The 72,089-nt window shown below is 33.1% G+C and overlaps 3 protein-coding genes and 1 long non-coding RNA gene across 5 annotated transcripts; 3 read left to right on the forward strand and 1 right to left on the reverse strand.

Annotated features, from left to right (window-relative positions):
* Positions 1–20,326: 20,326 nt before the first annotated feature.
* LOC112007705 (cysteine-rich receptor-like protein kinase 10) lies at positions 20,327–27,249 on the reverse strand. Its single transcript, XM_024040072.2, has 7 exons — positions 26,368–27,249; positions 23,248–23,376; positions 22,458–22,585; positions 22,109–22,319; positions 21,740–21,977; positions 21,398–21,548; positions 20,327–21,002 (listed from the first exon to the last, which is right to left on the reverse strand). Exons 1-7 carry the CDS (start codon positions 27,233–27,235, stop codon positions 20,658–20,660), a joined length of 2,070 nt encoding a protein of 689 aa, XP_023895840.2. The 5' UTR covers positions 27,236–27,249; the 3' UTR covers positions 20,327–20,657.
* Positions 27,250–33,785: 6,536 nt separating this feature from the next.
* Positions 33,786–44,448, forward strand: LOC111997947 (agmatine deiminase). Its single transcript, XM_065763392.1, has 10 exons — positions 33,786–34,041; positions 35,598–35,715; positions 35,808–35,896; positions 36,002–36,086; positions 36,633–36,688; positions 36,815–36,893; positions 39,001–39,135; positions 40,498–40,730; positions 42,374–42,532; positions 43,910–44,448. The coding sequence occupies exons 1-10, from the start codon at positions 33,955–33,957 to the stop codon at positions 43,997–43,999; spliced, it is 1,131 nt and encodes a 376-aa protein (XP_065619464.1). The 5' UTR covers positions 33,786–33,954; the 3' UTR covers positions 44,000–44,448.
* A 1,176-nt stretch (positions 44,449–45,624) lies between these two features.
* LOC136063266 (uncharacterized) lies at positions 45,625–48,001 on the forward strand. Of its 2 annotated transcripts, none has more exons than XR_010624960.1 (2): positions 45,625–45,896; positions 47,649–48,001. It is a non-coding gene; the product is annotated as an uncharacterized LOC136063266 (long non-coding RNA). The 2 variants fall into 2 exon arrangements; XR_010624961.1 differs by lacking the exon at positions 45,625–45,896 and adding an exon at positions 46,893–47,393.
* A 571-nt stretch (positions 48,002–48,572) lies between these two features.
* On the forward strand, positions 48,573–50,863 carry LOC111997949 (disease resistance protein RPV1-like). Its single transcript, XM_065763394.1, has 5 exons — positions 48,573–48,716; positions 48,842–49,057; positions 49,153–49,246; positions 49,329–49,699; positions 50,264–50,863. Exons 1-5 carry the CDS (start codon positions 48,573–48,575, stop codon positions 50,861–50,863), a joined length of 1,425 nt encoding a protein of 474 aa, XP_065619466.1.
* Positions 50,864–72,089: the final 21,226 nt, after the last annotated feature.

Genomic DNA, 72,089 nt, shown 5'->3' on the forward strand with positions numbered 1-72,089 from the left:
ACTCCAAGTAATAAAGTTTTAATTCCTTCTTTTACTGCTTTTAGTTAATAATTAGCTAGGAATCATGTTGGATAAGCAATAGGCATGTGGGATATTCTTCCTTTGAATTCAAGTCACCAAGACAAACTTCGACACTTCACAGAATCAAGTCAAGAAACTGCCCTAATCCTTCACCTTACAATGAAACAACTGCATCTTTGAATTAGTATATGCAGAATTGATACATTCTTGCTCCCATCCTGAACACTTCTACTATCTGCATATTTTTTGACTTATTCATTTTTCTTTTTCAAGTAGGTAATTCATTGAAACAAATCTAAGAAACATTTAGAACACAAAATATCCTCACAAGGCATCCCAATACATATGAGAATCTTCAGGTTTCTTTTTTTCCTATTGGATATATATATATATTTTTTATCTGCATTGAACAACTTGCTAAATACAAATTTTGTCACAAAGCACAGTTTAATACATCAAGTTTCTGATCATATTTGCATTTTGGGGAATTGTGTGTGTGGTTTCTATGATAGGTTACTTTCCCTATATCAGTATATTGTCTTTAAAGGAAATTAAGTACTTACCTTAAACATGACTTTAACGAAGTCCACTTCAAAGACATATTCACGAAAATAGTACGCTTAAATGGCCATAAATATTTGGAGTCAAAACGTTTGCATCACCTTTGTGATTGTGGTATTAGAGTTTTCACTTTGTTGTTTGTCTCCACTTCTATCAAGTGTTCTGTGTTACTGTAGATTTGTACCCACGGTAATTGGATTAAAGTTTATACTTTGTTGTTTATCAACCCTTTGAAGCCATATGTCTCCATCAAAATCCCTCAAACAGTGCCTTGAGCAGTAGACTGTCTATCTTAGTCATTTTTATCCTTGAGATGTATCCCAAATTATTTATTGAGTTGTTTGGAAAATTCTTTGGATCTTTTGTGATAATTTTTTTTCTAATGGGCATGTCCTAAACAATTGTAGGTGCGATATTTTCCTTAAATTGAGAAGTTTAAATTATAGTTGTATCCTTTCCACATCTAATTCCAAGACCAATACCTCCAATCATCATGAATCCTACAATATATTGGTCGTACATATATAATGCAGCTTAAGTAGTAATACATTGAAAAATATTCAAAATAATAGCACAATCTTTAAAAAAAAAAAATATATATATATATATATATCACGTGCAACGCGCAAGTTCACGGCTAGTCTATAATAATTAGTGGGGTGTGCAGCCAACCCGCCAAAACCGACACAACCCAATCCAACCCGCCGAGTTAGGTCGGTTTTTAGGGTTTGATGGGTTGGGTTGGGTTATAAATTTTTTTTTTTTGATGGCGGGTCGGGTTGTGTTCGGGTCATAAAATTCCAAACCCGCTAAACCCAACCCAACCCACTCATATATTTAATATATATATATATTTAAAATATATTATATAATTTATAAATCTTTTTAAATAACCAGCTCTTTCTATCCTATATAAAAGTCAATTAGTTCACACAAACCCTAGCAAATTACTCTTGTTGTTTAGTCATTAATGTTATTTGTCTTTAAGGAATTACATTGATACTAATTTTTGAGTTTTTAAAATATATTTATATTTATATATTTTTTTGCTCAATTTAATAATAATAGTAAAAAAAATATTGTCCAACCTATGAGTTCAATACAACACAACCCAACCCATGTGAGTTGGGTTGAACTTATGTGATAGGTTGAATTGGGTTGGGTTGAATTTTTTTTAATCTACCATGGTGAGTTAGGTCAAAAAATCCCTTTAACCCGACCCATGCATACTTAATTACCTCCCCTTTCTTACCTTGGCATGTAATAGTCTCTTTGCATCTCTTCAACATGTTGATACATTCATCATCGTTCCAATCATGCAAAATCCACTGCCAAATAATTTAACAACTCAATTAGAATTGAGAACATGATATCTTTAGCTTCTTATAATGAAACTAACTCCAAAATAATGTTAATTTACCTTTGAATTGGGGCAAGGGTGACACTGTAATATTTGTTCTTTTACTTATGGAAGTTGGCAAAATTCTTAAGATTAGTATATATTCAGCTTTATCAATTGATCCATCTATTCCTATCTATAGACATGTTGCAAACAACTGTGGTCAAAAGTGCTTTTCTAAAAGATATTATTATTATATATGTGTTAAATTACTGATTCTCCCAAAAGTTTAAATTGTTAAGAAGTTGTAAATTTAATTATTATATCATAATTCTAATAGTCTCATTATGAGGGGGGGTATAAACTCCTCTAAATAAGTGTTGCTCAATATGCTAGATTTTTAACATTTTTAAATGGGAGGTAGAGTAAAGTTAGGGATAGAATTTTAGATCTTCTACTCTGAACTTAATCACTTAACCATAATTCTAACATCAACATCTAAGCAAACATAGAAGAGACATAATTGTTTCTACCAATATTAATGATAAAAAAAAAAAGCAGTATGCAACTTAAAAAACACAACCTAATTCCAAACTAAAATTGTTGATATTTAAAGCAAAAATATTATGTTACACACCTCCAACATCAACCAATGAATCCAAACCCTCAAAAATTAGCTTGTAGTCCATAATGACCAAGCTCATAAGATTGGAATCGCTGGCCATTATCTTTTTGAAAAAATTTCAACTTATGACGTCCGCTCTTGATGATAGCTTTTTATCATTAGACCAAGACACCAATTGGTTTTTGATGTAGGTTGAAATTGAACCCCAAATCTCTTATTCAACCATTAAAAGACTTTATCAACTGAGCTAATTGAAACTCACACTGGCCATTATTCATATTCATATATATATATATATCTAAAAGTTGAAGCATAACATTTATTATTGCTGCACTTCAGTTAAGTTACATCAGCACCCAAGTTCTTTCTTCCATGAGGGGGAAAAATATTCTCATTTCTAGGTCAAAAAGTATAAGGAATATACTTAGTCATCGTTTTATGCATTTTAGTTTAATAGTTACATTAACATTATAAATTTTTTATTATACAAAATTGCATAACTATAATAGACAACCCAACTGTCAACATCATAACAATTTTGGGTATTGAGGTTTGTCAGCCTTATGCTATGTTTGCTACGATAGAAAATGTATCTTGCGTTATAGTACTCATACAAGTTATTGTTGATCTGTAAAGTACTTGGTGTTTTGGGTATTGAGGTTTGTTGGCCTTATGCTATGTTTGCTACAATAGAAAATGTATCTTGCATTTTCCTATGTTTGGTATGACAAAAAATGCAAGTCGACCAGAAATGTCACATACTCAACAAATTCCTCAAATAAAATTCACACCGCAAATGTTTTTTTAGCTTATTTTCAAGGTTATAACAAAATACATGAAAATGAATGATTTTTTGGAAAAATATTTACAAAAAATGAGTCATTTTTCAAATTACATGTTACGATGAGCCAAATAGAGTGTTAGTGCTATTTTTTTCTCCCTTTATCTTATTTCTTTCGGTGATACTGTTCACAATACTACTCATGTGCACTGATCACAAATTTTTATGTATATTCCTTTTTTTTTTTTTTTCCTTCTCTTTCAACGGCTAAATAAAATATTTTCTGTTTTTGACCATAATCCTTCAACTAAAAAGTTTTAAACCCAAAATTCACAAATCTTCCTAATGTTACCTTGCCACAAGCACATATATATATATATATAGGAAAAAATTAGCTTTTGCCCTTTTTAAAAAAACAATCCAGCATTTTGCCATCTTTCTCAAACTAATTAGGGAAATGCCCCTCTTTTGAAACTCGATTTATGATAAATCGAGTTATTAAAAAAAAAAAAATTTTGGAGCCCTATAGCGGTGTTTTGAAGTACCTATAGTGAGGTTTTAAGAACCTATAGTGACGTTTTGTAACTCGATCTCCATGAAATCGAGTTATAGGCAATTTTTTTTTTTTTTTACCTATAACTCGATTTCATATAGGTCGAGTTACAAAACGTCACTATAGGTTCTGAAAACGTCACTATAGGTCTTTAAAACTGTCGTTATAGGGTCTAACTCGATTTATCACAAATCGAATTTTAAAAGAGGAGTTTTTCCTAATTAGTTTAGGAAAGGGGGCAAAAAGCTGTTATTTTTTCCCGAAAAGGGCAAAAGCCCATTTTGTCCTATATATATATATGTAGACAAGTGCTCTAATTTGTCAAATGTTAGATGAGTTTTCACATTGTCTTACAAAGTCCTTTTTCACAAACAATAATAAAGCCTGTTGTTTTCTTTTAAAAGTGTGGCATATATTGTTATCAACAAAATACACACACTCTTTAGTTGTACACTCACTATTAATTAATTGCAATTCTCAAATTGCATCACTAGGATCATGTTTCCCTAACACAAAACTGTGGTAAAATGCCATGGATTTTTATTTTTTATTCTTTTTAAGCCTCATTGCCCGAATTTAGGTAATTCCAATCCTAAATGGGGAAATTATTGTTGTAAGGTTGAATTTAATCAACCACTGTGTTGGTTGTATTTCGTGTTAAATTTGCTTGTAATTTAACAATTAGTAACTCTGTATTTAAGTAGGAATCATGTAAAGATAGTGAGTAAGAGAGTGTAAAAAAATGCTCAAGATTGTGCAAGGATGTAGAGACTCACAGTTGGGACTCGCGAGTGACTCGCGACTGGCAAGCTGTCAACTGCAACACATGAGTGAAGCGTGCCAGAAGATGAACAGTCACGTCAGCTAAAGCACTATAGGACAAAAAGTCCAGCCTGACCATTCTGTTATCTCGCAGCTTGAACTCGCGACTTAGTCAAGTCACGAGGCCAAGCCGCCAGCCAGCCCTGTTTTGAAAAATCAGACTCTTCGCATTCCACTCTCCCCCCAGCATTAATACCCTTTATACCTACGAAATGTAGAGAGATTCTAGAAAGAATTTTGAGAGAAACTCTAGAGAAAAACAAGATTGATTCATCCACAATCTTTACATAGAGACTCTTCAAATTCCTCTACTCTTACCCTCTCCATTGTTACATCCTTGAGAGGTTCTTACCTAAATCTTTTTTTCATCATACCCACATCTGTGAGAAGGCTATTTAGTACTTTGGGAAGCAGTTAGGAAGGGGGTAATGGTTATTGGTTGATGCTATGGGCTATAACAAAATTTGGTAAGCTAAAGAAGACAAAAATTCAGCGCAAGCTCGTTGAAGCAAGAAGTTTGGATTGCTTAGATACACTGGATAGATTAGGCTTGGAGTGTCTTCTGCTGTTCATGTATCTCAACTTCATTCTTTAGTGGATTATTGACCGCTTGGAGGGCGGTGGTAAGGCTTTACGTCGAGGGCTTTGATTTCCTCTTCGATAACACATCGTTATGTTATCCTTGTGTTTGCATTTCTCTTCCCTTAATCTTTACCATTTAATTTCTGCCGTGAATGTGATTCTATTTGGTTTAGATTGTTTATCAATTCTGTTATAAGTTTATGTTCATTTTCCACACGTACATTGTTTGATATTAAGCTTAAATTGATAATTTGTAAATTGAGGGTCTAAATGTTCATAATGTTTTACACGCTATTTGAACATTCAATTATGTACTCTTAGAGTACTATAAATGAATACTCATTCCTTTCACATAAATAATAAGTTCCACTAATTAAATTAATGGTGAAACCCACCATTCATGTGAGAGAGGAGAGTACGCATTTATGATATTTTGGGAGTACTTAATCATTTTTCTCCCAAATGTAAGTAACAAATGGACAATGAATAAGATGGTGTTTTACTCCCACACTCTTAATTTGGATCTTTTGTGCTAGTGTTATTGAAGATCTTTCAATTAAGCCCTCTTTAAGAATGCTTGAGAGTTCAAAATCTTGTCGTGCTTATCTTGAATGTCCCTGTAAACTTCTACACTGCCAATGGAGTAATCATCTTAATTACCACAATTTGGGGACTAAAAGTGGGATGAATAGATGATGAAGCTACTTCTGTTGTATCTCTAGCCTTTCCTGATCATGAAGTAAGAAACCAAATTAAATTCACTTATACAATCCTTATTCATAAATTTGTGGAGGGGTGTGATACCAGTTTGTGCAGATAAACTGTTAAATACATTCTGCTTGAATAATTGACATGTCAACTATAACTCTTATTTTTTAGCTGATTTAAAAAAAAGAAAAAAAAAAAGAAAAAAGGACTTAGATTGTAACTTTTTTTTTTCATTTTACTTTTATGAGTTATTGAAATAGTAATAGTGAAACTAATTATATTGATAACCTATGATAGGGCACTGCCCCATCATGTTTGTTAAGGCCTCACAGATTTTTATACATATTTATGATTTTTAAAAAAAAAACAATTTAGGCTATATAATAGATCAACGCAAAAGATTTTCTTAAATGGCAAGCTTTTCTAGTCATGCATCATAATCAACTAGGAAACAGTGAAGTTAATTTATGTTTTTATTTACTTTAAAAAAAAAAAAAAAATCATATTTCCCTCTCCATGGCTGATCTGAAGATGCACAATTCCTAGAAAAGAGTTTTTATGATAAAGAGACTAGAGAAATATAAAACCTGTAACCAATGCGAGAACTAGTCTTGAAATCATATATAGGGACCTGAGTAGGTTTCCCTGCTTTTAAATCATGTATGTTCTCGAGCAAGGTGTCATAATCCGTCAAGTGTCGGTCTGTAACAAAACATGATAACCATTAGAGCCCTATCATGCATTCTTTTCTCATCTTGAATCATCAAATTTAATGATAAGCAGTTAAGAAGCTCTGAAGAAAGACCAAGAGGAGAAAAAAAAAAAATACACACACATTTAGGAGAACTAAAATAAAGGAAAGTGAATGACATTTCCACAAAGTTAAACAACAGGTGATAGGCATATGATCAAAATTATCCTTCCCATGGTCTGCAACATATTTCACTGAAAGTATTTAAGAAAACTTCAACTGGAATTTAATCTTAATGTGTTGCTGAAATAATGAAAAAATAGAATAAAATCAATTTACCAAGCAATTGGCACACATGAAGGTAAGTCATGACCACATATCCAGGTAAAGAAAGTTAACTAGTCAGTTTTAGCGTTTTACCGTCATGAACTGTGGGTAAAACTCAAACTAGAGATATGCTCCTTCAAATCCAGGAGTATACAACCGATTTATATTAGTGATATCTCAGCCACTCAGTATAGTGGGATGGACAAAAAGATGGTAGAAGCAAGAGTGACGAAAATGGATTCTAAATCAATCATGCAAATTTTGTATTGACAAATAACAATCTGAATAGTCTGTAAGCTCGGGGATATCCTTAAAACATTTAATTTATTTGTTGTAAACCCATATTCTTTGAATCTATGAAGTCCTAACAGTCAACTTCACCATTAATTAGAGGGTTCCTCAACCAGATGTAAAAAAAGTAAGCATGTCATTTATTTTCACCCACTCTATGGGAATATGGTAGAATAAAAATGCAATTGCTTGAGAGGCAACAGTAATTAATGCCTACAAGTACTTCCAAGAGAATTGTCGGTAAGAAATCCACAAATATCAATAAAGGGCATGGGTGGCCTTAGAACATTTGTTAATAGACCATTTTAAAAAAATTTTGATACTATTTCATGGAAAATTTAAAAAGCTGTAAAAAAAATCGGTTGTTTTTTTCTTTTCCCATAAAAAGTTTCTAAAAATATTTCCTAAACTAATGCCCTTAAGGCATCTGTCAACTTTTCCCATCAATAATTGCTGGTCACTTCAACATACAAAAATTATGGGGGAAAAAACAGAAGAAATTCAACTTTACCATCAAAGTTCCCATCAATAATTCGACTAGAGTCATTGTAATTGTCCATGGTTATTGTTGAATATTAGCTCTGATACCATGTTAAATGGACAATATTATCAAACGCAATGTGATGTGTTATACCATGTTGTGTATGTGAGAGTGGATGCGGAAGAGGAAACATAGAATAGGAACACTGAGGGTTACGTGGTTCAGCCTTGACGGCCTACATTCATGAATGAATCCCTTAAGGGCTACATCTTTATTGTATAAGAGTGTAGTACAATAACCTGTGTTACAATGAACCATAACATGAGTATATATAAGCGATTAAACCCTAGACTACTCGTACAAGTAGGACTGGGCTTGGGCCTACTACATTGGGCTAATATCTGTCTAATATATATCTCTAACATCCTCCCTTAAACTCAAGGCGGAAGCTCGATGAAGACTTGAGGTTGGATAAGCATGAGAAGATCACTTGGAGATGCTTTGAAGAATGCCTTTGAAGAAACCACAATGAAGAATGTGCCAATTGACCAAATTTGGAGTTTCAAATGAAGAAACGGAGTCCAAAATTGGAATCGACGCAAAAAACTGAGCAAGATAGGCCCTTTCGGAAATTTTGACTTTTGGTCCAAGGTCAACGCAAAAGTCAAAGTCAAAGAAAGTCAAAGTAAACGGTCAGAGCTCATTGGTCAGATCCAGGTGGTCCGGGTCAGGTCGGTCCGAGTCAACAGTTAGCAAGGTGACGTGGGCTGACGAGGCAACACTGCTGACATGGCGAGCTGCGTGGCTGATGATGTAGTTAGGGCTGACGTGGATAAAGCTGACGTGGCATTTGCTGACGTCATGATGACATCATCACAGTAATCGGTGCGTGACTGGCTCGTACGAAGTTCACCGGCGCGTGGCGTAGATCCAGAAGTATGACGGCGCTTGTAGGCGCGTGTAAGCGAGATAATAGCCGTACTTCTCGGGGTTTGCAGATCGGCAAGCCACGAGTCCGACAGACCTGCGCGTCTGGTCTCAATCCTATCCGATATTCGAGATTTGTGGCGGCGCGTGGGTGATTTTCCGGAGCCAGCTTCAGCGCGTGGTGGCGCGTGGCCGGGTTTCAGGTGACCGGAGTTCTGGATTTTCCTCACGGGAGGCCGAGGAGCACGTATGTGGGGTTGATTTCTTCAGGCAAAGTCTTGATTTGCACAGATCTGATAAGGGGAGGCACAGATTGCTTGAGCTTGAGGATCTAGACACAGCAATGAGCCATGGCAGCTGCATGATGCCGTGGGGTCTGGATTTGAAGCTAAGCAGGGGCATTGTGAATCTGTGCTATACATGTATGAATCTTCTTTGTTGTGTAGAGATGTTTGTTTGATGCCAAGAACGAAGTTTGGCTCTGATACCATGTTGAATATTAGCTATGATACCTTGTTAAATGGACCATATTATCAAACGCAATGTGATGTGTTATACCATGTTGTGTATGTGAGAGTGGATGCGGAAGAGGAAACATAGAATAGGAATACTGAGGGTTACGTGGTTCAGCCTTGACGGCCTACATTCACAAAGGAATCCCTTAAGGGCTACATCTTTATTGTATAAGAGTGTAGTACAATAACCTGTGTTACAATGAACCATAACATGAGTATATATAGGCGATTAAACCCTAGACTACTCGTACAAGTAGGACTGGGCTTGGGCCTATTACATTGGGCTAATATCTGTCTAATATATATCTCTAACAGTTATGACAGCAATGCTGGGCATAAAGTTGAGCACCTTGTCAGTGAACACAGTCTTCCCAGCGCCCGAAGGACCTGCAACTCCTACTAATATTATCCCATCATTCTTTTGAGCCAGCAACTGGCATGCACGAATTACAATGAAGAAACCTTTCTCAAATGATGGTTGATCTTGGATTGGGATGATTTCATAGCGGTCAGAGTCCTTTCTTTTAACCAGTTGGACCTGATCCCGCAAGAGACCCGAACATCGCTGAGATGAAACAGCACCAGAAGAAGGATCTAGAGCCATCTAAAATCTAGACATACATCTTCCAAGCTGCAAAAAGAGAGAAAAAAAGAAGTATATAAAATAAAAAAGCTAAAATTAGAATGTATTTAATATATGCAAATCAAACAGCAATTGAAATTGCATAACTGAAAACTATAGTGTAATTTTAAATACATCGCTAAGATATATAAGTTCTTAATTGAATATCAGCATGCATACTTATCAGTAGATACATGTAATCTATTCCATAAGTATAGAGGAAGCATAAAGCATCCACATACACTGATAATAGGCTAGTGTAAATAACTATTGGTATCAACTTCCTCCTTCCTGTATCAATGAATCAAAGTTCTTCTGGGCCTATTGGGTTGGGATTGGAAAATGCAGCCTTTAACACTATATGGTGAATTTAATTAAAATTGATGACTTGTTCCATCTTTGACCTTCCTAGTAACCTTCTTACCATAATATATAGAATTTTGCATTCCAGTATACTGTTTTACCAAATTATACAAACTTTGCACCAAAAAAAAAAAAAAAAAATTAACAAATATTTATAAAAGGCAAATGGTGAGTAAAACCCACCATTGATTTGGTTGCTTCCTTCATCCATAAAGTGAGAATTTAATCACTCAGATGGCCAGACAAGTAACCAGTTGTGTATCCGGCTTTCAAAAATACAAAGAAGCCTTCTTCTCCACCACCACCCCCACCCCCCATTTTTTTTAAAAAAAAAAAAAAAATTTGGGCATACAAAAGAGACATTTTTACCAGTCATCTTCAATCAACCAAAATGGATGTCACAGTGTGGCGAAACTGAAATATCTACATTGCAGTCTCTCTATGATTGGACTTTGGAGTCTCTTGCAGTGTCAGTCGTGGGATTCTTATAATTTCTGGATTCCTTGAAGCTTCCACTAGTTGTGTTTTTATTTTTATGCTTTCTATTATGTCTCTTTTTCGGATAGTTCCTTCTTTTCTGTTTTCATCCTTTACTCTATGTATACAACCTGTGTTTTTGGGTAGTGCCCTTTTTTCGTTTTAATGAATTTTTTAGTTTTAAAAAAAAATCAAAATTAACCTTGTAATTGACTGATTGAGAAGGTGCCACATTATTGACGAAGTAAACCAAACCCCCTATGATACCATGTTCAGGAAAGGCATATATGCAGCCATTCTTACAGTTCAAAAACTAGTAAAACAGAAAATAGTAATATGTCTCGGATGATCCACAAAAGTACCAATGGTTCATCCACCAGAATTCTCAAAGATCACATTATTACCTACTAACACTTGAATAAAATAAATTGTCTACAGATACAACTAAAACCAATCAAATTCATATGGAGTTTCTTGCATTGATACGATTCTTGTCAAAGCAGAACAAAGATTCAAACATTGCACAAAATCACCTTTTTTTTACAAAAGAATGCCCCCACATGTAGATTCCAATAAAGAAAATTTCTTAGTACCACTGAAACTGTCACAGCTTAAGACCCAGTATGTATTACTTAGCTAAACTAAAATTTCACAAGAAACCATCTCAATAACACTATTCTTGAAAGTGACAAAGTCAGAAAATTGTTAACCAATAAATTTCTATGGAATTGATCAAGCTAAAAGCCAAAGCAGCCAAATTTAACAGCAATAAAGCTGGAACTAGAGTTGCCCAGAACAAGAATCCAAAAAATAAGAATGACCCAGAATTTAAATTCACAAAAAAACAAAGAATAACTGAGATTACCATGAAAATGAAGCTCTTTGAGTTTTCTTGAAATCAAAACAGGCAGGAGTAGTTGGTTCTGGAAATCTTCTTCATTGGGACGGAATTAATTGTGATTCTCATCAGAGAGTGGGGCTGACACGTGGTGAGATGTTATGGGACCAACCAAGAAGTGTATGAAATTTAGAGATGGTACAAATTAAAGACCAAGTGGAAGCTTTAGCTTTGGAGCAAGGCATTTTACTTGCTGGGGACTTGCAACTGTCTCGGGTCATATTGGAGTGTGATGCACTTGCTGTGATTCAAGCCTTGAATGACAATTCAACTGGTAATGAATTGGGCCATATTTTACAAGGAATTAGGCGTGTAAGTGAATCCTTTGAGTTCTGCACTTTTCAGCATGTAAATAGGACTTTCAATGTTGTGGCTCATGAGCTTGCTCAGCTGGCTCGGAGAGAAGAATCTTCTTGCATGTGGTATGGGGTTCCCCCCCTGCTGTGCTATCGTTGGTCCACAATGACATGTTGTATCGGGCTTAATGCCCTGTTCTGCTGGTTTCTTAGCTGTATTCCTTTCTGGTTTTTTGCTATAAAATCTTCCAGTTCAAAAAAAAAAAAAAAAAAAAAAAACTTTTTTCATAAAAATTTACACGAGGTTGATATAAAAGTTGATATGACTCTAAATCACAATTTATTACATGCATAAGTTTAGCAAAAAAAATTAAATAGATGTATAAATAAATGATGAAAAATATAGATATTTGCAGTAGTGGTAGTCAACAGTCATGGAAGTATGGAACATTATCCATAAACTTTTATTATTATTATTTTATTAGTTTTGGGCTTGAAAATATTTTATTTTATTTTGAACAAAGACTCTTCAAACTTCTTATATATTTTTTTTTCGGGTGTGAATTTTAAAAATCTAACTGTTAAATTTTATATTTCTTATATTCTTAACATACATATCAAATTTCATTCAAATTGAATGTTATTTACTATTTGATCAATTAATTTTTCTTTTTGCTAAAAAAATTAACTTATTTTTTATATACAACTTTAGATTACAAAAACTTGAAATTATAACATTTATTTGATCACATAAAAATTAATCTTTGATTTTTTTAAAATTTTGTAAGTATTAAGAATGTAATAAGAACATGCAATCCAACAGTTAAATTTTCAAAATTTACGCTCAATATAAAGATATATAATTGGAATGAAATAATAAAATAAAATAAAATATTTTAGCTCTACATGGGCGACAGATATCTACAGTAAATAAATAGCTACGACCCGCTCCATTTCATAGCATCTTAATATATGTTTTTTTTTTCTTTAATTATTTATTGTTTGTTAATTTATTTGTATTCGATCAAATCTTATTTTATTTATCCGTTGGTTCTAGTTAATTTATCTATAAAATAAATAAATTATACTTTATCCATAAAAATGTTAGAAGACCAAAAATAATCTTTTGAAACAATGTTTTAAGAGTAATGTTGCATCATAATATTTTCACAATTATTATAAGTAATAAGTTGTTATTAATAGGTAAAAAAGTTATGTTAGTTGTACCTTGTATATTAAGAGTAATGTTAACCTCTAACAACTTGTCATTTAAAATTTGTTATGAAATCATTATAGATGTAGCATTACTCATTTATTAATCTAATATAATACTAGCATAGCATGTAAGTGTTATTAGCCCTCAAGAGTTACGCTAATGATTTCTAAGATCTCATGAGATTTATTTATTTTTAGAGAGTTTAACATATGGCATCCGCTACTAATGATAACTCTTTATTATTATATCACAACACTAATCAGTTTTTGGTGTAAGCAAAAATTGAAATCTTTGACCCCATCTTGAAGCTACCCATGTCAAATTTTCACAAATCATCATGTATTATTATTATTATTATTGTTTATAGTCACAAATAATCATACATTTGCTAACAGAGTCTTTTGGCTAAATATTGCTAAAATTAAAACATATTTGTGTTATAGGTATTGTTTGAAGTTATTTGTGAAAATGAGGAGAGAGATTAAATTTCGGCAACAGGGTTGCCGAAATTCACCAAAAAGTAGGAGAGAGAATGAGAAAAAGGAGGAAAGAGAAAAGCCTAATGTCAGGAACAGTAAATCTTGAATTTCGGCAACAGTGTTGCCGAAATTCATCTACCCAAATTTCCTATGCTGCCCGGACGTGTGGTGCAATAATGAGTGGGTGCCCAAAAAAAAAAAATGGTAATTGTGGCAATGGTATTGCCGAAAATGGTAGGGGAAAAAAAAGTGAATGCGGAAGAATTAAAGAAAAATATATAAAGTGTTACGTACACAATATTTTCACAACAAATCATAGGTAACTGGTTATTATTAATTCAAATTTAAATTTAACATTGAGATTACTATTTTAATCCAACAATAACAATAAGTAATAACCTGACACTTAGAATTTGTTGTAAAAATATTGTAAAAATTGTGTGCACTTCATTTCTAAAAAAAAAAAAAAATTTCAATTGTGGCAATGGTATTGCCGAAATACCATTGCCACATTTTTGAAAAAAAAAAAATCCCACAATTTCGACAATACCATTTCGGCAATACCATTGCCACAATTGAAATTTTTTGTTTTTTGTTTTTTTAGAAATGAAGTGCACACAATTTTTACAATATTTTTACAACAAATTCTAAGTGTTAGGTTATTACTTATTATTATTATTGTTGAATTAAAATAGTAATCTCAATATTAAATTTAAATTTGAATTAATAATAACCAGTTACTGTGATTTGTTGTGAAAATATTGTAAAAATATTATGTATGTAACACTTTATATATTTTTCTTTAATTCTTCCGTATTCACTTTTTTTTTTCCCCTACCATTTTCGGCAATACCATTGTCACAATTACCATTTTTTTTTGGGCACCCACTCATTATTGCACTTCTCACACGTCCGGGCAGCATAGGAAATTTGGGCAGATGAATTTCGACAACACTGTTGCCGAAATTCAAGATTTACTGTTCCTGACATTAGGCTTTTCTCTTTCCTCCTTTTTCTCATTTTTTCTCCTACTTTTTGTTGAATTTCGGCAACACTGTTGCCGAAATTCAATCTCTCTCCTCATTTCCACAAATAACTTCAAACAGTACCTATAACGCAAATATGTTTTAATTTTGACAATATTTAGCCAAAAGACTCGATGTGTTTGTGTAGAGAGGATTTTTTAGCATGTTCTTTGGAGTCTTTTGGCTAAATATTGTCAAAATTAAAACATATTTGCGTTATAGGTACTATTTGAAGTTATTTGTGGAAATGAGGAGAGAGATTGAATTTCGGCAACAGTGTTGCCGAAATTCAACAAAAAGTAGGAGAGAGAATGAGAAAAAGGAAGAAAGAGAAAAGCCTAATGTCAGGAACAGTAAATCTTGAATTTCGGTAACAATGTTGCCGAAATTCATCTGCCCAAATTTCCTATGCTGCCCGAACGTGTGAGAAGTACAATAATGAGTGGGTGCCCAAAAAAAAAAATGGTAATTGTGGCAATGGTATTGCCGAAAATGGTAGGGGAAAAAAAAAGTGAATACGGAAGAATTAAAGAAAAATATATAAAGTGTTACGTACACAATATTTTTACAACAAATCACAGGTAACTGATTATTATTAATTCAAATTTAAATTTAACATTGAGATTACTATTTTAATCCAACAATAACAATAAGTAATAACCTAACACTTAGAATTTGTTGTAAAAATATTGTGAAAATTGTGTGCACTTCATTTCTAAAAAAAAAAAAAAAATTTCAATTGTGGCAATGGTATTGTCGAAATACCATTGCCACATTTTTGAAAAAAAAAAATCCCAATTGTGGCAATGGTATTGTCGCAATGGTATTTCGGCAATACCATTGCCACAATTGGGATTTTTTTTTCAAAAATGTGGCAATGGTATTTCAGCAATACCATTGCCACAATTGAAATTTTTTTTTTTTTTTTTTTTTTAGAAATGAAGTGCACACAATTTTTACAATATTTTTACAACAAATTCTAACTGTCAGGTTATTACTTATTGTTATTGTTGGATTAAAATAATAATCTCAATATTAAATTTAAAATTTACTTAATAATAACCAGTTACCTGTGATTTGTTATGAAAATATTGTAAAAATATTGTGTACATAACACTTTATATATTTTTCTTTAATTCTTCCGCATTCACTTTTTTTTCCCCTACCATTTTCGGCAATACCATTGCCACAATTACTTTTTTTTTTTTGGCACCCACTCATTATTGCACTTCTCACACATCTGGGCAGCATAGGAAATTTAGGCAGATGAATTTCGGCAACACTGTTGCCGAAATTCAAGATTTACTGTTCCTAACATTAGGCTTTTCTCTTTCCTCGTTTTTCTCATTCTCTCTCCTACTTTTTGTTGAATTTCGGCAACACTGTTGCCGAAATTCAATCTCTCTCCTCATTTTCACAAATAACTTCAAACAGTACCTATAACGCAAATATGTTTTAATTTTAGCAATATTTAGCCAAAAGACTCTTTGCTAACATATGAACATATTTTCATTGGGTAGTATTTGTTGCACACGCTACGTGCAAATACATATTGCCCAAATACACTAAAAACATTTAAGGTACATTTTCAGTGTATTTTGACAATGTGTTTCCACACGTTGTGTACCATGTTTTTCCTTTTTCATTTTACACTACAACCAGAATGACATTAGAAACAAAAGCAAAAATGTTCTTAAACTTTCTTTGAAAAACATTTTCCCATAGAATTTATTTTTCTATTAAACTACACTCAATTATTCACTCATCAAAAATGAAATGTCCCACTCACTTTTTCATAGCTAAGAGCATCTGTATCAGATGTGTCAAATGCCAAATATTTGGCACATTTGACACACCAAACACCAAAAACATCCCTTTATCAGATGTGTTAAATGTGCCAAACTTTTGCAACACGCTACAGTACCATCACAAGTTTGGCATGGTACGAACAACAATGGCATAATATATATTATTATTTTATTCATGTTTTCTCTCTCCTGATCACAAATATCTCTCTCTCTCTCTCTCTCTTTCTCTCCATCTCTCTCATCTCTGTATTCTCTATTCATCTTCCACAGCATGCCGATTACCAATGGCCACCACTCAACGCCGCTGATCACACCAAAGACCACCACTTGACGCCGCCGACCATCTATTCCGCTTTGGGTTCTTTTTTTTTTTTTTTTTTTTTTTCTTTTGTAGTGGTGGTGGTCGGTTGGTGATGGGCGAATTAGGTGGGCAAATTAGTGGTGGGCGAATTGGTGGTGGTGCCAATCTCTGTTCTAATCTGTTTTTGTCATTGTTTTTCTGTTTTGGTGGTGGATTCGACGACGGTTGTGATTTGGTGGTGGATTTGGCGGTGGTTGTGGTTTTTTTTTTTTTTTTTTTTTTTTTTTGTGATTGTGGTCGCAACAATTTTTTTGGTTGTTGTTGCAGTTGTTGTTGCGGTGGTGGTTGATGATGATGATGATAATGGGGAGGAATTTAATATATTATTTTAATGCGTTGTAAATATTATTTTAATGTATAAAATTGAAAAATAAAACATCTGATAAATGAGATGTTGTAAAATGATGTGATAAAATAATAAAGTAGGCTTTTGGCATGTCAAATGACATTTTTTTTTGCAACATTTGATGCGGATGCTCTAATATAACAAGGCTTTAACATATATTGACAGACTAAACTATACACCCGCAATTTAGCGTTGATAAATCACAAATATACGAAAAGAGTGTATCAAACTATCAATTTGATTGATATGTATAAAAGAGGGTACAAATCTTCGTATGATTCTTTATTAAAAAAATTAATATAGGGAGTTTGTCTCAATTGATCTTTAGGATGCTTTACAATCCAATGGCTATAAAGCTTAATCTTGAACTGTTTCTTTTAAGAAAAATGTTAGGACTATAATAAAATGCACAATTTTCGTCATAACTCAATACGTGAGTGAATTGTGGCAAAAATTTTGTATTTCATTGTGGCATTAACATTTTTCTTCTTTTACTTCCAATCTAGATATATGGTTCTTACTACTTAATTTAATGTGGAATTTTTAAAAGAAACTTTGGATGTTTGGTGACTTGATCTCGAACTAATATAAAAGAATGTTCAAGAAAAATCTCTTAAACTTTTGATTTTGAATGAGCAAAGACACTCCTTTTAAATTAGAGATGACGATCCTTGTCAGCAGAATATTGCTTTTAAAGTTTCTATCTTTCTCATATAAAGAAGCCTTTGTTTATAGGAAACTTGTGTGAAGATGTCACCATTTGGATTATTATTTAATATTAATCATTGACCAAATTAGATGGTTGCCGATGCTTGGGAAAATATATATATATATATATATCACACAATTTTATCCAAAATTACAAATATATATCATGAGAACTCATCACCTGCTTGTGCAGAGGATTTAAGATTATCATCCACATGGGCACATGGCCATCCTGATTCTGGTTTAGTAACATCAGTTTCCCTTTCTTGTTGCAAGTAGTAACATGGATGGATCTAACTCTTTTCCAAAGTAGAATCGGACAATATTGTTTTTGATAATCGAATCGATAAGTACAATAAGATTAGGTATAGATGGTGACAATAATAAATAACTAGCCTCCTGAATTTGTCCATTCTATAGTTAGTTATACCAAAAACTTGGGATCACCTATCCCAAAAAAAAAAAAAAAAAAAAAAAAAAANGTTCCTTTTTTTTTCCATCCACTTTTTTTGGCTGTGGTTTGATAGGTGGGTTCGGATGGGTAGATTGGTGGTGGGTGGGTTCGGGTTGTGGGTTATGGCATTGGGTGGGTTGAGATGGTGATGGGCGGATCAGTAGTGGTGGGTGGGTCGGTTGGTGATGGGCGAATTAGTGGTGGGCAAATTAGTGGTGGGCGAATTGGTGGTGGTGCCAATCTCTGTTCTAATCTGTTTTTGTCATTGTTTTTCTGTTTTGGTGGTGGATTCGACGACGGTTGTGATTTGGTGGTGGATTTGGCGGTGGTTGTGGTTTTTTTTTTTTTTTTTTTTTTTTTGGTGATTGTGGTCGCAACAATTTTTTTGGTTGTTGTTGCAGTTGTTGTTGCGGTGGTGGTTGATGATGATGATGATAATGGGGGAGGAATTTAATATATTATTTTAATGCGTTGTAAATATTATTTTAATGTATAAAATTGAAAAATAAAACATCTGATAAATGAGATGTTGTAAAATGATGTGATAAAATAATAAAGTAGGCTTTTGGCATGTCAAAATGACATTTTTTTTTGCAACATTTGATGCGGATGCTCTAATATAACAAGGCTTTAACATATATTGACAGACTAAACTATACACCCGCAATTTAGCGTTGATAAATCACAAATATACGAAAAGAGTGTATCAAACTATCAATTTTGATAAAAAAAAAAAAAAAAAAAAAAAAAAAAAAAAAAAAAAAAAAAAAAAAGACCTTGGGATCAAAACTACTTATCTCACTGGTTGAGGGGCTCATGAATAGAGTGGTTTATTATTATTATTATTATTATTATTATTATTATTTCTGTAAAAGGAAACTATTCATTCAACTATCACACAAGGGACAGTACACAAGAGCTGCCAAACTGTTATTTATAACACAGTGGAGGAAAACCGAACTAGCAACAAAGCGCCAACGACCATACCCAATTCACAACTTGTTTGGTTATTATTTTGTGGATCTTTACACTTACACATGGGACTAATATAGGAACTTAATTAAAAAAAAAATTAAATACACTAATCACAAAATGACACTTAAATATGTTGCGGATTTGGATGTGGACTTAGGGGTGTCTCTATCATTTTTCAATTTGCAAAACATACAACGCGTTTGGTTAGGGTGTTTTTTATAGGAGGGTTTGAGTTACATTGCTCAATGAAATTATTAAAAAAATTCTCTTAGCAGGTTTCAGTTTTTAAACAACGTTACTCAGTGACACTTTTGTAAATAACTAAATATGTAGAAAACTATGGTGCACACTTGATTAGACAACACATAACTGACTTCTCTCTCCTCAAATAAAAAAAATATTAAATTGTAGTGTGCTTGTTAGCTTTTTTTTTTTTTTTAATAAAAAAAACACACACATGCCAAATACACAATTATGTTTTTTCACACATTAAAACATGTTATTTGAAACATGGTATCAAACACATTTTTTGCTTTGTGAATACCTGTAAATACGTGTTTTTCACAATACTTTTTAAATTACAATTTTCATATCATTTTAAACAACGATACTAGAAATTCTAACCAAACTGCCATATTTTACATGAGTCAGCTTAACTTTTTCATCAATTAATAACAGTGACTTGCTATTGTTTATTTGATAGTTGCTTTGAACAATTAAATTAAGTTATTTAAATATTCTTGTTTGTCATGTGATTTCTTTTTTTCTTTTTTTTTTTCTTTTTTTCTAAATTGATTGTTAAATGGTTATAATAATATTAGCATGTATAATTTAATTTGTATATTAAGATAGAAACAAATTTATTTCAATTGTTTAGTTTTGTTCAACTATATACACTTATTAAGAAAAAAAATTGTATTAACTCATTAAGAAAATTTAATTAAGTTATTGTTTACCTGTGTTACTGTGTATATAGAAAAAGAGATTGTCAAACAAGAAAAACTTTAGAATATAAATTATAAATTATTTTAATACTAAGAAAGAACATATAGTATAACTTTGTTAAGTTCAATTTAGTTCACGAAGGTAACATATGGTAGAACTTTATTATATTTAATTTGGCCTCTTTGAAAAAAATTTCTAGCTCAACCATGTAAATTCCACATCTTGTGAGATAGCTATGACATATAGCCACTCTAGCGATGATATATAGCCACTCCATGAGATACCACCGCTTAATTCTATGTCTCTCCAAAACGCCGTTAGAAATAACAAAATTTACATTGGCACAATTATCGTGCATCACCCTTGTAAAAATGCAACATGTGGTGTATTGATTTTATGAAATGCAAATGGAAATGGAGATGTGAGAATGATCAGCCATAAATGTAAAATCCATACAATTCTAGCGAGGATATAATTCCGAAATTGAAACATCATTTACTGAGGCTTGGACAGAGTTACTTTTGGATTGTGTTGACCCCATCTCCCTTGAATCATGCTCCACCAAGAGCATGTTTGATCTAGTGCTACTGTCCATCAGAAACGCTGGTTGTGATGGTGCTGATAGACTCATAGATTCACTATTAAGCATGAGAACAATTGAAGCCATGGTTGGTCTCTTATCTACATTTTCTTGAACGCAAAGTAACCCAATATGGATGCATTTCATTATTTCAGCTGTTGAATCAGTACGCAATGTGGGATCCACAAAATTAGAAGTTGTCCCATCCCTCCATTGTTTCCAGGCCTGCAAAGGTATGTAAAAATTGTAAACACAATAACAAAGAGAATATTGGGTCCGTTTGGATTGAACTTATTGTTGCTGAAACTGAAAACTGAAAATACTGTAGCAAAATAATTTTTAAATGTGTAAATAGTACCGTGGGACCCATTTTTAATATTTTTTAGTGCATGAACAGTGCCAAACAGTACATGAACAGTGTTTTTGTCTCTGAACAGTAAAATCATGTGATTTTACTGTTCACTTTCCGGGAAAAAAAAAAAAAAAAAAAGGCAGCAAAACGCAAAACGTGGACTCAGCAAACGCTGAGTCCAAACGGCCTCATTGTTTTACCTTAGGGTATCATATGAATTACTAGCCACGCTTATGAGTTAGAATGGAGGGAAAGCCCTTGTACTCACATAATTTATAAGGCCATCTCCAGTGTCTTCAATATGAAAAGTATTATTTTTCTGCCCAGTCACCATCTCTAGGACTATCACACCAAAACTAAAAACATCAGACTTCACTGAAAATTGTCCATGAAATGCATATTCTGGAGGCATGTATCCACTGTACATGTGGATAAGAATAAGAGAAGTTTATTTACATGGCAATAGAGGTTTCTATATTATAATTTAAAATTAATTTGATTTCATCATATTTGAATAAAGATGATTAAAAATATTTTTCTTAGGATTTCCTCGTTCTCTTTACAAATAATGGTTTTCATTCTATATTAATAGTATGAGAGATATACTTACTAGGTCCCCACAATTCTACTTGTGTTGCCTTGAGTTTGATCTAGTTGAAATAATCTCGCCATACCAAAATCGGAAATCTTGGGTTTCATACTAGCATCAAGTAGAATGTTGCTAGCTTTGAGATCTCGATGAATAATACGAAGTTGGGAATCTTCATGAAGGTAAAGAAGTCCTCGAGCAATACCCCCAATAATTTTGAAGCGCTTTTCCCAATTCAATTGTGCACGCTTGATTGGATCTACATATTCATGTAAGTGTATAATTCCAATAAACAAATATATGTGGAAGTGTTTGTAACCCAACACTAAATCATTTAAGAAGAAATGACTATAAATAGAACGTGACAGTTAAGATAGAAGTGCAACATACCAAATATGAAGCAATCAAGGCTTCCATTTGGCACAAACTCATAAACTAGAAGCCTCTCATCACCTTCCAAGCAGAATCCTAAGAGTCTAACAAGATTACGGTGTTGTAACTTAGCAACTAACATGACCTCATTCTTAAATTCTACTTCTCCTTGTGAAGAATTCCTAGACAATCTCTTCACAGCTATTTCTTGTCCATTTGAGAACTTACCCTGAAAAAATGAAAATATATAAAAAGAAGAAAACAAATTTAAATATAATTATGTAATCCTCAAAAATTCAAAATTAGGGACTTAACGTGTTAGGAAAAGTAAAATTGATATTTATTTCACTCGATAATGGCACATTACCTTGTAAACAATACCAAATCCACCCTCTCCAAGCTTATTAGCATCAGAGAAGTTCTGTGTAGCAACTCTAATTATGCCAAAGTCAAATCGCAAGGATTCAACAACACTAATTTCATCTTCAGCTTCACCTGAAGAACGAGTCAATACGTCTGAATTAGATAATTGTATTGACTCAATTGAAATTGTAATTATGTGTACACAAAAATACAAGAGGGCTTATGCAGAACTGATTGCTGAATCGTGTCTTCTTTAACTTTAAAAGTCTGTTTGGATACCGCTTATTGCTGAAAATACTATAACAAAATAATTTTTAAATGTGTGAATAGTACCGTAGGACCCAATTTTTGTGAAAAAAAGTACTTGCGAGTCTTATGAATAGTGTACGGGACCTACCAAAAAAACGTTAGAGGCTGGATGTGGATGCTAGACGCGCTATCCAAACAATCACTAAATGGAGCAAAAAACGTCCTATATGTAATATTCTTGAATTTGTTTTAGTAGAACTATTGCATACACTCATCTTTCAATTAGTTTTCATAATTGTTTCCACTAGAACCGATTTCATATCCAATTAATGATAGCTAAATTATGCTTTTGTTCTGTTTAAAAGATAAGGAGAAAATAATACTTGAAAAAGTGGAATCTTATTTTCACTAATATTGCTTGATACTTCAAGCAATGCTTACACCACCACATACAAGTTGTAGGGATATGGTAGTTTTTCGTCCTTTTATAGTAATGATTCACTTATCATTTAGCAACAAGGAAAGTAAAGCAATTTCTAACTTACTTTCAACTTTCTTCCTTGGGTTCCTCTTTCTTAAATAGATGCAAATGCAGATCGAGATGATTAGTACAGCAGCAGAAATAGTTGTCACTACCACAACGATTGTAGTTCGAGATGAGTTGCTTTCCTTTCCTGCAAAAGCGGAACTCGGCCTTATTCATTAAAACATTCCGAGTGTTGAATTTCAGAATGAACATTACTAGAGGATGCAGAGGTGTGGGGAAAAAACTTAAAAGCAAGAAGGACTTAATATAGATAGAACATTACACCACTAAAAAATAGTCTACATATAATTTGTTATGTCGTAAGTATAATAGCATGGCTACACATTTCTACTTATGGCTTTTGGATGTGATTTTCGAATGTGAGAGAGAGAAGAGAGAACATAAATAATTAACGTGATTAAGTCTCAACAGCTTACACTAAAAATTTTTAACTCATTGAAAAACACATATGTATAGTAGACTAATTCCAAAATTCTACACTTAACATGGTTTAGTCTTAACAGATTACACTTAATGTGATTCACGAGTCCATAAAATTGCATGTTTAATCCTTGACATTAATTTGTAATACCTACCCTTTAGGTGAAGATGTTAACAATGACTAATAAGTGAAAATTTTATTAATGACTAATAAGTCCATAAATTTGCATAATTAAGCCTTGGCATTAATTTATGAATACTAGCTCTATTGGAGAAAAGTTTATTGATGAGTATCTTACAAAAGGGAAGATTATACCATATGCAAGAGTACAATAATGGTGTATTCTCTAATTTCACATGAATAATAGGTCACACCATAAGTTTAATTGGCGGGACACTATTTTATATATATATATATATATATCTATATGAGATATTAGAGATTCATTGATATGCATGATTGAGTTTATAAATAGGGGTTGCGTATATGAGGCAATTAAAAGGGATTTAACCATATTAGTAAGGACATTATTATATGCAATGAAAAACATATTTAGACCCATTGGTTGATTAAATGGAAATTAGTAAAATTTGACAAACTAACAAATTATACAATTCCAATTATTGCCGGTTAAATACCACAAATTATGCACGTCAAAAAACATAAAGGACAAAGAAGTAAAGTAAAGATCACAATTCATTCGTGTTGAAGTGTAAAACTTATGGACACATACAAAGGAAAAAAAAAAAAAAAAAAAAAAAACCACAACAGGGTTAACCCTAGCCCGAAAAAGAAATTTCACTAGTAGAATTGAATTTATACAAACCAAATTATACCCTTGTGATCATAGTCTCTACCCAATTCAAAACTTACAAATGTGACACCACTACTTGCTCCAAGACCCATGGACCATTCTAAACTATAGTCCATCCCCGAATCACATTCGTTACTACAAGGACTGCCTTGAAGATTTGATTTGCAATGCAAACATATACTAGGATTGGCTCTATAGCCTCAGATCACCTACTGGAAACAGTATCATGAGATTTACTTTAAGAACACTCGAGTTATGGTGAAAATAGAGGTTGGTTCAATACTCTTGAAAACCTACTTGACTCGACTTTAGTGAGACCTAATATAGTTCACTATGTAGCACACACATACCAAGATCAATAGCCAAAAACAATTCGGAAATTAGTATTCTTGTGTCTCAATAGAGTGAGGCTTAGTCAAGAAGCTTGCTTCAATTAATCGAGACATAATCACAAGCTAGTCAAGTTTCAAGAAATTGCCTTCTCTAGAATTGCATCTTGGACAGGGGTGTTTGGTAGAGGAGTTTGAGTAATGTTGTTTGAGTGTTTTTGATATATGTATGGGTAAAAATGTGTGTGAAAATGTGTGTAAGTGTGTTTGAAATGTAAAAATGTTGCTCAAACAGGATCACAAGTTATGGAATTTGGCACTAAATCCTAACATGTAATATAATAAAAGATGGATTTGATATATACCACTTATTCCATTTGATTTAATGTATACATTAATTACACGTTACACATTCGACATCTATGATTTTTTATTATGTGAGTCACTATAAGTATATAAAATTATTAAGATGATTTGTTTTAGATAAATTTCTGTTACCAAAGTTATGTTCTAAGAAGTTGTAATATTATTTGAGTTAAGACTTTATTACAAATATTTCAAGAAAAAATAATCCTTATTTATTTTAAATTATTTTAATCATCAATATTTTTCTCAAAAAAAAAAATATTATGATACTGCCATGTACTTCAACATATTTTTTTATTTTTATTATATCTATTTTATGGTTCAATTTTAATAATATTAATGCAATCTTTTTTTATTTAAGACAGCCTAATAATCAATTCTGATAGGAAACAGAACAACTGGGGGAAGGTAACTGGGGAGAAGGTAACGACACCAAAAATTAATCGTTTCTTGTTTCTACGTTGACCAGGGAGTTCATAGTACGTACCTTTTTTTTTTATAAAGAATTTTTTAATGTACTTAGAAAGGCTGATTAAGATGTAAGCGCCCGAGAACAAAAGGAAATGATGTTCGTTGAACTTTCCGAGTGGAAGGTAGGCAAGCAAAGCTGAATGAGTTTTTACTTTTCAAGCAATAAATACAGTCGCATACTCATGTCATAAATGTGGTCATATTCAAAATAACTCAACAAATTCATGCACAATATTTAAGAAGGGTTGTAATCTCAAGATCCTAGAATAGCCAAGGAAAAATAAGAACTAATTCGCATTTAACCAAAAACGAAAATCAACTCAACTAATCGTTTGTATTAAACTTTTCCTTCTACTGCCGTCATATATGAAAACCAAGGACTTCTTTTCTTATGTGGTCTAAAAGTAGTAGCTTAAAAACTGGATTCAGACTATAATTAAAATGGCATTTCAATGATTTTGATCCTCTTTCAAGTGAAAAGTGAAAACAAATCTTGTTTAGCAAACATATTGTTGTTTGCTTCTACACAAAAAAAAAAATATATATATATATATATTATATAAGATAACAATTCCACTGCAAACAACCAAACAAATAAATGATTAAACCAAGATTTTTTTTTTTTTTTTTTTGGAGGATGATTAAACCAAGATTAATCAACTTCTACGTCAAGAAATAAAAATATGAAAAAGTCATGAAACATCAGTGCTTATATACCTGGTGTAGTTGTAGGCGATTCTGGTGGTGGGGATGCTGCAGATGGGACTAGTGGCGGTGGTGATGGTGATGGCGGCGGCGGCGATGGTGGTGGCTCAACTGAAGGGTCATAAAAAGAGTATACTTCAAACCTTATATCACAGCTGGGTGTAACAAATTTACCTCCCTGTTTTCCTTTACAACATTGCGGTATATAACTCTGAACCTGCTCCAAGCAACTGTTGCATTCTAGCTTGCTCAAATCAGGGGTGCACTCAAGAAGTGCATATAGGGTTTGGTAGTTTGGGGCAGAGGCACTCTTCACAGCAAACTTGTAAGTAGAATTTCCTGATGCAGTACGGTTTCTTACGCTATTTAACAAGGGAAATAGCACGTTGTTGAAAGCTTCTACGTCTGGGACGTCTCCTGTGTTGTAAAAGCCTAAAAGAGGGCTAGCTTCCATAGCATTAAATATGGATCTGTTTGAGTATCGAAGTGAGCATTTATCAGGCCAAATGATTGCCTCCTTTTGGTTTGGACAAGCTTTCAATAGGTCGGAGCTTGCCCCTTCGATACAACTACGGCAATCGCTGGGCGAAGTGTCTCCCCTACAGAGCGCAATCGCGTATACTTTGTCGGGAGCTTCACCAAAAGAAAAATTGTAAAACCCATAATTAATTTTGGTGTTGTTGATCATTGAGGCCAGGAGAGTATTGAGGTTTGCCCTGTAGGTACTGTTACTGGTGTAGTTTCCAGTGTCATAACAGTTTTGGGCAGCTGTGGGAATAACAAGATAAATGAGACCAACAGAGAAGAATAACAGCAGTCTCGAATGGCCCATTTTCATTGTTCCTCTGCAGTTGTGGCTAGGTTTGAAGAATTTTAGCATAAGAGACCTATGTCATTCCTATTCTATACTTTCATCAGTTCATGTATCTGTGCCTTTCTACATTGACTAGGGCGAAAGGTGCTGGAAACTTCATTTAATTTAATTTATGACCAATTCAAAGATTTGAACTGAATAATACGAGAGAAAGTCTTAAATAATTTCGGTGCATGTTACCTCCCTCTCTCTCACAAGAGAGTGACCTCACAAGTGGACTCCACATTTGTGGGGTCACTCCTTTATGAGATAGAAGTAACGTGCACCGAAAACATGTAATACCTTCACAAATAATACAGAGTTTATGGATAGAGTTTATGGATAAAGAAGTGAGTGAATACTGAATAGTCATAGTTATAGACTAAATGGACAAAATAGAATTCAAAAAAGTTTTTCCCTCCCATCTTAACGAAACACGGATATATTTATTTATTTACTTTTTCTTGAGAAACCGGATATATTTATTTTGAATTAACGAAACAATGAACTTTCTTCATTTTTGTTCCATCATACACGTGGGTGGTGCTATTTTTTTTAACTATTTGATATTGTAAAAAACTAATTTATCTACTTTACTTGTTTATTTTACAAAACATCTAGTATCAGTAAATCTATTTTAACTTTCAGTACAATAGAATAATATAAATATCATAATAAAATAATATACCTACTACAATAAAATAATATATCTAAATAAAAAGCAGTGTCACAAATGAGTAAAATTATTAAAAGTAGTAACGCACAAATAAATTTTTTTTTTACTTTTCAGCTACTGTGCTTAATATTTGGTGGTGCTAAAAATATCAATATAGCTATTTAGCACTACCAATGTGAATGCTCTTACATCTTTATCACTTCAATGAATTGTAAAAAAGTTTATAAAAGTAAATTATGTACACAGATTTAATCAAACAGGAAAATTCCCATAACAGGTATTGATGCAAAGAGAATCCACCCTTTCCCAGCCAAAAAGATAGATCTAGGTAGCAGTCAACATCATGGAAGACATGGTCCAACTCCACTAGTCCCAATTCCCATGCCAGTGGGTTCAAGCATACGTGATTCCTCATAAAGCAATCCACTCAACCTTTGCCTTACATAATGAATGCTCTTTCCTCCTAGAATAAGCGTTAGATGTGCTTAAAAAAACATTTTGAGATATTAAAAATTACTTTATTTATTTTAATATATCACTTAACAATACATTTTACATCACAACTTCTATTCTTTCACCTCTTTATTTAAATATTTTTCTTTATTATTATTTTTATACTTTTTAAATTATTTTTTAATTAATATAAAAGAGGAAAAGTAATAAAATATTCAAATTTTTAACACATTAGCCATACAGTACTAAAAGTAGAACATTACTATAACATCTACCAAGATTTTTTTGGCATTTGGTGTGCTAAAGCATTTAGCACACGTGATGCTAGTACACCCACAAATACAATTAGATGTTGTTCGGGGGCCTTTTTTCGAAGCTTAGCCACGTGTTGTCCGCTAGAGGGGTGACCTTGCTAGGCCTGGGTTGTGTTTGGGAAGTTGCATCTGAAACTCAACATTGAGCCACGTGGTCCAATGGCTACCAGCGTACTTTTAAGCCTACAAAATCATTAAAGCCAAAGTCCAAGAATCATCATAATGGTTGAATAAATATATAATATGCGTTTGATATGATAGTTTTGATTAGTAGTTGTAATAGTTGTTGGAATAAAGTAATATGTATTTAAATGTGAAGTAATTATGTACTCAATGATGTAAATTTAAAGATATGGAAGCAAAGTAACTTATTTTTGTATGGTTTGTAGCTCCAGCTGTGTAGTATTTGTGAGTTGATAGGATTTTAGCAGAATGACTCCAGCGGTGGAGAGGCAGTTTGTCATGATAACTTCAAGATTAAAGAGGAAAAATTGGTGCAATTGGAGAGAGAGAGAGAGAGAGTCTGTCCAGCTGTGTGTAGAGGCTGATTAAGCTTGTCCTTTTTATTATGCACTTAAATGAGTTTCCCATTGACAATGCTCTTTTAGGTGTTGTGAAATTATGAATAGTATTGTTTTCCATGAGAAGAGCTTTTGTATGAAGTATTTGTGCCTTCTAAGAGAATGACTTTATGTAAGATAAATTTGTGCCTTCCATGAGAAAGGCTTTTATAAGAAAGGTGGAGAAGAATATTGAGACGTGTTTATGGGCAAAAAAATAATATAACTTCAGAGTGAGAGAGTATGAGAGTGGAGCTTAGAAGAGTTGTGGTGTGTTATATGTAATGGTGTAGTAAGTGCGTATAGGATTATGCAAGAGAAACGGAGAAAGAGATGTTTAGAGATATTGGCAGCAAGATAGATGTATTTTTTGAATATGGAGAATGAGAGAATGAGTATAAGAGAGTAATTGTGTTGTAGTGTGTTTAGTGAAGCTGTTAGGATTTTCTGCTGAAGGATGTATGAGGGCTTATGAAAGACATTTATGAGCTAAGGGTTGAATAGTTTAGTTCATAATTTGGAAACTAAAAACTTAGAAATGCAGAAATTCAGAACTTCATTAAGAGCTCAAGAAGATAATTAGAAGGAGAGAGAATAGAGAAGTTTTTGAGAGAGTTGTTCTTCTGCATTGGTCCTCCTTGGTGTATTGATGAGAGACTCTATTTACAGCTGAGTTTAAGGGGGTATTTTAGCAAATAATCTCAGCCAAAATCTGCCCCAATAAGCAATGAATTTTCAAAGAATCCATCTTAAGATTTGACCAAAAATGGTATGTTTAGCTTTAAGGTATTTTTGCTGTTTTGGGTAAGAGCTGCTGGGGAAAGAGCAGCAGAAAATGAAAGTATTTTAACAAGAAAAATATAGTTTCTTTAGTTGATTTTAATTTTTTATCCAAATGAGGAAAATTAGTAATGTTAAGGCTGCTAAGTTAGCTATCACAGTTGTTCTGAAAAATTTGTCACAGCTGTCAGGAAAAACTATCATAGCTGTCATAAGACAGCTGTTGCTTGGGGCAGAAGCAAATGAGGTCAGATGTCAAGTTGCTGAGATTTCAGCATTAAATGGTCGATGATATCAATTTCAGCCAGGTGTTAATTGTGAACACACTGCTGGTGTTCTGCTGAATATGTTTCCTTTTTTAGGTGTTTGTATTTTTGGTCTAAGGTTCTATTACAACACATTTTTAGTAAGTAATAAAATGATTGGTTGAAAATTAATGAAGTTTTAGAGATCTAGTTAAGGTCTCATTGTGTTGTGACTTAATCTTGGTAAGCAAGAAGAGCATTTAATGCTCTGCTTTAGTAACTGACAAATGAATATTTGGTTTGATTGTGGCAAACAACAGTTGGATATTAGAGATATCATGAATATTCTATATATTTGAAGATTAAAGATAGCCAATCAGATTAGGCCATGTGTTTGAGTTAAATTTTAGCTGAAAGTAGTAATGTAGCTTATGTAAAATAATATAATGAAGTTTCTAAATTTGTATAAGAATAGCTGGAGGTTGAATGAATAGTTATTTGTTCAGCATTTAGATGGTTGGAGTTTTTGAGTGTTTGTCAGGCTTACCTGCTACACACGGACTCGTCAGAGTTCAGGGAATTGGAGAAGACACGTTAAGCAACATGTTTCTTTTATCAACTTTAAACCACTGAAGCTTTACTGAACATACCTCTTAGTCCTCCAAACCACAACTCCCAAAATTTCCCCTAAAAGACTCATGAGCTTGGATCATAAGCCGAAGATGAGATGACGTACCTTGGGTTTTGTTGCCATTTTTATGTAAATATGAGCCTTTGTTGGAGAAGCCGCTTTCCATGAATATGAGAGAGGTAATATGGGTAAGTTTTGATTCATTGCTTGAGCCTGATCCATATGTTAATGTTGATGATGTCATGGGTTATGCTCCTAATTGATAAAAAGGAAATGTGGAACGTGAATCCGCTTTTTGAAGTAAGGATCTCACAGGTCATGTGAACCCAATCCATATAGTTGAATGGGATATGAGCTTATTTTGGGTTTTAAATAGATTTATCTAAAAAATGAATAATATGTTGATGTGGCGTGGGTTGGCAATGAAGTAGTGCCATGTGGGGCGAACAAAGAGTCCTCAACAGATGTTAAATTCAAATCTCCCAAAAACTTAAAACATAAAAAATGCTAAATTTAATTATTCAATAACATAATTTTAACATTAATGAGGTACCTTCGTTATAAATCAAATTGATATATCTATTTATATAAAATTTTAAATAGACCCTTTTGTAATGATACTTTGGCTTAAGTAACGTGTTTAAGCTTTGTGAGAGAATGTAATTAAGTGTGTATGTTTAACAATTAATTTGTTTCTCAATTTTTGTTGTTAGATATGACCAAGAGTCTTGTGCCTTAATTGGTTAACACATTCTAATATTTCTTACAGAAACATTTAATGTTCAAATTTCCTCTTACTCATTATACATATATAACTTAACTATCGAAGTATCATCGAATTGATAACTTTTTTCCCCTTCATATTGACAGAACACCCCCCCCCCAGACCATCGAACAAATTTTTTTTTTTTTTTAATTCACTAATTTTTATCTTTCTCAAATGTAGTCAATTTATTATTATTTTAAAATAAGAACCAAGTTAATTTATGAATAATATTAGACATGCTGACCTAATGCTACTTAATTTACAGTCTACCTACATATAAAATATTGAGTGGATTAGGTTCAAGTAAAAAAATAATGAGTAGGGTACCATTACTTAAAGTTATACCTGGTGTGTTTAAAAAAAAAAGTTATACCTTGTGTATTTCATTATTTTGTGTATTAAAATATATTCACACAAATTTTTAAACTCTCTAAAATGCCTCCATCTTTTAGTTAATTCATTTCTCACATACAAATAACTAATTAGAAAAAAAAAACCTCACATAAAAAAAGATCCTAAGGATTAAAATATTATCTTTATCTCATTTTTAAATATAATGATACTAAATCCAAAATATAAACATTATAAAATAAAAAAGAGTGCAAGAAACTAGTAAACTATTTTTTTATTTGAAAAATATAATAGTAAGTCTTTAACTCTTCATTCGTCCGGGAATCTAGTCAATTTGTGAAGAACACGTAGAGTACATGACATATACACACACACTTGTATATATATATATATATATATATTTGACAGAGGTAGAATGTCATAAACAAACAAATAGAACCAAAACATGATTAGAAAACAAGATAGTATGTCTTTTTTCTTTTTCTTTTTTTCTTTTTTTTGAGAGAAACCCAAGGTAGAATGTCAGAAACAAAAGAATAGAACCAAAACATGATATAAAACTAGCATATGCACCAAATATATATATATATAAACTAGCAAGACACATGTATGCTTTCCAATATAGAAGCATAGAGTCACGTATTGGAACTCACCACTCCCGTCAGAGCATTCACATCAGTGGATGGAAACTCATGTATAATAGAAAAAACTACCATTTTTACACATTTTTGTCTCAAAATTGCTCCACATCAGTGCTTCCAAAGTCTGGTATAATCATCTATATTTATCCATGAGCTACAGTAACCGTGTATATATACATGGTTATTGTAGCTCATGTATTTATTATTTTATTAATATAAATTCGCACCAATTTTTCTCTCTCTTCTCTCCGTGCACAACTACCTCACCTCCTCATCTTCTTCTCCTCATCAGATGCACACAAACACAAACACAGCCACACACAAAGAACACAGACAAACCCACACACAAAGAACACAGACAAACCCACGCTACAGTTGCTTGATCGGTGCTTGACCGAGAGGGAGTGGGTCTTGCTGGAGATCGGTGCTTGCTGGAGATCGGTGCTCGGAGATCTAACCGGTGCTTGCTCGGAGATCAGATCGGTGCTTGTTGGAGATTGGGTTTTGTTGGAGATCGGGAATAGAGTTGGGTTTTGTTTGAGAAATGAAGCTGTCCAATCGGTGCTTGTCTGACCGGTATAGAGATGGAGATAAAGAGAGAGATGACCGATCGGTGCTTGCTGGAGATTTGACCGATCGATGCTTGAGGAGTGAAGCTGATCGGTGCTTGCTGGGTGTCCGATCAGTGCTTGCTGGGTCTTGTTGTTTGAGAAGCTTCAGTGAAGCTGTGGAGAGATGGAGATAAAGAGAGAGATGAGTAGAGACAGATAGCACCAGATCAGAAAAATGGGTAGAGAAAGTGAGAGAACGTGTATGTATAGGAAGTTGAGAGAAATAATAAAAAAAATTGGAAAGAATGAATATTTTATTATAAAATCTTGTAAAATAAATGAATTGATGTGGGTGTTTTGTAAAAGTGGATGTGTAAAATAGAAAAAATAGGTTTTTAGTGTAAAAATAGATGTGTAAAATACACATGCTGATGTGAATGCTCTTAGTATGTTTGGTTGAGTAGTTTAAGTAATATTATTTGTAATTTTTTAAAATATGTGAGAGTGAAGAATTGTGTTAAAATGTCTGTAACATTGTTTAAAATATAAAAAAGTGAGTTTGAGATGAAAAACAAACAGGCTTTATAAATTTGCCAAAGTAGCATAAAGTCAGGGTTCAGACTTCAAAGTTCCCAACTTTCACTCCGTTCAACCACTTCATTTCTTGCCTACTCTTTTTCAATGTAAAGCCAATTCTCACACTGTCAGTCACACACACATTTCACTCTCTATCCAATCCTGTTTACCTTTTCAGTTTAGCCAATTCACACACTATTAGATGGATTTAGAAGGACCTCCTGCTAGGCATGGATTCTACATGCCTGCTGAGTGGGAACCCCATTCACAGTGTTGGATGGGTTGGCCCGTAAGTACATCTTTATTCATTTTTCCAAGTTTACATGACATTATTATGTTATTCAGGTTGATGGGTCATGAAAATTTACTTTCTTTTTCTTTAAAAAAAAAAAAAAAACTGTTCTTTGCCAGATACATAATCCATCTTAATGGTAAAGCAGATGTATTAGTGGTGCCTCAATAACGTTTGTGACAATTTTGGATGTGTAGTGATAGTGTGTTTTGGAATTGAGATTTTATTGGAATGCCATTCTTGTGTTCGATCATTTTTCTTTTGTATATTGTTAATTATCGAATTGGTTTTCTACTTGGATTGTGTGGAGGTATGTGTTCTATAAATATTTATGAATTGAAGATTAAAAATCATTTTGTTAGATTATGTGCTTGTAATGTGCCAATGAATTCTGGCTCAAATGGTACTTCCTTGTCCTTTAAGGAGTGGAGCGTAAGGTTGTGGGTTCAATATCCACGGGGTGTCTGTAACTTACCAATAACAAATCTTATGTGCCTGGAATGTGTTATCGTTTTTATTTGTAAGTTACACATGCACCCTATGAGTCATATTATGTGCTTGCAATGTGGTATTTTGAACAATTGACGTTTCTGGGAAACTGTAGGCTTTGTGTACATTTGGTGACATTAAGAGACTACATCTACAGTTGATGAGATTAAGTAACCATATGCTTTTGTACCATCACAAAAAATAAAAAAAAGCCCCTTTTTTTTTTTTGGTTTCATAAAGAAACTAAAATTTGGAGCTTGTTGGCTTTGCCAAGCGGATTAGAATACTTTTCAAATTAATTTAAATGAATTTGATACCTTCCATAAACAAAGATATCACAAATCTGCCCATGTGTTTCCAACAGATTGAACAGCACTTCCAGTTGTAATTATTGAACTATGCACTACAGAAATACAATTCTCTTTTTGATATGTAAATACAAGATGACAACTCATATGCTATGGGATTGAACCAGTGACCTCACCCTTCACCCCTTATTTTTTAGAAGACAAGATGCTATATGGTCCAAAGACCATTAGCCGAAAGATTTTCTGACCTCCAAAATCCAGCAACTTATGAAGTGGTATACTTGTAATACTAATAGCACTATGCTAAAACCCACAAATCTGGGAAATGGGGCCTTAAAGCTTTTCTTTGTGACTTCTCATTGATAAGTTTTACTTTCTCAAAATTGCAGAGTGATATATAAATCTCAAAGCGCTGAATTACTTCCCCCCCCCCCCCCCCTCTTCTCCTCTTCTCATTTGGAATTTTTATTTCAAAAGCTATCCTACTCTCAATACTCATATATCCCTAATAATTTCCATTTTAGTAATCATTGTTGGATATTGCAGCTGTGTTACATGTGATGTTTGGTTACATTGCATGTATTCCTGGCTAGTCTCACTGTTAATCATCCTTAAACCTCTCTGAGCACTAAACTATATGTATCTATCTAAGCTTTATATCTCCTGATTCTATGTGAAAAATCATAAATTGTACCATGGCATTCTATCTATCATGCGTAATCTGTTATGACGGTCAAGCTTCATTTCGAGTAACAGGAACGCCCAGATAACTGGAGAGACAATGCGGTGCATGCCCAACGTGTATATGCCAAGGTAGCATCTGCTATCTCAAGGTTTGAGCCAGTAACTGTCTGCGCAAGTGCTGCTCAGGTTGGTCAAATTTATAAGAGATGAAGATTTAGCCTCATAGTTTGTTTTGATAATGTTCTAAACCAAGTTTGGAATGTGACATTATTACATGCTCAGTGGCCAATGCACGAAGTCAGCTACCGGAAAATATAAGGGTGATTGAGATGAGTATAAATGACGCATGGTTTCGTGATACTGGACCTACTGTGAGCTTTCCTCTTTTACTCATTTTGACATGTGGAGTAGTATTATCATCATTTTGATATTTAATTTGACCCTGGAAATGATGTTTTGTGTTTTTATTATAATAGTTTGTTGTAAGGAAGAGTGCATCAAGTTCTGGTGCCTCAGACCATAAGGTCGCCGGCATTGACTGGAAATTTAACAGTTGGGGAGGTAAGTTTTAGAATGGTCAAATCTCATATCTATCATAGATATAGTGTTTGCTTTCATATCTTAATTTTAAAAAAAAAAAGAAAAAGACAAAGGGTTCAACATTTTGCTAGACTTATCATGCTTTATGGGTATGAATCTCAGAAATTTAATTCTGTTAAGTTCATAGAATGGGTAATGGTTTGTTAACATACTGTATGCAACACTGGAGTAATTTGATGATCCTCTTCTGTGAAAAGGTAAAAAAGGAAAATGGCTGATCTACATCCGTAATTTGAGGAACTTAATCAGGAATCAAATTTGAGCAAATGATAAGCTTGTTCATGAGTGGTTCTTTGGTAATCTTAAAAGGAAATTATCTCCTGCACTTTTTTTTTTTTTTTTTTTGTCTTTTTTATTTATAAAAATGGACATCAAATGCTAATTATGACATGTATCAAAAACGACCCCCAAGTTAGTGACTCTAGCTGTATTAGTTAATTTTTTATGATGTCTTTGATCTTGTGTGCTGGTGCCTTCTCTAACTAAAGTTACTCTTAAAACTTCTAGGTGTTGATGATGGTTGCTACCAAGATTGGAGTCTTGACCTCCTTGTCGCTAGGAAGGTTACTGTAGCTCAATAGATCATAGCCTTCTTAAAAAAAAAAAAAAAATTTATGTGATGTCTTCCTGTAGTTTTCCCAGGACACTTTCTATATATAGTTACTAATATTCTTATCATTTTCTGTTAGATTTTGGTGACTGAGAGGCTTCCTAGGTTTCCACAGTCTCTTATTCTTGAAGGCGGAAGCATCCATGTTGATGGAGAAGGTAACAATTTATGTACTGATTACTTTGTATTTTTTTAGAGTACTTCTTGTGCTACTTTTGAGATAATTATAAAACAAATGTCTTTGAAATGCTAATAAATTGATGCCTTATTGTCCATGTTGACCAAGTAGTTGGCAAGTTGCATTATTGTACTGTTTTACTTAAGAGGACATTGCCATATGGATTATATATACATGCATATTTTATTTTATATAATAAGGATGAGGGTATTAAACTCTTAGAAATGTTTTTGGAAATGTCGCCTAATACAAATGTACCAGTGCACTAAAATGGTGTGGGCCGTGTGGCCCTTTGGGGTATTCCAACCCAAAGATTTTATTTATTTATTTATTTATTTTTAATTTTTTGATAATTAAGAAAGATATATATTCAAAAAGCTGCTTTATGCAAAAAGACAAAGCAAGCTGAGGTTACAAAAGCAAAGAGAAAAACAAAACAAAGAATGAAATTAATTACAAAGAAGAAGAGAACTAAGGAACAAAGGGAGAGAATCACTAAATGGGAGTCCCCAAACCCTAGACCAGTCAAAAAGAGAACTGCTAAATGAAGCAAGCAACTGGTCATCAGATTTGTCCAAGTCCTCAAAAGTTCGATGATTACGCTCCATCCAAATATACCATATCAAACACAACGGAGCTAAACTCCCAACTGTGTGATAAATGCTTCCCCAACCAAAAAGAAAATCTGTAACCGAGGGACTTGGTTTCTTTTATGCTATATGGATTTCATTAGAGCTTTATCAATTAAAAGTGATATAATTCTGACTTAATTAATAGAGTTACTGATTATGCTGATCGCTATTGCAACTTCAAGATGACCTACTTAGGTTTAGAAGGTTAGATACTGGACTCATTTTTGGTAATTAGCTAGTTACGTGTAACTTATTCACAAAAAAGAAGCAAAATTAATGTCTAAAGCTTATGACATGATTGAAGTTTTTTTTTACTCCATTTAGGAACTTACAGCACTGCCACCTATTCATTTAAAGAAATCTGTAACTGCAGAGATTACTTTCTTTTACTTGATAATTGTTTTCAAGAAATTAGTTTGCTTTAGAAGCATTCTCACCTGAATCTGTCTTTAATTTTTGAGATGCTGCATCCTTATCCATTTGTAATTATTGTAAGAATCTGAATTGTAGTTCAGGTTCAAGTTGGTTCAGGGAGGGCGACCAGACTTCTGAACTAGTCAGTCTTTCAGAACTTTTTTCTTCCATTTTTTAACCCATATTAGTTTTGGCCTGTGTACTTTACCTATATAAAAAAAATATAAAGTAATTTACCAAACTAGAGAATTTTTTTGTCTTCCAACTTTTTGATTTTACCATTCATTGCTTGGCACCCCTTCTTCCTCTAATTCTTTCAACATATTCAATTTTGAAAGAACCTATTGTTAAGTGTGAAACTCCTAAAATATGAAGTTATCTGATTTTAGAATGAGCATGCAATATAAAAGGAGTTACATATTCTTTGGAAATTAAGGGATCGCATTTGAAGCATGGGTGAAAGATGCACTTGATTTCAGTTTGTTACATGCATTTATGGTCCCACATATGTATAATTTGCTGGGTTAAAGCAAACAACTCTTGCTAATTTTAAGCCAGAGATTATTCTAAAATGAGTCAATCACCTCTAGCTAAATTGCATCTCCTCCCTTTGTAATAGTAAGTTGAAGGGTGATGTCGTGATTTTAAACCCATTGGGTGGTCAGTAATTACCAATGAAAAATGACTCAAAAAGGAGAATGTACTTACAACCCAAGTTGTAGAATAGAAGATTTAAAATTTAAATTCATTGGGATAATTTTTCATTATATTAATATTGTTCAAGAGCTTGCATGTTGATTTTATTTTCGACACTTGTTCTTTCTCAAACTCTTTTCTCCAGAAAGGTTAGCAAATACTGTATCATTGATTTAGGTATCAAGGAATGACTGACTGTGCACTTCATGTAGTAAAATTTCTGATCCAGTGCTATTTTCCCTTCCCCTCTTACAAAAATTTTCATCAACTTACTGAATACTTCTTCTCTCTGCTGATTAAATGGTCTCATTTTGTATTAATTCTGCATTTTTTTTCGTCTTTCAGGGACTTGCCTTACTACAGAGGAATGCCTTTTGAATAAAAACCGCAACCCGCAATTGAATAAGGAGCAAATAGAGAATGAACTTAAGGCATATCTTGGAGTCAGGAAGGTTATCTGGTTGCCTCTTGGATTATATGGTATGCAATATTATGTGACTTAATTTTATAGCTTAAAGTTCTTTTTGTATTGATGAACTTCTTTGCTCTTGATGCACGTTCTCTCTTTTTTTTGATGAGTAAGAAAATTTTATTAAAAAAAGGCTACTTCATGCAAAATGGCATAAAGTAGCCCAAAGAATTACAAACAAATACAAAAAAATTATATACAATGAGATAGGGACTCAATAAACATAGGAACAGAATCTCTGTTCGTTAGTCCCCAAGCTCTAGACCAATCAAACAAAGTCCCAACAAAATGAGCTAGAAACTGGTCTCTTGTCCTCTCCATATCCTCAAGCGTTCTCCTGTACTGTTCCCACCAAAGAATCCACATCAAACAAAATGGAATGAAATTCTAAATGTTTGACGAATTTTTTCCCAACCAATTCCTCCAATCAAACTAAAGATCTTTCACAAAAAAAGGCTCTTAATGCTTGTTCTTTGTTTGAAGGTTTTAACCTATTAGGGGTGTGAGGGCTTGCTTGAGAATTTTTTGGTAGGAGACTACTTGCCAAAGCTTTGTAGGAAAGGAGCCTTGAACAAGGCTTTTTAGGATGGGCGAGTGTCATGAAAGAGTTTTTATTTTTTATAATCTGCCTCTAGAAGCAATCAGTAAGGGAATAAGATGAACAGCCAAAGGGGCACCTATTTGAATCTGAAAAGCACTACTATCTGACCCTCCCTTGCTGCTCATCATTGTCAGCTAGCGAGCAATCCCAAGAAAGCTAGCTACCAAGTATTTCATATTCCCATCATCACTAGCTTAAACTGGCGAATGAGAATGGAAAAAATGTCCAAGCCCCTCTACATGGCCTTTTATCTTATTATCATGTGTACAAGATTGTGTGTCTTCTGCAATATTGGGTGCATGCTTTACGCAGCATCCATTGTCATTCACTTTTTGGATTTTATTGCTCTCTTAAGCTCTATATTTAACCTCTTGGGAGGATATGGTGTACCCTCCTATGTATTTGTTTCAATAGTGATGATGAGATGGTAGTGGTGATAGTGATGAGGTTAGTAAGGTGTGCCTAGCTACTTACTTACGTGGAGGGGTACCATTTAAAACATGTATGCTGGTGGAATCAGAAAGAGGATTTCGGCCCCCCATATCTCTCCATGGATTTAAAACTCCACCCTCTTATCCAAAAAAACATAGTTTTCTAGTTTGAGAATTCTTGAAAAGGTTTTTTTCTATCCAGCAAATTCCTTTGTTAATTTTCTCATTCAAGCCCACCTTTCTAGAAATATGTTTGCACCTGCAGCAAATATTCAAACACAGATAGGATTTGGTCACCTTTTCTATGTTTCTTGAAATGTAATTTACATAATGTTAAACAGGTGATGACGATACTAATGGTCATATCGACAACATGTGCTGTTTTGTAAAGCCTGGTGTGGTTCTGTTGTCCTGGACCAATGATGAGAAGGATCCTCAGTATGAAAGATCTGTAAAAGCTTTTTCTGTACTTTCCAATACTACTGATGCCATTGGTAGGAAATTACAAGTAATTAAACTTCATGTACCAGGGCCACTTTATATGACAGACGAAGAGGCTGCTGGAGTAGTTCAGGTAAATATTTAACAGGCCCAGAATCTTCCCTCTTTTTTTTGGGGGGGGGAGGGGGGGGGGATGGGTAACTTAAAATCTGAAAATGGCATTCCCATGGTTCTTTTATTTGATACTTAAATGGTTGAGGTTCATTCTTATATTTGCATGAATTGAACTCACTTTTGCTCATCTTTCTTGTTGTTCGCCTGTAGAATTCTTTACTAGTTAAGAAGATCCACCATTGTTAATATATAAGATTACATTTATAAAAAATACTTACTAAAAATGTTTAAAAGAAGTTGTCTCTTTTCTTTGTTGTGGAAGCTTTTAGGTAAAATAGTTTGAAAAGACAAAAAATTGAAGTAAAATTTTTTTATAATTATTTTCTTAATTGTTGAGTTACATATGCAACTAGTGAACCCACAACCTCACCCTTTGCAATACTTTTCTAGGGAAGGAGGTGTCATTTGATTTAGAGCTCACTAAATGAACTGAATGCTGTGTTCTTAAGAAGAAGGTGAAAAAGCTGATGATTTGAATCAGTTTCTTAGCTATCTCAGATAAGATATTGTATTTATAAAAAAAGTAAAAGCTAAAAATGTTTAAAAAACAATGTCTCTTTTCTTTGTTAAGGAAGTTTGAAAAGGCTAAAAATTGAAGTAAAAAAAAAAAGAATTATTTAATTATTGAGTTACATATGCACCTAGTGAACCCACAGCCTCACCCTTCATAATACTTTTCTGGGGAAGGAGGTGTCATTTGAATTACATGTCATTAAATGAACTGAATGCAGTGTTCTTAAGAAGAAGGCAAAAAGGCTGATGATTTGAATCAGCTTCTTAGCTATGACAGAATAGATATTGTATTTAAAGCAATATGCCTATTACTTTCCTTCCAATTGTTTTAAAAGGAAGCAAAGTGATATACATATTGGATAAGGAAAGTGGTACATATATTAGAAGATTCTTCCCTTTTTCTTTGCAATGGTCTTTGACCTAATGGCATCTCCTGCCCCCACAACTAATGATTGAAGCTGGTTCACAGGTTCAATTCCTTATGGGCAAGTGATTTGTATTACCTATAAAAAAAAGTTCCTTTTCTAGCCTAGATTGTCGAGGATCTTCTTTGTTTGTCACTTTGTTGTGATTGAAAACAAAATTCAAAGAAAGAAATTAGTCCATGCTGCTTGGGTGCTGTTGTGTGGCATTGTTTGTCTGTAACAATGGCCAGTTATCTTTTAGAAGTGTGGCATTTTTATCAACAACATACACACTTTTTACTTGTCCACGCACCAGTAACAGGAATTTTCAAATTGCATTCCAAGGACCACTTTTCATTGGCACAAAACTGTAGTAAAATATGTCACGGACTTTTCCTTTTAGCCTCACTGCCCTGAATTTAGCTAAATACCAATCCCAGGTTTAAGTGACAACTGGACAATGAATAAATGTTGTTTTACTCCACTCTCACATATGCATTATTCAAGAGAAGTAAGTTACTGGAAGATGGTCCACTGCGGCTTCTGGTCTGGAGGATTGATGCATATATCTTTTTTTGTCCTACTGTCACTGTAGTTCTTTTAATTAAGCCCCCTTAAAGAATGCTTGAGAGTTCAATATCTTGTAGTTCCCCGTTCTCTCTGATCATGAATGTTCCTGTAACAGGATGGTGAGGCTAAACCAAGACTTCCGGGTACAAGACTTGCTGCTTCATACGTGAACTTCTACACTGCCAATGGAGCAATCATCTTACCACAATTTGGGGACCAAAAGTGGGATGATGAAGCTTTTCATGTTGTATCTCTAGCCTTTCCAGATCATGAAGTAAGCAGTTCAATTTACATATACAATCCATATTCATAAATTCATAGAGGGGTGTGATAGCAGGTTGTGCAGATATATTGTTAAATATATTCTAATTGACTCATTGACGTGTTAAATAAAACTCTTATCTTGTAGATGATGTTTTTCAAAAATTGATTTAGATTCTAACTCGTTTTATTTTACTTTTATGAGATTTTTGAATAATAATAGTGAAAATAGTTATAGGGGTAAACTATAATAAGGCATACCCCATCATGTTTGATCAGGCAACACCCATTTTTATACATATCTGGGAATTTCTGTAACAATTTAGGCTATTTAATAGATTAAGGACATGAGTGAAAATGAGTGAGACCTATCAATCTTAATGGGGATGCAGCCTCTCATAGTTTATCCTGTAGCAATAGCTACACACGTTACATAACGTGAAAATTTATGGAAACAAGAAGATTTTATAAGGAACTGGAGATGTTTTTCAACTTTTAAGATTAACAGGATATAATACCTTCAGGATGAAATTCTCTAAAATTAAGTATGTTAGTCTGACATTTGAATTTGTTTAAACTTTTTGCCACTTAGGAGTTAGGTGTAATGACTTATTCTCTGATGTTTATAACCTATAATCATGTGAGGACATTAATCTGATTCAAAGACAAATCCCTATATTGTAAGCCTTAAATATATAAACTATACACCAATGCTTTCTATAGCCTAAATGTTTAGTGGTCATGTACCCACTCTCAAGGACAAAAGTATGAGGCTTGGTACTGATTATGATGGTGTTGATATTTAGGAATATATAAGATATGAAAAACTTGACAAGCATGTGACCGTCTCCTGTAGAATGACTATGAATATCATATTAATACGTGCAGTATTGTTTCTGATGCTAGTAGAGATTACTTGCAATGATCAATTTAAAAAATGGGTCCTTGCACTGGCTGTTCGGAAAGGGTGGTGTCGTTATAGTTTTGGGGGCATATTCAAGCACAATATGTCTCTTACAATGCAGTTGTACTACAAAATAATAGTGGAGCATTCATAGATTAGCAATCACTGTTCAAAAGGAAATATTAATAGAAGTAAAATGCTTGTGGTTTTCCTTAACTGAAATCGTAGAAGTGGTACAACTCAACTAGGCCTTAATCCCAGCTAAATTGTGGTTGGTGTCTTGGATCTCCTTTTAAATGTTTGAGAGAGCTCACAGTTTATCCCTTTCATCCATTTTGTTGAATATTACATTGTACTCTTCATCATCTCCGTTTCTAATATCCTAGTAGTGATATAATAATATATGTATAACCTTTTAAATTGAATTGATGTTTATTTTCGTTGAATGTTGTTACTGAACAAACCTTTTCATATTTGGTGTCTCAGGTGGTACGAATTGAAGGTGCGAGAGAGATTGTTTTGGGGGGTGGAAACATACATTGCATTACTCAACAACAACCAGCCATTCCAGCCTGAATTGTGAATCAGCACTGATTACGTATGACTTATGAGCATTGGCATGGATTTATTAGTGTTTGTATTAACACTTGCTAAACGAAAAACACATTTATTTATAATTTTCATTTGCTGGTGGTGTTTGGGGATTATTCTGCATTGAGATACCAATCTGCAATTTGCTTGTTCATGATCCAAAAAGACATTGAGCTGCACCAAGTTCTGTAATGTCATCCATTTTGTCTTTGGAAACAGAGGGGCAATAAGTATGCTATACGATGGTGACAAAGTTTGCAGGAATTCCTTCCCTCGCATGGGTTAATAGAAAATCTGTCTTTTGCATAGAGTGAAATGTAATAAAGGCTAATCATAAGTTGTATCCATAAAGGGTTGTTTGGCAAACCCGAAAGTTTGAGTCTTTTTATGTACTTTGCAATTGTTAATGATTGCTTGATGAGGCACTTCCAAAAGTTGAACATCTCATACTATAAAGTTGCACTACTAAAACGTGGAAATCTATATAGAGCACACATTATTCCCAAATCATCCTTTGACAAAAACATTAACAATCTATGATATAAATCAAATCTATTTTTAAAAAAAATTAAGAATTCTCTCAACTAACAAGCAAAATGCAGATTGCAAATTGGTATCTCAATGCATGCTAGAGGTTACTACAACAAGAGTCTAGGCTGGGTAATCTAAAAAACAGATTATTGCATACCAGTTGGTTCTAGCAAAAATGGCCAAAACTTTAGGTGGTTGGTCTTGTTTATTGTTTTTTTGTTTTTTTTACTTTGTATTTGTCTTTTTTTTTTTTTAATTTTAAATTAGAAAAAAAAAAAAAAATCAAAATGGCCAAAATGCCCCAAATCCACTATCAAGGATCCATAGCCAACCTTGAAAATTTGGGACTAAAGCTTTGTTGTTATTAATTCATTTTTTCCTTGGAGATGCAAAGATGTGGTAGATAGCAAGCAACGTGCACTCCTACACTCATGGTGGTAGCTATAGGTGATGTTGTTGATAGCTTACTGGTCATATGGTTATCGAGTCAAATTGAACGATGGATACTGTAGGTAGTGTAGGTTTAGTTTACTGTTTACTATAGGTAGTGTAATTGTTTTTATTTGGCAGAGGTTTAATTTACCTCTGCTAAATTTAATCGGGTTGGGTTAAGAATCACGATTACCTAGTTTTATTTTACACGGTTGGGTTAGGGGGGGCATTTCGGTATTTTGCTATTAACTGGGATATTTTAGACTTAGCAAAATAGAATATTCCACAAATGAAAAAAATACTATTAATTTAACTACTAAAGTAACATATTGAGAATATTTGTTCATTTTTCAATATAGGACAAAAAATTGATTGATTTCAAAGATAAAGGAAGATTGTGAATTACCCAAAACCAAAACATGAAGAGAGAAAATATTTTTTTTTCCCATAAAATATATTATGAGTATTTGATCATTTCTCAAATATAGAAGAGAAAATTCATTGGTGGACTAAAGAGACAATGAGGAAACTACCTAGAACTTTCCTAAACTCTAACATGAACAGAACCTGGTCCACACTTCATTTAAAGTTAGTCACCATTACTTTTCCCAGCTTCCCTATAGAATAAGTCTTATGCGGCAGGCAAGTTGTGGTTGGTGGAGGGGTGGTGGTGAGTCTATCTGGGGTACACCTCTCCACCAACGCGAGTTGTGTCATTTGTTGTGCTACTTTATGTGGTACGAGACCTATTCATTCTCTATATCATACACAGACTTTGTGTCACAATTGAGCGTCTGTGATTTCTATTATTTTCTCTTTTCTCAAACTGAGCGCACACAATTTATTTATTTATTTTGGTGACCAATCGTTTGAGCCTCTTCATTTCATCAATCTTGACAACGTGATTCACACCCTCAAGGTTCTCTCTCTTCTCTTATGCAAATGTTTTCTTTGTCTGAATTCAGAATTCTCTGTTTTTCTTTATATATTTAATTTGAATGATGAGAAAGTAGAGGGAAAGGGGAGGAACATAAAATTTGTTTATTGGGTTTTGTGTGTGTGTTTTCTTATTGTTTTATATCTGAATTTCTCCTCTTATAGTGATCGTCAAATATATTAATTAAATTTTCGTTTAATACTACGGATGAAACCAGAAATCTAGTTTATGGGGGCCAAGGCATAAGCCCAAAAAAAAAAAAAAAAAAGGCTAAAATGAAGACTAAATAAACTATGAAAAATAGAATTAATATACAATCAATATTAACAAGATTTTAATTATAAAAAAAAATACAACTTATTTTCTTTCTAAATTGAATTTGATGTTCTTTTTATATAATGAAATATTCTATGATTGATTTTGCAATAATTTTCCTTTCAATGTAGAAAGGCAATAGCCTTTTAGAAAGAATATCTTCATTTTCATTTCAAAGCCTAATTTTGACAATATTTATTATTGAAAATGTTCGTGTCGTCGTTGTAGTAAAAGTAAAAAGAGTAAATATAGCACATAGCACTAATTAGTTACCAGGAACTTCGATTCTCAAAAAAAAAAAAAAAAAAAAAGAAAGAAAGAAAAAAGGTTACCGGGAACTTACTCTTTCTTCTCTTATCTTTTCTTAACGGAGGAGTAAATCGCATGCTTATAGGCTATATCACTAGTTAGGTTCATCCATGTACCACGCTTAAAGAAACCAAAAAAAGCGAAGTCAAGAGTAAATGTAATTAAGAAGTCAGTCGTAGTAAGGGTAAAAGTATCCTTGGAGCGTTGCTTCATAGTAAGAAACAATACTTTTTTTTTTTTGTTTGGTATAAATTAAAATGAGGAAGTTACTTATAGAGAAAGGGTTGAATTTTTAATTGAAAACTTGATTTTTTATTTTTTCTTTTATAATCTTTATTGTAGTTCAAGATTTGGCAAATATATTCAAATGGCTTCCTCCTCATCATTTTCTTTCTCAACACCAAGTTGGAAATACGATGTTTTTCTTAGTTTTAGAGGTGAGGAAACTTGCAATACTTTTACGGATCATTTATATGATATTTTGAAAAAGGAGGGCATTATCACCTTTAGAGATGAGGAAAAACTTGAGACGAGAAAGTCTATTTCATCGGAGCTCTTTAAAGCAATAGAAGATTCGAGGATTGCATTAGTTATTCTCTCAAAAAACTATGCATCTTCTACATGATGCTTGAATGAACTTGGAAAGATTGTTGACTACATGAAAGAGAAGGGAATAATAGTTTTGCCAGTTTTTTATGATGTGGATCCATTTGATGTACGAAAACAATTAAAAACTTTTGAAAAAGCTTTTGTTGCACATGAAGAAAGATTTAAGGAAAATATGGAGAAGGTTGAAATGTGGAAAACTGCTTTGACAGAAGTGGCCAATCTTAAAGGGTGGCATTTAGTGAATAGGTAATCCAATTTCAAATATTTCTTTCTTTTAAATATTCTACTCTTCTTATCTTTAATCTTGTTTGGAGGCTTAAGCAAACCTACATACATCTCATGATTCTTTCAAGTTTCCTTTAGCCAATTAATTTAGTTTTTTTTTAATTTTTAATTTTTTCAATTGAAAGAATAGAACACTAGATTTCTACTTATTTTCTTTTGTGTGGCTTATTTATTGGTGGTTTAAACTCACCACATAACATTCTCTCTCCATTGCAGGCTTGAGTCAAAAATCATCCAAAACATTGTGGAAGACATATGGCATAAATTGAGTTATGCATTCTCTGAATGTAATGAAGGCAAAGTTGGAATAATTTCTCGAGGAGAGAAATTGGTGTCACTTTTGTCTATAGGGTCAAATGATGTTCGCATTATAGGTTTTGGGGATGGGTGGACTTGGTAAAACAACTCTTGCTAGAGTTGTTTTTCACATGGTTTCTGAGAAGTTTGAAAGTTGTTGTTTTCTCTCCAATGTTGAAAAAAGTGGTTTGTTCCACTCCAACAACTACTTATTCTTAAACTTTTGAATGAAAGTATGAATATACATGATGTTGATGAAGGAGTTTTCACAATCAAGAATAGGTTACGTCATAAAAGAATTTTTCTCATTCTTGATGATGTAAATCAATTAGAGCAATTAGACAACTTAGCTGGGAATCATATTTGGTTTGGTTCAGGTAGTAGAATAATCATAACAATAAGGGATAAGCATTTACTACAATTAGCAGATGACATATATGATGTTGAGGGATTGGATGATGGTGAAGCTCTTCATCTTTTGAGTTTGAAATCTTTTAAAACAGATCATCCTCCCAAAGATTTTCTAGAGTTGTCCAAAGATGTTGGCATTATGCCAAAAGACTTCCTTTAGCTATTGAAATTTTGGGTTCCTTTTTGTCCAATAGAGGCGTCGATATATGGAAAAGTGCATTAAATAGGCTTAAAGAATTTCCTGAAAGTGCGATTCATCAAAAGCTTAGAATAGGTTATGATGGACTACAAGAAACAGAGCCAAAAATATTACTATATATTGCATGTTTTTTTAATCATGAGGAAAAAGATTGTGTAGTAAAAACACTAGATTATCTTGGCCTTTACCTTGATGTTGGATTAAGGGTTCTTGTTGATAAATCTCTCATAAAAATGAATGACTCGAAAGTGTGTATGCATGATTTACTACAAGAAATGTGCCAAGAAATAGTTTGTGAAGAATGCCGCCAATATCCTGGAAAGTGTAGCATACTATGGTCATTTGAGGATGTCAATGATGTACTAAATAACAATATGGTAAGAGGTTATTTAGAAAGTTTTTGCATATATTCTATCATATTATTCAAACTAGTTCAACTTATAGTAGCATTGGCAATCATACATTTTGCAATTAAGTAATCCATTTAGCTCATGATTATTAGGGAATAGAAGCAATTCAAGGCATGGCCTTAAAGTTGCTTGAATTGAAAGAGGCAAATTGGAATCCTGAATCCTTTTCAAAGATGCGTCATCTTAAATTGCTTATAATTGATAACGTTCACCTTTTACATGATCCCAAACATCTACTAGATAGCTTAAGAGTTCTTATTTGGAGTGGGTACCCTTCAAAATCTTTGCCATCAAGTCTCCGTCTAAAGGTAATATTGCCACCCTTAAACAATTATATTTGCATTCAATAGTAAGGTTTTATAAATGCTAATTGCTTTATGTTTCTTTTTGGGGCTTTTTATAGACTTTTGAGAGATTGAAATCCCTCCAATTGATCAAGTTTCAAAAACTTATTGAAACCCCTGACTTTAACAATGTCCCAATTCTTGAGAAAATTGGTTCTTGAAGATTGTTTAAATTTACCTGGGGTGCACCCATCTATTGGAGTTCATAAAAAGTTAATTCATCTTTGTATAAAAGGCTGTAGAAACCTCAGAAGTCTTCCAACCAAGCTTGAAATGGAGTCTCTTGAGACTCTTATTCTTTCTGGATGCTCAAAAATCAAAAAAATTCCAGAATTTGGGGAAAACATGTGGCGTGTGTTGAAGCCTTACTTGGATGGAATTGCTATTACTAAACTACCCACGTCAATTGGGCATTTGACTAGCCTTGCTTTATTGAATATAAGAGATTGCAAAAGTCTCACGTGTCTACAAAGCACTGTTTTTAATTTGAAGTTGATTAAAGAAATGAATATTTTTGGATGCTCAAAAATTGAGGGACTGCCTAAGATGTTGGGGAACGCTAAAAGTGTAGAGGAGTTAGATGAGAGTGGAACTGCTATAAAAGAGGTGCCTTCTTCCAATGGTCTCTTAAAAAATCTTATGCTATCTTTCCATAAATGTAAATCTACATCTTGATATGATCTCCTCCCTTTTTATTCAAGGCCAAAAAGTCCAAATCCCATGGGATTGTCCTCTTTATCGGGTTTGTGTTCTTTGACCAAATTGAATCTACGTGACTACAATCTCAAGGCAATCCCAGATGATATTGGTTGCTTATTCTCTTTAGAGGAAATAGATCTACATGGAAATAGTTTTGTTTGCCTTCTTGACAGCATCAGTCGACTATGTATGTTGAGAAGCATGTATTTGAAGAATTGCATGAGTCTTCGATCATTGCCAAAACTTCCATTAAGTGTCGTAAATGTTTGGGGAGGTGGTTGTACCTCATTGGAAACGGTACTAGATCTACTGAGACCTAATTCTTTATGTGAGGCAGAGCTTTTTCTTTCAAATTGTAGTAAACTAGCTGACAATCAAGGTTTCATTGACATGTTTTTTACAGTGATAAGAAAACAACTTCAGGTCTATGTGTGTGTGTGTGTTATAAACAACCTGCTTTGTATGTTTTAGGGACTCTCTCTTCATAGTAGATTTGACCGTCCTAATTACAATTGGAGATATGACATGGTTATTCCTGGAAGTGTAATTCTGAAGCGGTTTAGGTATCAAAGTATGGGGGCTGAAGTGAATATAAAAGAACCTTCTTCTCATTTGTGTACTAATGAGTGGATGGGGATTGCTGTCTGCGTTGTATTTTGTTCTCTTCCACATCACCAAATCGAAGGCTACTGTTCACTATTTTGTCAGTTGATAGTGAATGGAAATGAATTGAATGCTACTCCAAACCTTGGACAAGATTTAAATTCATCAAATCATATTTGGCTACTTTATTTACTTAATCAATATTACACGGAGTCGGAGGACATAAAACTACTGAAGGAATGTGAAGCAAATGAATTTAGTCAGATTGGCATTAAAATTAAACCTGATCAACACACGGAGGTGAAGATATGCGGGTTCCGTATGGTATACATGAAAGACATAGAAGATCTAAACCAAACTATGGCTCAGAGTAGAAACATCAACATCATTCCTTATGAGGACTTGGGTGTTGTCCATCATAATTTCGACAATTCGGCAGTGGTAGGAGAAGGTAACATAGCAAAGTGAACCCGTGACGATTATGATGGGGCTAGACCTAGTGGAGAAGGAAGCTCTAATGATATGCCAAACCCAAAAAGGATTAAAAGGGTTCCAGAATTTAAAACCATGGTAACTTTGATTGTGCAGAGTCAAGTGAAGGGTTCAAATACTTTGTAAGTCAATGAATCGAAATTAATTACTATATTTTCTCTTGATTACCAGTATGTCATTGTCTTTTTTTTAATCTTTAGTTTTGTTAGTTGCTGCTATAAAACATAGTGTTATAAAATAAACAATGATTATGGTATTTTTGGTTCAGTTTTTTGTGTTGGTTGCCCCCTTGATGTTGGATTATTGGCTTGTTCATGACAGAAGGACAAGTGCAATCCATTGTATGCTTATGATTTTCGTTTGCTCTAATAGATTACAGGGTAAAATCTAAACTTTTTTTTGCCTATATATGGTTCATTATTTAAAAATTTTTCAAAATGCAAAAAAAAAAAAATGCATGCCATTGTAAACATTATATTTGGAATTAATTGTTATGTCATTATAGATTATATATGTGAACTCATGTATAAATCACAATCAAAATGATTAGTCTAGCTAGATGTAGCATCCATCAAGCTTCCTCATTGAAGGTTTTCTACAGTTGTGTACTAAGTAACCTTTAACGAAAGAAAATGCTATTTTTCCGATAAAGAGACCTGCTAATTTTTCTATTCTTGTATTTTTTTCTCTTTTTTTCTCCATTTTTTTTTTGCTCTGAAATTTTCATTATTACAATGTAAAAACAATCATAGAAGTTATTAAAATGATTTGTATTAGCATGTTTGAGGACATTGTATTGTAATTCTCATAATGCAACAAAATTTACAATCAAGTCACAATTAGTGAATGTTCAAAGTTTCAAACATAAGGAGTTTGATTATAACTTACTTTTTATGAGGAATTAATGTGGATATGCAAAATTTACCTATTGACCAAATCATTCAACTGAGTTCTTGATATATTCAAATAACGTCAACATTTTTCATAATTGATTGATCCATGGGTTAACTGAAAAAAGGATCTTCATCAACATAATTTATGTTTTTGGTAATTTGCTTAAGCTATCATATTAGGAACCTAAGGTTGTACCTTTATGTAAAGTAGTCACATACCTGCGTATTGCATGTGATAATTTTTTAGATGAAATACTATTTTAGTCCCTAGACTTTATAAAGAGTTTAAAAAAAAAAAAAGTTTTATCATAGTTTTCATAATCTTGTCTATAATGTTTTTTTTACCATTATCATATTTATATTGGTCGATGATTTGCATAACGTAGACATTAAATAAGAGGTAGAACTATTCATTAAATTTTTTTAAGTCATGGTGAATATATGTAAAATTTTCCTAGTTAGAGTTTGATTAGTTTTAAGTTTAAATTTTGTATTATTATATTTAATTGTTGATTATTGATTTAATTAAGTGAATGTAATGGTGGATTTTATTGCATTATAAAGTTTTCAATGTCTTCTGTATAGCCATCTCTATTTTATTTTCTTACTACCACCCTTTTATTTTCCAAATAATGGTTATTAATTGACGTTTGATTTCATTTTTTTATTTGCTTATTTGCTTATTCATTTATTCTTTATTACTTTGTTTGTTCCTGCCTAGTTGTAAATTTTATGGTTATCAATCAGAAATAGATATCATAGATGGCTTAAATAGTTATAGATGTAGTTATGTTAGTGGTATGTCAAAAGTGGTTTTTTTTTTTTTCCCCTTCTGAATGTTCAAGGAAATATGAAAGACATTTCTCTAGTTTGTTCTCAATTAATTAAGATATCCATAATATATTAATAGAAGTAATAATGAGCCTTAAATTTTTTAATGTATGAAGTGGTTAGGTTAGTGGAATGTCAAAGGTTTTATAATTTTTTTTTTAAAAATAATTCCAAGGAAATGTAAAAGGCCTTTTTTTGAAAAAATAAATTGTGACCTTTTGAATTGTAGAAATATGATTATTTTAATTACCTTGTTCATAGATTTCATTATTAAGTTATAAACATCTAAATTAAAGTAGATGAATATATAAATGCAAAATTATATGTAAAGTTACAATGACACAAGATAAATATGTATAGATAATTTTTTGTTTTTGATTATTCATGAATCATTATTTCATTGTTTACTTATAACTATCTAAGTTAAAGTTTTAAAAAATAAAAATAAATAAAATAGATGAATATGTAAAGGTAAAATTAAATGAAAAGTTAAAACTACCCAAGATGAACATTTAACTAATGGTAGATGTGTGTTTTTTGAAGACTAAAAGTATACACAATTGCTTTAGCTAGAGCTATATAACTATGCAAATATTGTTGCGAGTGGTTCCATCATTTGCAAATTATCAAGTTTGGTGGCCTTACAAAATAGATATTTGATTTTGCAAAAAACTTTAGGCAAAAATCCAAAACTGACCCTCTAACTTTTAGTTTTTGTCATTTCGGTCCTCTAACTTTGAGTTTTATCATTTCAGTCTTCTAAGTTTCAATTTTTTTTCAATGTAGTATTCTATTAGGTATCAGTTACTCCTCCTATTAAGTTTGAACTTTCTTCTTCTTTTTTTTTTTTTTTTTTTTTTTTTTAAATTTTTTAAATAATTTTCGTAATTAAAAGAAAAAAAAATGTAAAAAAAAATGTAAAGGGAACGACGTCGTTCCCCTTCCCCTGAAATCAAAACCGAAAAACAGAAAAAATCTATCTTGATCTCTCTCTCAAGATCAGTCTCTCTCTCTCTCTCTCAAATCCACCATCATATATGCATTATGCTTTAAAGTAGACAACCACCAAATCTCAATATTTCAACAATCCAACCCATAACGCACAAATAAACCCCAAAGCAAACACCACACCAAAGAGAGCCGCAATCCCATCAATGGTCGCGATCTGGAACAACACCACCAAGCCTATCGACCTGTTCTCGCAGAAGGTAACCTAATACAGCTCCATTTGAGTTACCCACCTTCTTTAGCTTGTGAAGATGATCCTAACCGACCCATCTTAAAAACAAAACCTAGACCCGACCAAAAACAAAAAACCAACTCAGTTTTTTTGCCTAACCCAGACCCAGCCCAAAACCATCTACAGTTTGGTCGGAGAAACCCTGCCAGTGGTGGCTGATGTGAAAGGCTAGATTCGAAAAGCTTCAGAATCTATTTAGGGCTTTTTGGCTGAGGAGTGAGGATGTTATTTTGCCGTGGGTTTAATTAGAGCCGGGTTAAGTTTTATCAGGGTTAAAGTTTACTCGGCTTTGGTCATGGGTATTTTTGGTATGCTACGGAGAGAGAGAGAGAGAGAGAGAGAGAGAGAGAGAGAGAGAGAGAGAGAGAGAGAGAGAGAGCGGGAGGCTGAGGATGAAGATTGAAGGGGACCTTTCATTTTTTTTTTTTTTTTTTAACAGCTTTTTTTAATTTTCTTTTAATTACAAAAATTATTTAAAAAAAGGGCCAAACTTAACGGCACCAGTAACTAAGGCCTAACAGAATACTATATTGACAAAAATTGAAACTTAGAGGACTGAAATAAAAAAAATTGAAACTTAGAGGACTGAAATGACAAAAGCTAAAAGTTAAAGGGTCAGTTTTAGATTTTTGTCAAAACTTTACATAAACTCCTCTCTTGTGACTTTTTTTTTTTTTTTTGCTGAAACAACTTAAGAATATTAAGACTTAAGTTGACACATGTGGTAGTTGTAAAACACGTTAGTGATATGAAAAATAGAAATATTTAAATATTTAAAAAACATTTTAGTATATTGTAATATAAAACATTTTTTTCTTAAAAATTTATGTAACTTTTCCCAAAAAATCAATATTGTTGGCATCCTTTAAAGATGATACATAATATTTTTGAGAAGAAGAAGAAGAATTAGAGACGAGGCTAATACATAATATAAAATTATTAAGTTTGCATGATTTAAATTTGTGGCAAAAATAAAATAAAATTAATGTATCTATGATAATTTTTTTTATCTAAATGATATATAGTAGTTCATATTTTTTAGACTTGATTCAAAAAGTTCATTCTCAATAGCCTTTTAAGTTTACAAATTGCTCAATCTATGGGCCTAGACACATTCAAAGGGTGCTATCTAAATTACAAATTATATGACCCTTTATCATACAAATATTTTGATTCCCCCAATGTATGGTAAAGGAAGGTAGGTTTGTTTCTAGCCACTTTCTTGATTTGTGTTCCATAATTTAATAGTGTGGAGGATGTGACTGGATTTAAATGTTAAATAAAATAAGATGAGAGGAAAAAATAGTAAAAATAAAATATGTTGCAATAAACATCAAGTAATCCAAGTTGATCATTCTATATAATGTAGTAGGATAATATTTAATCAAAGAGAATATAAAAGATAACAACCTAAAACACAAAACTAAATTGCATCAACCCAAATTAGAATTTTAATTAACACAAAAATTCATCAACCTAAAGAATTGATGTAATAAAAATAAAAAAATCAAACAAAAAATGAAAAACAGAGAGAGAGAGAGAGAGAGAGAGAGAGGAGAGAGAGAGAGAGAGAGAGAGAGAGAGAGAGACCTTTTTTGTGTAAGAAAACTATGCATAGAATGAAAAAGAAAATGTCAAGTTTATAGTAAGATGTTGAGAATAAGAAGAGTCAAAATAAAGGAAGATAAAAAGGTAGAGAAAGAATGATATTAATGTAGAAAGTTGTGAGGAGATGAAGAGGTAAAAGGGAGGAAGAGTTTCAAAAAATTAATAATAAAAATAATGGTTAAAAGATATTTTAATTATTAAATAATGGAGTTTTTAATTCACCTTAAATGAGAAAATGTTAAAAAATATATATATGAAAAATTGAAAACAAAATATGATGATGTGGTTGTTGATGTGGCTTAACGTGAGCGTAGTAATATTAAATGCAAGGTTGGAGAAGAAGGCAAGACTTCAAGAATCAAAAAGTTTGATGGAATAGACTTTGGATATTGGAGGATGTAGATTGAAGATTATCTTTATAGAAAGAAGTTGCATCTGCCTCATTTGGGGAAAAACTTGATACTATGAATGATGAAGAATGGAACCTTCTCGATAGACAAGTATTGGGAGTTATTCGATTAACTCTATCAAGATCAGTTGGTTGTGAAAGAAAAGACCAACAGTGGTATTTGAGCTTGGTTGATTTAGTGGATGACTCTTTATGTGAATTATGATGGAAGAGAAGGATTGCTTTGATTAAGGTGGAGCTATTCCAAGAGCAAAAGAATATTACTTGATTAAGGGGGAGCTATCCCAAGAGGAAAGAAGACAATTGATGGAATTTGAGTTAAGGTGGAGATTGTTGGGATATTGCTTCAAATTCCAATTGTGACTTGGAAAGTCAATTAGGTTTTCTCTTAAAGAATGAAAAATTAATTTGAGTTTCCTGGAAAGACTATTCCTTGGTGAAGAGGGAAAGTCTATTCCCTTGTGTGAATGGAAAGACTGTTCCTTGGTGTGAAAGGAAAGTCTATTCCTTGTTAAAGAAGTAATGTATTTCTAGTTCAAGAGAGAATAGGAAAGTGTCTTATAAATAGACAATACTAAAAAGAATTAGATGGTTTTGGCCCAAGGGTCTTCCCTATTGGGAGAGGGAAAATAAAGCATGAAATCAAGAGAGAAAAAAAAAGATTTTCACTTGGAAGTAACCAAGGAGGAGACAACGAAGGGTTGCCGCCTTCAAGAAGATAGTTAAGGAAGAGAGAGCAAATGATTGCCGTCTTTGAGAAGATAACCAAGGAGGAGAGAGCAAAATGTTGCCGCCTTTGAGAAGATAGTCAAAGAGGAGAGAGTAAGGGTTGCCGTTTTTGAGAAGATAACCAAGGAGTAGAGAGCAAAATATTGCCGCCTTTGAAAAGATAGTCAAGGAGGACAGAGCAAAGTGTTGTTGCTTTCGAGAAGATAGCCAAGGAAGAGAGTAAGGTATTGCCACCTTTGAGGAGATATAACTAAGGAGGAGAGAGTAAAGGATTGCCGTCTTTGATGAGATAGTCAAGGAGGAGAGAACAAAGTGTTATTGCCTTCGACATACAAAGAGAGTGTGCGTGAGAGTAAAGAAAAACAAAAAGGTTTTTATTTAGCCGTGAGACACAAAGAGAGTGTATGTGAGAGAAAAGAAAAATAAGAGATATTTTTCTTTAGTCGTAAGACATACAAAAGAGATATTGTAATTGATTTGAGAATAATGAAATTGATTTAGAATTTGTCCCATGATTTTTCACGTAAATATTTGTGTTCTTGTGTGCAATTGCTATTTGACATTGATAATATTAGTGGATAATTATTTGGGATCTAACAGTGCCTAGGTTGCTAGAAATTAAGTTGACTAACCATTCACACCGACCGGTTGTCAAATCATTAAATTTCATGAAAATATTTTGAGAATGTTAATTTCCACCATATTGGACTGAAAATTAGGCCATGTTTTATATTGCAGTAAATTCATCGTGAAGAGGGTGAAATTTTCTTTGATTAGATAATTCTCATGTCAAAATCAGCTTGAATATGGTAATATATTAGAAAATCAATTTATTGGTTAGAAACATTGTCTTTCCCTTTTTCTTTTTCCATTAAACGTGGAAATGTGTAACATTAGTTTGAGGTGGTCAAGTAGGATTAAACAACATCGAGTAGTTTAAGAAAATGATGTATCGTTGAAAAGTGTATGAAAATTTGAAGGCCATGAACATGAAAATTCCAAGAGATTTTTTTCAAACTAATGAAAGCAAGAAAAGTGGAATTTTTGCTCAAACACTGTCAACAATTGTATTTATTAAATCTAGAATTAGCACTGTTCATTATAATTTGCCGTTGAATAACATCATATAAGGGATAGTTAAGTGGAAAATAAATAAATTAAAGTGGGTTATAATTAGATTATGGGCCTGTATTGCATTAGCACAATTATAAAAGAGCTTTAAGTACTTTAAAGCTCTACAATTTACTATTCATATTTTATAAATCTACAATTTTAAAGCTTTATTTCCTATAGTTTTTCGGACTCTCAAAACATTAAAAGTTTTCTTAGTTAACGCTTTTTATCGTAATAATTTTACAACAAAAAAGCTCTACTTCCTAGGTCAACATAAGATCGACACTATAAGTGTTTTTTTCATTGTTTCTAAACAAAGAGTTATATTTCTTCAATCAATATATAACCTTGGCTCCTAAGAAAGATTTCTTGATTCTACCGGTAAACTATACTTAATTATATAATTGATCAACAAGTTTGATTTCATCTCAAATACAAATTCATATCTTATTACACCCTGCCTAGAAATCATAAAGAAAAGGAAGCATTTGTACTTAAGAACCACGCTTTGGGGAAAAATAAAATCCAAACAAATCGTCACATTTGGTACGGACTATAGCCACACTAGATATACAATTATGAAGATAGGTTATGTATTAAAAATATGTGAATGGTCATAAAAGTCACCCTTTAATAGATTGGAGCGAAGTATTATCCTTCAAACAATTTGGAGCCAAACTCTATTCTTTTAGTATCGAGTTGGTGTAGCGAAGGCAAGCAACTCCTCATCACCTTCAAAGGTAGCCATGTCGGCCTCTTTTAAATTAACCCATGCTTCTATTCCATTACCCGATGCGGTATCCATGAAAACAACTAAATTTTTGAAGGTCAGGCTGCAAGAACCAACCCACAAAGGCTTTCCCCACCCAAAATTAGTTTCATATAGAGGAAATCTGCACAGACTAGTAAAGCTAAATGAAAGCACATCTCCTTTTGTAACTTTTTCAGCACGCTCTTTCATAAAATTCAAGTGCCCATTGCCTTCCTGTAGTTTTTTCACATACTCCCCATCTATTGTCTTAATCGCATCTCTCATTTGGTTCACGAGGCCATGACACTCCCCTTTCGAGTCCATGCAAGGTGTGGCTATGGAAAATCGGCTAATATTTCCGAAGTAACATTCTGACAATGGAGGGTCCATCCTTGTGCGTAGATTGACTGCATGAAGCACTGTGTACAACCTCTCTGGGTCCAATTTCCCTTGTGTGGTGGCGGCCACAAATCGGCTCCATATGAAAGCCGATAAGGCCTCAATACGTGTGGGGCACCTTTTGCACTCCACGCTCGCATTGTCAGTGTATTCAGCTTTAAGAGCTGCAATCATGGAGGCGTTGAACACAAACCTCTTTGTCACAATCTTGTCCTTCATGATTCCAGTGCTTGGTTTAAACCCAGAAATGTTTCTAGGTGGAAAGAGGGTGGCCAAATCAAATCTTGGACAGATTGTATTGCTAACACCACGAGCTGTAGCAGCCCAACTATTAAGAAACATCGCTAGAGATAATGCATCAGCAACCTTGTGGGAAATGCAAACTCCAATAGCTATTCCACCACAGTCAAAAACATTGACCTGAATTGCCAAAACTAACTCCCCNTTTTTTTTTTTTTTTTTTTTTTTTTTTTAAATTTGAAAAGAAGAAACAAAAACAGTTCTAGAATGAAATGCATGAATGTTATGCAATGCAAGTCCTAGAAACAAAAAGAAAACAAAAAAGCAACAAATAATAATGGTCACAAAAGGTAGAGCAATGAAGTACAAGGACCATGTCAGAAAGACTTAATTAAATTGAACTTTTTGCATCCAAAAATTTTTAGATGCACCTCGAGCATTAGAGTTCTTATTCACATTAGAGTGATTTCTAACTTCAGGATTAGAATAAAGGTTAAGAGCCTTTACCAATTCACTAATAAGTACCATAGGATCTTGTACTTGAGGTACATGCACTTTTGACTTATTTGCTTGTTTAGTAGCTTGCAACTTGAAACAGTTTAGATGAATGTGCCCAGACTTTCCACAAAAATGACAAACCCAAGCAGGCTTACCATGCACCTTGTCCTTAGAAAGGGAAGACTCCTTAGGTTTAAACTCTTTCAGATCAACCCTAATCTTCCTAGGAGGTGTGACCTCTATAGGTTTAACAGTCTCACTCACAGGGGGTTCGGAGGAAGAAGAAGGAACAAAATTTGTGAAATGGGGGGCAGACACAGAGATGCTTTCTACAAAACCTAAGCCATTTTTGTCAGAGGGAGACTTTTGAACACTTAGCATATGATCAAGTTTGGAGCTTGCAGACTTAATAGATTGTTCTTTAGCAACAGATAATTCAAGTTCCAAATTCTTAACTTTATCAAGCAAAAGCATATTCTCAGTTTTCACATTGTTCAAAAGTTCATTAGCATCAAACAGTTTCATAAGCAGATTTTTCTTATCAAGCTCAAGAGATGCAATTTTCTTTAAGCCAAGATCAACATTCATAACATCCTTTGCAACAACTTTGTAAAGTTTATTATAGGCTTCTTGAAGATTTGCATCCTTCGAGAGTTCCCCATCAGAAGGATTCTCTTCAACAAACATGCTTTCATTAACTATAGCAGTAGCAATGAAAGCAATAATGTTTCCATCCTCGTCAGAACTAGACTCATCATCGGAAACTTCATTATCATTAAGGGTTACAGCCAAAGCCTTACCTTTAGACCTCAAGTATGTAGTGCATTCAGATTTCATGTGACCATACCCTTGACATCCAAAACATTGAGGACCCATAGAATTATTAGAAGATTGACCTACTTTTTCTCTAGGTTTTTTAGTGTTGTTAACCTTAGTGGGATCATTCTTCTTAAAATTTCTAGGTTCAGCAATGTTCTTACCTTTTGCCCTTCTGTTGTTGTTTCTAAGGAAATTTCTAAAGTTCTTGGCAAGGTAAGCAATCTCTATAGCAGAGAGCTCATCATCAAATCCACTAACATCAACATCATCAACTGACTTAAGAGTCATTGATTTGGATTTGCTAGTTTTGGGTAGGTCCAACTCATAGGATTGAAGAGATCTTACAAGTTCATCAACAGGGATGGAGTCCACATCCTTGCTCTCAGTGATGGCAATCACTTTGGTTCTAAAATCTTTAGTTAAAGATCTAAGAATCTTCCTAACAATTTTAGGTTGATCATAGATTTCACCCATGTTGTACGCAGAATTAACAATGTCATTAAGTTTAGCATAAAATTCATTAAAGGATTCATCATCAGACATCCTAATGCTTTCGAATCTAGAAGTTAATTGCTGTAACTTATTAATTTTAACTGCCTTTGTGCCTTCATGCATAGTCTGGAGGATATTCTAAGCAATATGAGCAACCTCAACATTAGAGATTCTCTTAAATTCCTCCATAGAAACAGCATTGAAAATAGCATTCATAACTTTGTTATTGAAATCGACTGCTTTTTTCTGAGAAGTTTGCCACTCACTCATAAGAGTAGTGGGCTTCTCCCATCCGTACTCAACGGAGTTTCAGACTCTCTCATCAATAGATTTCAGGAATGCTTTCATCCTTACTTTACAATAAGCATAATTATTCCCATCAAAGTGAGGAGGAATAACTAGAGTGTCCGTGTTCCATGACAACAGGGGTCAAGGATTAGCTCAGAGATCAAAAGATCTACAACAAGAGAGATACCCGCTCTGATACCACTTGTTTGTTTTTAGACCCCTTAAAACACAATTGAATTAACCTAGTTAACAAGCCAAGTTATTACTTAGTCAAAATTTCAAATCTAGGTTAACACAATTATATAATCATATCAATGTAAAGTGTGGAATATAAAGAACACAAAGATATGGTCACCTAGGAAAACCAAATTGGTAAAACCTGGGGATGATTTAACCTAACTATCCTTAAGGTAAACTGAATTCACTATGAAAGAATCGAAATTTTACAATAGCGACCTAGACCACCAACATCCTATTGCTACTCAAATGCCATACACATGCTGGAATTCGAAGAGTCAAGCCAGGTGGAGACAGTTGTGTCTTGTGAGTATCTCGCGGGTAAGGCCTTCTTGCGAGACACCCGCGAGGCATTCTATTCTGCTAGTCTGTCCAGTCTGATTCACACCTTCTGTGCCTACACTATTTATATCCACATTACCCACAAATGTTGGTGAGGCTATTCAGAGAGAAAAACCCTAGAGAGGTTTTCTAAAACACACACACCCATCTTTTGAGAGAGAGCTACTCATCCTTAGTGAGAAATCATTGTAGTCTCCTCTCCATCCCTCTCCCATTATCATAGCTTGAGAGGAGATTTGTACCCAAACACAACCCACACCTATTCAGAGTGTAGATAGTGTTTTGGAGTTGCTGGGAAGCATTGGAAGAAGCCAAGGATGACAGATGCAACATGGAACTTGTTGTGGGATCTGGAGAGCTAGACAAGACATGGTTCCGAGAAGCCTTGTTGGAGTAGGAGCTTGGAGGGCTTAGGTGCATTGGGTAGATTAGGCTTGGAGGGTCTCTTGCTAACCCATGTATCCCAACTGATTGTCTAGTAGATCGATTTTCGCTTGGAGGGCGGCGGAGAGGTTTTTCGTCGAGTTCTTCGGTTTCCTCTTCGAAAACATGTCTTGGTGTTTTCTGTGTTTGCATCTTTCTTCTCTACTCTTTTATATTCCATTATACTACTGTGTTGCTTAGTTTATAGATTAGAGTAGCTTTGTGTTCATCCGCTCGCGTTTACATTATTCCGCACTTAGTATTAAGTTAGTGTAAAATCTATCGAGCCGTAACTTTAATTGGGGGGTTTAAATTGTTCTTGTGTTTTCAACACATTTTTGAGCTTTCAGCTACCTCATGTAAAAAACTTACTGACACGACCACGTGCAAGTTCTGAAACCACGGATTCCTTCTTTCTTGGATTCTCCAGTAAGTACAAGGACCCCCACTTGTGTATCTTTAAGCTCTTTAGTGCATGATCATCAAGCTCTCAATGAAATCTCCTTCTTGATAATCCTAAGCATGTGTGAAGGCAACTACCTCTTAGATCTCACAAGAGATTCACACACACAGTAAAATAGCAACCTTTAAAACGTGGCTAGGGTTTCCCTTTTATACCATGGGCAAAACATAAAACCCTACACGTCATATGGGCTTAGGGCTGAGTTGGAAATTCTGCAGAAAAAACATTCTACCCAATTTTCGATTAGTCGAGTCTAATTCTTAATCGATTGAGCCAGACCGAATTGCACAATGAATTCTGCAGTAGCTCGATTCCAACTTTACATAAAACACATACTTTGAGCAAGTCTAAAACAAGACTAAAAACCTGTTTTGATAATGGTTTGCCAACAATACAAAATTAGAGTTCTAATACATTAGTTCTTAAGTACTTAGAACTTAACAACATCATTGTCCTCTATAATGCTTGTGTCGAAGCATTGGTGAGACCTTGTTTCAATCCCACTTAAAAGTAACATCTTTTTATCTGAATTTTGTTTCTAGGTTATGTATATATAAGATTAATGATTTAAAACTCTTTTATTATGAAGCAGCTGTTTAATTATGTAAGTTTTTACCATAAGACTTTTGTGCCTTTTCCCCTTAAATGTACTTGATAGTTTTTCCACCTTTTTAGAACTTTTACTTTGAATCAAATTATTGACTAAAAGTTGTTCATACCCATTTCATATTGTTACCAGGCAATAGCTGAAACAAACCAAATGACTTATCTCTAACTTAATTAAGTTAGACCTTGTTAAAGAGACTTAACTAGAATTAGATTTAAAGGAAAAAAGGTAGACAATAGAGAAACCTAACCATACGTCAAACTTGATTATATAACATCGGAGGCAAATTTTCCTTAACAGTGCTTATATTGGGGAAGGCAAGCAACTGTGTGGACAAGGTTGAAAAATGAGGATGGTAGCCTGCTTAGATTGGTAAGCCTTCCCGTTCTACTTGCCATCATTGTTGTATTACATCTTGAATTTAAGTTTTCTCACATTCTTCCCATTGGGTTTGTTATTTTAGCTGAACGTATTAAATTTCACAATGGAATGATGCAAAATTTTGATAATCATTTTCATTCATTTCTGGAAATTTAAAATTTTTTATATAATATTTTGGGACTCTCCTAGGGAAGTCAAATCTACATCTTTTAATAGGTAAAGTTATCTTTACACTTAGACTTGGAAACATGACTAAATTAGGGTGCAATACTCTCCTGAAGTGGATGCTCAATTTTTTATCCACCCCTATCTCAAGGTGAGGAGCTACTGATAATCAGAGATGGCCTCAATGGCTCAATGTAACACATGGTCGATATAAGGCCAAAATGAAGCTATTATTGAAAGTAGGGGGAAATCTGGTAATGGATTCTCAATGGAGGGTCATAGCTCTTAGATAGAGACATCTGTGGGGATTGAAGCTTCCTTTGAAGTTAATAATTTTTGTGTGGAAGTTTTGGCATGAGGACTTACTTGTTAAAACAGAAAAGTGAAATGAAACATAGTGACTGATAGTAAGTGCGTCTTATGCAATAAAGAATGGGAAAACTAGGATCATTTATTCCTAGAGTGCACTCTTCTTCGGGCTGTATTGCTTGGATTAGATTTGAGCCTTAGAACTGAATTCATTTCTCCTTGCTCTTTGAAGCAGTGGTTAGCTCAATGGATGGAGGATCCAAAATTTTAAAAATAGGAATATTTGATGTTCTCTAGATTGATGTTTAAGGGCACAAAACAATTTGCTTAAGAAGTGCTAATGCTTTGTTTTGCAGGTATGCAGAAGTCTCTAATGCATAACAGGCAGATCAGAGTAACTGCAGGAAAGTACCAAGGTAAGAGAGTCTAGTTGTGGAGGGCTATAGGTGTGGCTGACTATTGAGGGACATTAGCAGGGATGAAGGGTGGTTTTGGTTATGTAAACAAGTCATGCACTCGCAGGCTGTTGTTCTTCCATATGCAACCAAATGGGATGCAGCTAGATCAGATGCCCGGCTATACAGCTTGGCTTTTGCAGACTTGTTTCGATAATTTCTAGAGTGGTGGACCTCTTTTGAGAAAGAAGGTTCCCTGGAAACTTTCTATACTGATTTAAGACCTCAAGTATATAAAATTTGGAGAATGCTAGTAGTTATATATGTTCATAAGAGAGTCATTGCAGATGTTAGGGCCTTGGCTACTCTTGTTTCATAGTCTTATAAACATTTTTTGACTCTACTACTAGCCAAATCTTATGACATTATTGTATCAAAAAATGAAGAAGTTATCTACTTATCTTTACACCTTTATGGACTAATTTATGCCTTTGTCAAATGTCTCCATTCAATCATTAAAAAGTGACAAATCCTTTTCCACTAAAATTTATTAGTTAGGTTTTTCTTTTCTTTTATTTGTTTTTCTGAATGTTCAAAATGTGTATAAAACACCCTTAAACGTTTAGACCCCCAAATTACAAATTACCAATTCAAGCTTATTATCAAACAATGTACATGTGGAAAATGAGAATAAGCTAAAACAGAATTGATAAGACAATTTAAACCAAATAAAACCACAATCACAGTAGAAATTAAATGGCAAAAATTAAGGGAAGAGAGATGCAAACACAAAAACAATACAGCAATGTGTTATCGAAGAGGAAACCGAAGCTCTCAGCGTAAAACCTCTCCGCAGCCCTTCAAGCGGTCAATAATCCACTAAAAAATGAAGTTGGGATAAATGAACAGTAGAAGACCCTCCAAGCCTGATATATGTAGTGTACCTAAGACTTTCAAACTTCTTGCTCCAATGAGGTTACGCCGAACTTTTGTCTTCTTTAACTTACCGGATTTCGCTACAGTCCATAGCATCAATCAATATCAATTGGTCCCTTCCTAATTACTTCCCAAGCACCAAAAAGCCTTCTCACAGATATGGGTATGGTGAGAAAAGGATTTGGCCAAGTGTGCCTCTCAAGGATGTAACAATGAAGAGGGTGAGAATAGAGGAATTTGGAGAATCAAAGGATGAAGATTGTGGATGAGTCAATCTTGTTTTTCTCTAGGATTTCTCTCTCAAAATTCTCTTTAGAAGCTCTCTACATTTCGTGGGTATAAGGGGTATTTATATTGATGTGTGTTTGGAATGCGAAATATTAGTTTTTCCCAAACAGAGTGGTTTGGAGACTTGGCCTCGCGACTTGACTAAGTTGTGAGTCTAAGTCGCGAACTAACAAAATGGCTAGACTAGAAGTTTTGTCCTGTAGTGCTCCAGCTAGCGTGACTCTTCAGCTCCTCTGCATGCTTCACACGTGTGCCTCCTTTGGCGACTTGCAAGTCGTAAGCCAGCTGCGAGATCCAGTCGCGAGGCCCCGCTGAGTTGCACACTTTTGAGCTTTTCTTCACACTCTCTCACACACTACCCTTACATAATTTCCACATAAATATAGGGTTTCTAAATGCTGAATTACAAGTAAATTGGCATGGAATAAAGCCAACAAAATGGTTGATAAAATTCAACCTTACATTTTCCTCTCTTGTCGTCTTCTTTTCAGACATTTAGGAGTCTAGTAGAATATATATAATGTCAAGTTTGAATGGAAATGGATGCTATCACTTGAATTTTCTCATTAGCCTGTAATATTAATAGCATTGCTTTTTAATTATGCATGTCTTTACCAAATGACTTAGGTGCTTTTGACATGCTTATAAGGCCTGTTTCTTACTCTCTGGCTTATTTGGTAGAAACCAAGTGGGCAGGTCTGGTATTGATCTACTGACAGTCTGACACAACCTTAAGTGAGGACCATGAGCTTTGGAACTAGTTGTGTAGGTTATAATTACCTTCTAAGATGATCGTCTTTGTTTGATGCGTGAGCTTTTTGTGAGTGTTTGGCTATATTTTTAACATTAGATTAGCTAAGACTAGTTTAGCCAGTCTGATGCAAATGCAAACTCTAGTGCTATTGTAGTACCTCATACTCAATATAATTGCTTTGAGCGCTTTTCTGCCACAAAGAATATAACTCTTCCTATCTATATTACTTTTCTCTATTATCCAATTTCAACTACTCATTATATTATTTTGCTAAGAGAATATACAACAACAGCAGCCAACAGATGACTCATTGGCATGAGTACTAGACTCGCCTACACCAAGAACCAAGTTCAGGCACCGACCTATTAAGACGCTACACATATTCCAAGTTTCCAACCACAAAAAACCCCAATACCTGGATTTAAATCCCCCTTCTCCCATTTGTAATTTTTACAAACAAACTTATTACATTAACCAAGAAACACCCTGGATCTTAAGACAATAGATTCTTTTACATTTATATCAAAGCTGAAAATGAAATTTCCCATTGAGTAATACAAAAGGACAGAGTTGCTAATTTTCTTGCAAGCGCTAGCCTTTATTCTCACATCTTCCCTGATCATTTTGATAATCTACCCTTAATTTTTATTTGACCTTCATGGATTCTTGCATTCTTTTAAAGCCATAAAATAATTAATACTTGTTTATCAGTTAAGGATAGATTTTCCCATTCCTTTTTGTTTCTCCCTTTCCCATTAGCATGAGCCATAATCAGTATATCAAAGAGGAGCTTTGTTGTGGTACTAATGTGTTCGTCCTCCTAATCATTTATCACCGCATCTATAATAATTACCTTCCCTTTCTTACCTTGGCTTGTAATAGCCTCTTTGCATCTCTTCAATATGTTGATACATTCATCATCGTTCCAATCATGCAAAATCCATTGCCAAATAATTTACCAACTCAACTAGAATTGAGAACATGATATCTTTAGCTTCTTATAATGCAACTAACTCCAAAATAATGTTAATTTACTTTTGAATTGGGGCAAGGGTGACACTGTAATATTTGTTCTTTCACTTATGGAAGTTGGCAAAATTCTTAAGATTAGTATTCACCCATCTATATCCTATCCATAGACATGTTGCAAACAACTGTGGTCAAAAGTGCTTTTCTAAAAGATATTATTATTATATATGTGTTAAATTACCAATTTTTTCAAAAGTTTAAATTGTTAAGAAGTTGTAAATTTAATTATTTAATCATAATTTTAATAGTTTCATTACGAGTGGGTATAAACTCCTCTAAATAAGTATGGCTCAACATGCTAGATTTTTAATATTTTTAAATGGAAGGTAGAGTAAAATTAGGGATAGAACTTTAGATATTCTACTCTGAACTTAATCACTTAACCATAATTCTAACAGCAACATCTAAGCAAACATAGAAGAGACATAATTGTTTCTACCAATATTAATGATAAAAAAAAAAAAAAGCAGTATGCAACTTAAAAAACACAACAAACTAAAATTGTTGATATTTAAAGCAAAAATATTATGTTACACACCTCCAACATCAACCAATGAATCCAAACCCTTAAAAATTGGCTTGTAGTCCTTAATGACCAAGCTTATAAGACTGGAATCGTTGGCCATTATCTTTTTGAGAGAGTTTCAACCTACGACGCCTGCTCTTGATGATAGTTCTTTATCATTAGACCAAGACACCAATTAGTTTTTGGTGTAAGTTGGGATTGAACCCCAAATCTTTTATTCAACAATCAAAGATTTTACTAGTTGGGCTAATTGAAACCCACATTGGCCATTATTCATATCTATATTTATATATATCTAAAAGTTGAAGCATAGCATTTATTGTTGCTACGCTCCAGTTGAGCCACATCAGCGTCCACCTCATTATCATTTTCTTTCCAATTTTCCTATAATTATTTTTAACATTTACTTTTTATTTTATTTTAATATTTACACTTTTCCCAACCTTTCTCCACCCTTACCTTTTCATCTCCCCACTACCCTTTACATAAATATTAATTCTTCTTCTTTCTCTTCATCTTCCTTTATTTGGTCTCTTTTTATTCATACTCTCTTACTATAAATTTGTAATTATCTATTCCATTCTATGCATAGTTTTATCTCACAAAAAAAGGTTCTCTCTCTCTCTCTCTCTCACTCAATTTTTTGATGAATTTTTTATACATTCTTCTATTTATGCCAAATTACTAATCTTTGGGAATCCTTTCTTTTCTTTTCTTTTTCTTTATTTTTTTCCTACACTAGAATCATTATGCTCATTTTCTCACTTAATTTAATCAGGTAGTTTGCCGAAATTCAAAAAAAGGTTCTCTCTCTTTCTCTCTCAATTTCTTGATGAATTTTTTTATACATTTTTCTATTTATGCCAAATTACTAATCTTTGAGAATTTTTTTTCCTTTTTTTTTCTACACTAGAATCATTATGCTCAATTTCTCACTTAATTTGATCAGGTAGTTTGCCTTCAAGTAAAACCAAACAATAAGGAATTTTATGGCATTGGAGAATGCCTGAATATATACCAGCCAAAAGTTGAAAATCAGCAAATTAGTGGAACTATGATTAACCTTTAAATGGGATTGATGGTATTGCCAATGTTCTTTAATTAGCATCCTTATTTCTATTTCTCTATATATGTTTCCTAGAATCAGTATTAGTCTCATTTTTATTTTCTCTATTATATTCTAGGTAAACCAAGAATTCTTTAAAACTCCACATTGGTTAATGCCATTTAGATTTGTTTTTTTAAATTTGTTTTTTTTTTCTCTTTAATTGTTAAATATTATCCTATTTTTGTTCTTTCTTATAACTCTAATTAATGTTGATGGTTCTTTGTTTTTTTTTTTTTTCGGTTAGTTAAGGTTGATGGTTCTTTCTTACGGACAAAAGAAAAAAATTGAAAACAATTGAATTCCATATAAACCTGTACCTAAAGGGGATCGGAGCCCTTGTTTATTTGACTAGAGACAATATATTAAAGGGACATATCCTTTGGCCATTGCATTGCATTTCCCAGAGGTTAAAAGATAAAGCTTGTCATTATAGGAAAACATTTTCGGTGGGGATAAGGGTGTCATCTTGTTTGCTCTAAGAGTAACAAAAGATCCTATTATAAAGAAGCCCACAATCATATCACATGCTTATTGCACTAACCATAAGCACAACCCATTATTCTCTCTCACCATGTTTCTACGACATTTGCATTTAGAAACCTAAGATTAGAATTTATTCCCAATGGAAGACTTGTAGAATCATTTAGTTTTTATAGGAAACTAGCAACTCGCGCAATGCGTGGGAATGTAAATATTATGCAATGAAGTGTAATATATAAAAAGTAACAATTACTTCAGGCATTGTCTTTTAAAAAAAAAAAGATTTTTACACTTATTTTTTTTAATCCTTTTATCTCTACAAATATATCATTTTAATATTTTTTCTGGGTATTTCATTAATATTTTTTAAGGTGAACCATATTCTTCTAACTTTGTTGTAGTGTGTTACATTTTCTTAATATACAACTCATCTCTTAAGGAATGAGGAAATTATCATAATAATAAAAAATCATCACAAAATTACAATGTTAACTTAACCAAAATTAAAATAAAACTAAAGAAATAAAAAATAGATTTTATAATAATTTATTAGTCAAAAAATTGGTAGACATATTGAAATTCCTATTTCCAAAAACAACTAAGTATTAATCCAAACCAAAATTCAATCAAAATTATAAAAGGGAAAGAAAAGACTTTCTGATGGGAAATTAAAAAAAAAACACAATACTAAAGCACATATTAAAAAAAAAAACCATCAATCTTAATTAGTGTTATAAGAAAGAACAAAAATCTTTTATGTGTTATTGTTCTCTTTATTGGTATTTATTGTTATATATTTTATTTTTACTTTTTTTCTTCTACTCATCTTATGTTATTCAACATTTAAATTTAGTCACATCTTCCACATCATTAAATTATTTATATTTTCTCTATTTTTTTATTTTTAATAATTAAACATGGAATAATTTATTTAAATTCAAATCAATAAAATTATCCTTAAAAAATTGTACTTTTTTTTTTCATTTGCACTTTGTCCAAGCTTTTTCCTTACCTTTATATTTTCATCTTCTCACTACTTTCTACCTTAATATCACTATTCATCTCCCCACATCTTCCATATCATTAAATTATTTATATTTTTTTCTCCTTTTTTATTTAAAAAAATTAAAAATTAAAACTTATACTTAAATTCAATAAATAAAAGTGTCCTCATAAAGTGGAGTAATACTAGGGAGACACTCATTCTCAAACCCAATACATCAAAGAAAAAATATAATACAAAACAAATGCCAATTGGGAAACAATAAATTAAAAAAAATAATGATGAGGATATCAAATGAAATATAATACAAAGAAACTAATAGTTATGGATATACTAACTTAAGGGTAGCAAAATTAAATGAAAAAAAAAAAAAACTACAATGAAAATTTAATGCAATAAAATAATCATCAAATTTTGGAAAACAGAAGGTCGCCTATGGAGAGAGAGAGAGAGAGAGAGAGAGAGAGAGAGAGAGAGAGAGAGAGAGAGAGAGAGAGAGAGAGATGGTAAAGAAAAAAAAAAAAATCAAATGTCAATTAGTAACTATTAATTGGAAAAAAAAGAGGTTGTAAGGAGAAGTAAAAATAAAAAATAAAAATGACCAATATGGAGAACATTAAAAACTTTACCTTGCAATAAAATCAATTGTTACATTCACTTAAAAAATTGAATCAATAATCAATAATTAAACACAATCATAGCAATATATCTAAACTTAAAACTAATCAAACTCTAATTCATAACTAAAAGGAGATTGTTCTCATGTAATAATAGAAATTACATAAGAAATAAAGTTAGAAAATTTTAAAATACCTTTTTTGACATTTCATTTAACTTTATATATATATATATATAATCTTCATACACAATTACATTTAAAAATCTAATAAACGATGCTACATCTCATTTAACACCTATGTTATGAAAATCATTAGCCTGTAAATATATGATAACAGTAAAAAACATTATAAATGAAATTATGAAAAATAAAAGCGATAAAACTAATTAGCTACTGTAGGGTTAGGATTTGTGGCCCAAGCCCAGAACAATGAATTTGTAGAGAATGGGTGAAAGAGCTAGGTTGATTATGAAATCGACAACAATTAATCACAGCCCTCAAGCATTAACCAACATGAATTTACTCATAAAAAATGGAATGACTTTGTTCCCGAAGAGGCATATCATTGATCATATAGCGGTTACAATTCTTAAAACTACAGTAAGGTTTTCTTTTTCCTTTTTCTTCCTCCTCTTTTCTTTGGAGCCTCCTTCCTTTATATATCCTCCCTTCTCCTCATCTCCATCGTCCACTTGTACCTCATTCGTGTGCTTACTTGAGTATATGTCATGTCAAGCATCTCCTTTAGCTCTGTGTGAGTGGCGGTAGGTGAGGTTACACTGGTCAGGGATCTTCTCCACATAAATGCGGCCAGAAAAGTTGCTGCA

The sequence above is a fragment of the Quercus suber genome, unplaced genomic scaffold (genome assembly GCF_002906115.3).
Source record: "Quercus suber isolate HL8 unplaced genomic scaffold, Cork oak 2.0 scaffold_505, whole genome shotgun sequence".
Taxonomy (NCBI): Eukaryota; Viridiplantae; Streptophyta; class Magnoliopsida; order Fagales; family Fagaceae; genus Quercus; species Quercus suber.

Bases quoted from the DNA above. Each gene is read 5' to 3' on its own strand.
- LOC112007705 (XM_024040072.2), bottom strand. From the start codon at position 27,235: ATGCTAAAATTCTTCAAACCTAGCCACAACTGCAGAGGAACAATGAAA. The intron at 21,549-21,739 runs GTAAGTATATCT...CCACATGTACAG, and splicing joins AGTAGAATTGTGGGGACCTA to TGGATACATGCCTCCAGAAT. The intron at 21,003-21,397 runs GTGAGTACAAGG...ATACCTTTGCAG, and splicing joins GAGATGGCCTTATAAATTAT to GCCTGGAAACAATGGAGGGA.
- LOC111997947 (XM_065763392.1), top strand. From the start codon at position 33,955: ATGGATTTAGAAGGACCTCCTGCTAGGCATGGATTCTACATGCCTGCT. The intron at 35,897-36,001 runs GTGAGCTTTCCT...TTATTATAATAG, and splicing joins TTCGTGATACTGGACCTACT to TTTGTTGTAAGGAAGAGTGC. The intron at 42,533-43,909 runs GTAAGCAGTTCA...TTGGTGTCTCAG, and splicing joins TAGCCTTTCCAGATCATGAA to GTGGTACGAATTGAAGGTGC.
- LOC111997949 (XM_065763394.1), top strand. From the start codon at position 48,573: ATGAATGACTCGAAAGTGTGTATGCATGATTTACTACAAGAAATGTGC. The intron at 49,058-49,152 runs GTAATATTGCCA...GGCTTTTTATAG, and splicing joins CATCAAGTCTCCGTCTAAAG to ACTTTTGAGAGATTGAAATC. The intron at 49,247-49,328 runs GTTCTTGAAGAT...TTTGTATAAAAG, and splicing joins CCCAATTCTTGAGAAAATTG to GCTGTAGAAACCTCAGAAGT.